Raw genomic sequence first — 69,761 nt, 5'->3', positions numbered from 1 at the left:
CCAAGTCTTCCCGATCACCACAATAAGGACGTGCCTCGGCCTGTTGGGACACATGGCCTCTTGCACTTATGTAACCAGGCATGCCAGACTTCGGCTTCGCCCACTTCAGGCCTGGGTATCGTCAGTGTACCGTCCTTATCGGGACAACCTGAACGTGGTGGTCACGGTCTTGACCTCTCTCACCTGGTGGCTGGATCACAAGGCGGTTTGCGCAGGAGTGCCATTTCACACCCCACAACCCTCCCTGCACCTGGTCACGGATGCTTCATCTCTAGTTTGGGGCGCTCACCTCGGGGAGCGCCATACCCAGGGCCTGTGGACCGCATCCCAACTAGCTCTGCACATCAATGTTCGAGAGCTGATGGTGGTGCGCCCAGCCTGTCAGGCATTTCTCGGTCTCCTACATGGCCGTTGCATGTCAGTCCTCACAGACAACACCACGGCCATGTTCTACATCAACAAGCAAGGAGGAGCCCGGTCGTCTCTCCTATGCCAAGAGGCCATTCGCCTGTGGGAGTTCTGCATTGCCCACTCGATACATCTCATGGCATCATTCCTCCCTGGAATCCAGAACACTCTAGCGGACCGTCTCAACAGATCCTTCCAGACGCACGAGTGGTCAATTCGCCCGGATATCATCCATTCCATCTTCCAGAGCTGGGGATTTCCCCAGGTCGCCCTGTTCGCCTCACGAGCCAACAGGAAGTGCCACATGTTCTGCTCCCTCCAAGGGCGATCTCCGGGCTCCCTGTCGGACGCTCTCCTCCTATCGTGGAGAGACCAGCTGTTCTACGCTTTCCCTCCATTCCCACTGGTCCACAGGGTGCTGCTCAAGCTACGCAGAGACAAGGCACGTATGATTCTAGTCTTTCCAGCTTGGCCAAGACAGCACTGGTACACCACACTTCTGGAGCTATCGGTTCAAACTCCGATCACGCTTCCCTTGTGCCCGGACTTGATCTCTCAGGACCACGGCCGACTCTGTCACCCCAACCTGCAATCGCTCCACCCTACAGCGTGGATGCTCCATGGCTGAATTGGACAGAGCTTCAATGCTCACGTCCCGTGCAACAGATTCTGCTGGGAAGTAGAAAGCCCTCTACACGGACCACTTACTTAGCCAAGTGGAAACGGTTCTCCTGTTGGTGCGAGCAGCGGGCCACGCCCCCCTTGCAGGCGTCTATTCCTCTTATACTTGAATATCTCCTATCCCTAAAACAGCAGGGCTTGGCGATATCTTCGGTCAGGGTTCACCTGGCCGCTATATCGGCATTCCACCCAGGAGAACACGCTTCCTCGGTCTTCTCTAACCCGATGGTCGTCGGATTCTTCAAGGGCTTAGACCGGCTATACTCACAGCAACGCCAACCCGTTCCGGCATGGGATCTTAACCTGGTTCTCGCCAAGCTCACAGGGCCCCCATTCGAGCCATTGGCTACCTGCTCACTCCTTTACCTATCTTGGAAGACAGCCTTCCTTGTAGCCATCACTTCAGCAAGGCATGTTTCTGAAATCAGGGCGCTCACATCTGAGCCTCCATACACAGTCTTCCATAAAGACAAGGTGCAGCTTCACCCCCACCCTGCCTTTCTTCCCAAGGTGGTATCAGTTTTTCATGTGAACCAAGATATATTTCTCCCAGTCTTCCATCCTAAGCCGCACGCCACCCGTCAAGACCAGCATATGCACTCCTTGGACGTACGCAGGGCCCTTGCTTTCTATATGGAGCATACAAAACCGTTTAGGAAGACGACACAACTCTTCGTTGCAGTGGCCAACCGGATGAAAGGCTTACCGGTTTCCTCACAACGTCTCTCCTCTTGGATCACGTCCTGCATTCGTGCTTGCTACGACCTGGCCGGTGCCCCGACGCCGTGCCTCACCACCCACTCCACGAGGGCTCAAGCCTCCTCGACTGCCTTCCTGGCTCATGTCCCGATCCAGGACATTTGTAGAGCGGCGGTTTGGTCATCGGTCCACACCTTCGCCGCTCACTATGCGCTTGTACAGCAGTCCAGAGATGATGCTGCATTCGGATCAGCGGTTTTGCACACAGCGATGTCTCACTCCGACCCCACCACCTAGGTAAGGCTTGGTAGTCACCTAATTGGAATCGATATGAGCAAGCACTCGAAGAAGAAAAAATGGTTATTCACCTTTGTAACTGTTGTTCTTCGAGATGTGTTGCTCATATCCATTCCAAACCCGCCCCCCTTCCCCACTGTCGGAGTAGCCAGCAAGAAGGAACTGAGGGGGCGCTGGGTCGGCTGGGGTATATATCCAGTGCCATGAAGGTGCCACTCCAGGGGGCTCCACAGCCGACCCACCGGGTGTTGCTAGGGTAGAAAATTCTCCGACGATCGTGCATGCAGCGCGCGCACACCTAATTGGAATGGATATGAGCAACACATCTTGAAGAACAACAGTTACAAAGGTGAGTAACCGTTTTATATACTTCCTGAAATTCATTCACGGGGGGGGGGAAGCAAGGGAGCCCTAATATTAAGAAGCTTCAAAGCCTGACTCCCTCATTCTCTGCCTTCTCTCCTCAGGCACCACTGCCTAATTCTGTCAGTCCCTTCCTGAGCTCAGCTGGTTCTTTGGTGGATCAAGACATGAAGTCCCAGATCCTCCACAGGCCAGGGTAAGGGCCACCACTGCCTTGGCATCCCCTCCCAAAGTCTGGTAGCCCCAGGGGGCTTTCTTGCTTTCCAATAAGCCACTCCCACCCTTCCTTTGGGTAGCCCCTCCTTCCTTGCTACCTCCAGGACCTGCCCTGACCTCACCAGCTCTAAACTCCCAGACCCTCCCTGGGGTGCACTTGTCTCACTCCCTTCACCTCCTGCCCATGGTCACAGCTGCATCTCCTTCCTTCACTCTCCTGGACTCATCCAATGCTGCCTGTTACACCTCAGATGTGGAGACCCTGGTGAGCTCTACCTTAAGGGAACCAGACCCTGGCCCCTATCAGAACCAGCTAGTAGGCCAGAGCAGAATATGAGACTGTGAGTGGAGCTACCCTATGGAGACAAGGATCCATCAGACGCACACCTGTAATGTGGGATAGTGTGAACACCTTGCACCTAGTTCTGAGGGACCTGCTTCTGCACCTTATCTCCAATGCACAGAAAATGAGTCTCCTGCAAACTGCCCATTTCTGCAGCTGTACTAGAACACGGCACTGAGTTTGCCAAACTGCATCTTATATTGGTCTTCCCTGGTTCTGACTGAGACATTTCCACAGCTGTTAGGTATTGAGAAACTCAGGGTAAAGGGATTCCATGAGCCTGGTGAACTATGGCCTGATCCAATTAATAATGTTTGCTGAGTCCCTGCCAGCACCCAGAGCTGATATTTGTGCAATAACAAGGTAGGGATTCTTCCTGAACTACTTGTTACAAAAGGATCTTGTTGGTACAAGTTTGACGCTAAGTGAAGTATTATTTCTTTGGAAGATGTGCTGTCTTGTAATTTCATCTCATCCCCCATGTTAAGGGCAGGGAGATAAATGGACTAACAATAGCCTCAACCAGCTTCAGCCTCAGATAGAAAGAGGTGAATTGAAATATACCTTTCCATTGTGCAAGGACCCCAAGAGTCTTTTCATGTGAGCACAGAAGACCTGAAAGTGCAACCAGCCAATCTCATTCACTTGTGTGTGTGTTGAGTGAAATAATAGCATTTAAAACAAAGCAGAGGTTTCTTGCTGTTGCTTTTTTACAATTTCCATCTTATAAATCATTGTCTCCCAAATTAGTAAGAAGGTGGTGGGGGATGTGTGAAAAAACATGGTGGTTGTCAGATTGATTCAACAAGGAAGTGAAGGGAAGGACAGGACAGGACAGCCCCATAAGTGGTGCTAGGTTGAAGGGAAAAGTTAGGGCAATAGTTCTGCAGCAGGCAATTCAGCTCCCTTAGGCGAGAGAAGACAGAAATGACCCAACTCCATTTTCTTTACAGTTCTTGTTCCTTTATTCAGTAAACACCTAGATACAAGTTTCACAAATCAAATTAAAAAAGGGGAGAGTGGACTGCAAATGGGGCTACATGGGCAGGGAGATACTGGCTGGTTCAGTTCTTGTTCTTCTCCCCCTCCCAAACACACATCCTTCCACCTCACCATACCAGGAAGCAAGAGAGGAAGTGGGGGCTTTGGTCCCAGTGAGGGGGATTAACAATGGGGCAAGAAATTCTTCTACATGATCATTTCAGAAGGGACCAAATACCACTCCAGAACCAGCCCAACCAGGCGCAGGAGGAGAGCTGGAAGGGACAGGGTTGATGACCCTTGTGTCCACAAATACTAGCAAAGGGAACTGAGCCAAGTGTGATTGGAAAAAGAGGAGGAAGAGTTGGAGGGGTAAACTGAGGCAGGATAATAAATGTGTCCTTCGTACACCAATGAGGTCCCCAAACCACCCTGTAGGCCAGAAGGAGAGCAATATGGAGGGTTAATCACTTTATTCAATTCTTAGAGGGTGGGGGTTAATATTAAATTTGAGAAGATTCCAAGCAGTGCTTTGTCATCAGAGTTTCACTGTCTGTACCTGAGAGAAGGTGGAGAGAGGGAGAAGAGAAAGAGAGAGAATGCAAGTTACAGAGGTATAAATAAAGGGGTGGTACAGAAGGTAAAACCAAGCACTGCAATTTAAAATTCAGCAAGAGAAACTGATCAGATAAATGAATAAATCCTTAGCACTAAATCAAATCCCAGTAAACTCAATTCAGAATGCTGGGAGGAAGGAAAAACCCAGCACTTCTCTACTGAATCTAGACTTGAGCTGATCTCACGAGAGTTTGGTTTCATCTGTAAATAGACAGTTCTTGCAGATAGGCTTCAACTTCAATTTACTGACATCTTTGAACACTATCTCCTTGGCTCCCCAGATGCTACTTCCCCATTTCCTCACACATTTAAACCCACATCTGTGTTTGCCTGATGGTGAGGCAAGACAGCAACTCCCACACAATCCAGGGTGCAAGTGGCACAGACTCCCCAAAGTGTGTCCACAAGATAATGTGGGAGTATCAGAACATGATTCCCTTCATTTTTCCGTCTATCAGCCCCAAACCAGGATGGGATATTACCCCACTCACAGCATCTGAAGTGACTCAGGCTGGAGCCACCCACACGGCTTTGGATGCTGGCAAAGATGAGCTGCCAAGAGGAAGCTTCCTGCTGGACCCTAGAGCATGTCCCCCTTCTCCAACTGACACCCCCAGAGGCTCGCATTGAGGCCCTGTACCCCATGTTGGGGGTACTGAAAGTGAGGTTCAAAAGGAGTGAGGCAGCCACACAATGCGGGGAGTTGAGAGAACAGTCAGACTTACAAGAGGGAGTAGGTGGATTTGGGGGTGACCATGCTGCACCCCCCCCCCAAAGTCTGCTCCAGATTCACCAGTCATATCGGCGGGCCTGTCTGGATGGGGAATCCTCAGGGCCCTGGATAGCGAGATGTGTCCCCTCAGACCGACGACCACTGCTACTCTCGTGACGCCGATAACCCAGTCCTCGTTGTGGCCGGAACCGGGATGTCTCTCGCCTCCATTCATCATCAAACGCAGCTGCGTCACCTACACGAGGAAAGAGAACAGCAGGCTCAATGGGAAGGCAGTCCAGGATTTGGGAGTCCCAGGGAGCAAGGAGCACTCACTCTCATCCAGGTTGATGTACTCCTGCCTCTCCTCCTGGTCACCTGTGCGATGGTTTCGTGAGCGCTGCATGATGTGGGCTCTCTCCCGGATGTGGTGCCCGATTGACATCTGCTCCAGGCCACTGTTTGAGTCCCGCACAGTCCGTCTTGTTTCACGGATCTGGGTGCAAAGTGTAGTACAGTGTCAGTACGTCACCTGTCCCCCTGCAATCCTGTTTAGCACCCCTCATTTCCTCCCTGCAATATTGTTCCCCTCCCTAGTCTTCCAACAGAATAACTTTTTTTCTCCACCACTTTCAAAGTGAGACATCATCAACAAGGGAAAAACAAATCCTTCATGTAGCCCTGGGCATGACTCCACTGGCCCCTCACTGAGCCACATCTTTGTCCCAGAGCTTTGATTCACCTGTATGCAAAAATGCATCAAACATAAGCTGCTTGTCTTCAGTTTGAATACCCTTCACAGTCAATCCCCATAATACTTATCTCTCATTCACTACCAAGCCGTCAATGCTCACCTTCAGTGGGCCCATGATGCCAACCTCCATCACCCACTTGTTAAATTTTCAAACAAGCACCTTTGTGCTTTCTCCCATGCTGCCCTCACACTTGGGAGGTGCTCCCCATGAACATCTGCAAAACTACCTCGTTATCCACTTTGAAATTCATCCTTTGCCATGATGCCTACAAAAAACTTGACATCAGTTAAACTGCTGGTGTATAGAGATCATAGCCTACCATGCTAACTAATATTGTCTTTGTCTACTTATAAACCTCCCTCATCCAAAATGCATCCATCTTTTGTGTTACACTTAGATTGTATAGATTTTTGGGGCAGGGACTGTCTCTTGTTCTGTGTCTCAACTGCATCTAGCACAATAAGGTCCTGGTCCATGACTAGGGCTCCTAGGTGCTATGGTAGTACAAATAATAAAATGCTCTGGGCAGTCAGTGCCATACAACCAAATGAGGCAGATCCACCCCCAGCAAAAGCAGCTGCCTGTGATGCCCTGCCCATCACTGGGTGCAGGAGCAGCGGCTTCCTTCTCACCCCGCCAGGTGCAGAGCGCATCTCCGAGGTCTCGTGATAGACTTTGGGGCCATCACCCAAGTTGGAATAGGAGATGACAGTTGAGGAAGAAAATGTTTGGCAGTTGGCACCACTTGTCATATGCTCCTGGTGAGGGAAGGTAAGGAAGGAGAGAGAGAAAAGTCAGCTGCTCCTATGAGCCCCTCCCCGTGGGGAATACTCTCCTCCTCCCACCATTCATCTTGGTTTCTTTTTGATAAAACGGGGCCATCCTCTTCCCTTTCACACCCACCTCTCTCCTTTCCATTACCCCCCGCCCCATTCCTTCTGCTCCACAAGTGAGGGAGACATCCCTTGCACACCCTTCCCACTGCCTCATCTTCTCTGCATGGAGGGGCTGCTCCCTCATGCCCCATGTTCCTCCAAATGTATAGGCAATGCCATCTTTACTGCTTGGGAAGGAACAATGGCATGGGACCAGCAGTAGCCCTTGTGGAGGAGGTGTAAAACAGGAGACTCTGGGTGGCAACTGATTACCCAGGATGGCAGAGGTGATATCAGTGCATGCTTGTCAATGCAAACAGTGTTGAGGAAGGTTCTTACCACATTTCCAATCATATCGTTCATCATCCCGAACATGTCCATGAAGCCACCTGCCTGGAAGGAGGGGAGGAACAGAGTCAGGTGGGAAGAGGACAGAGGGAGAGGAGATGAGTGAATGCACTCACAAGGACACGTGGAAGCTGTTCCTCTACGAGAATAAACGAGAGTTCCTGACCCCTCACCCTATGAGAAAACCAGGCTATGGTAATAGAACTGCACAGTGCTCACCCCTAACATCGACCCTTTGTACCCAAGATCTCACTCTAAGCTCTTCAATTCCCAGAATCACTCTTGCATCAGTTCCCCAGCTTTGATTTGAGCTCACAGAAAGATAGGGTCACAACACTAGATCAGACCAGTATCCTGTTTCTGATGGTGGCCAGGAGCAGACACTACAATTGAAGGTAAAAGAAACCCCTTAGTGGAAATTGTGAAACAGTCTGTCCCTAGGGGAAGCTACTTCCTCATTTATGCCACTCAGTGGGGAACTTCTCTCTTCTATTGCTTTTCTTGATCTAACATAACTATGGATGTTCTCATCTTCGATAAAAAAATGTCTAGTCATTTTTGATATCCTAGGGCTGAGAGTTCCACAAATTAATCATGAAATATACAAAAGAAGTTTGTCTTTTGTCAGTTTCAGATGTGCTGCCTTTCAATGTAATTGAATAGTCTCTCATTCTTGTAGTAGGAGAAAGTATAAATAAGAGCACACAATTTACTTATCTCATCTATTATTCATCTCTCCTCTAACAGAAATAGTCCCAATCTCTTCACTCTTTCTTCATATGGAAATCTTTAGGTTTCTAATGACTTTTGCCACCCATGACTGAACTCCCTCTATTTCTGCTATGTCCTTTCAGAGAGAGGGTGACCAGAGAAGAACACAGTGTTCCAGGTAAGCGCATCCCACTGATTTATGTAATGACATTGGAATAGCTCCAGTATTATTTTCCATCCTATTCCTGGGCAACCTAATGTTTTGTTGGCTTTTTTGACAGCTTCTACCCATTGAGCAGAGGTTTTCAGTAAGCCTCCTTAATGGTGCCCAGGTCTTCTTCCTGATTAGTTATAGTCCCCGACTCAGACTTATCATGTGCCCTTGGAATCCAAATCTCAGCCCCCCCTCTGAACTCCATGCAGGTTGCTTGTATGTGGGTTTCAGGGTCATACCTGAAAGAGCCACAGTTCTGTCTGCTCTTCCTGGTAATCAACCATCCCATTTCTATTATTTGTTGTATCACAGTAGCACCTTGAGACCCCAACTGAGCTCAGGGTTCCGCTGTGCAAGACCCTGTGCAACTATTTAATAAGAGACAGACTCTACTCCAAACAGACAAAGGGTTGGAGGGGACACACAGGCAGAGAGAGGTAAAGTGACCTCACCAAAGTCACACAGAGGGTCATTTAAAGCCATGAGTCGAACCCAGGTCTCCTACCCACTGGCTCACACCCTATTAAGGTCTTTTCCTAGAAGCTGGGGTTTGCCCTGGTGTCCATGTTCCTTCCCCCTTCCCTGTACTGTGTTTGCTGACACGCTCACCTAGAGGTGGCTGCACTGTAGCACTGCTGAGTATGTGGAGCACATGAAGAACTTGGGGATAAAGTGATCTGTTGGGGAGCTGTAAATCTGGATGTTACACTTTGGGGAAGGCCCCAGAGCTGCACAGAGAAATTGAGGCCTTACCATTCCCAACATTCCAAAGGGTGAGATGGCTCCTGCCTGCAGGGGGCAACAGAGAAACAAAACATTAGGAGGGAGACACTCATTTTCCAAACCCAGGGCCCTTTCCCCTTCACAGGAAATGGAAGGAAACAAAAGACCCAGACACACCAAGTGGCCAAAGGGTTGAACAGACACTGCTCCACAAACTCCTGTATGTCCCCCCACTGCCCACAAGGTGCAGGCGGGGAAAGAAGTGACACTTTCAAACTTCTTTTGGTGATATATATTATATTAATTTAGGGTCTGCAAAATTACACTTATCTTTCATCACCCCAAGACACTGATGCCCTGGCATAGAGTAGATTGGAGGGAAGCATGTGAAGTAAAGGGATATAACACCATGTTCTAGGGAACTAATTTTCCTTCCCCCACTTCGTGCAAAGAAGAGAAATGCACCATCCTAACCATGTGGGAAGGTGAAGGAAGTCAGAGGGAAAAGAGACTCTACAACTATACTCAGCATCCCCTTTACCTGCATCCTGCGGCTGGCCTGACGTGCCCCAGGCATGGTCCCATCAGTTATGCTGAGGAAAGGGCTGTATGCAAAGCCTCCAGAAAGCATGCGGTTCATGTGCTGACGGTGAATAGCAAAAGGGTCCCTGGAGGGGGGTCAACAGGGAGAGGAGACCTTAGGAGGCAGAGTCCCAGATAACCAACCAGTCCTGACTGGTCCCCTGATCTAACCCTGAATCTACTTCCCTCTGAGAGTGGGAAATACAACCTATGAGTCCTGACACACAGTCTTCCCTAATCTAATCTATGAGCCCACTTCTCCCCCCCAGATAAATTTGGGGTTCATACACACATTGTAAACATGGGGTCCTCTGGTTCTCCATCCCTCATGAACCGGAACATACTTCCTTCAGATCCAGGGAGGGCTCTGCAAACAGGGAGCCGGAGTGAACATAAGCAAGCTGGGGCCACAGGGCCCCTCTCTTTTCACACCAAAATGTATCCACCAGCTCATGCAACCCTCCCTCTTGCACCAGGCCCTGTGCCCAGCCGGTAGCAGAGCAATCTCTACAGATGCCTCTAGCAGGTCAGCTCAACCAATAGGAGCTGTTTCACAAACCACCCCTCCCCCGACTGGGAATATAACCAAACTGCCGTCTCCACCCCCCAACCCCCAAAATCAGGCTCCTTATCGCTTACCTGCCCCGCACAGACACCTCACCCCGGGCCCCTAGTGCAGGCACAGGCGCCCCCCGTTCACACGAGGAATCCCGAAGGTGCGGAGGCACCAGGCCGGCCCCGCAGCGTCACTACTTACCCCAGCGCAGAAACAAGCGCCCCTCGCCCTGCAGACAGCCCCCCCCCCAAGGCGAGCACAAGCCGGGCCCCCCCGCCTGGGCAGCCTCCTCTCCCATTGCGCCTCCTGCAGGCTGCAACCTCCCCGGCCCGCATCCCGCCTGCCACCCGCCCACCTCACGCTCCCCTGCCTGGCGGGGTGTCCGCCGCTCGCTCCCGCAGGCTTTCCTCTGCCACGGGCAGCGCAGCGCCCGCTCAAGCCTCCGCTCCCATCTAGCCCCGGAGCCCGCCTGCTCCCCGCCCGGCCTTCGCGGAGGGTGCGCTGGAAGAAGGGGAGCCGGGAGCGCGCTGCCCTCCGCCGCCGGCCGCTGCCAGCCCGCACTAGGGCCTGGCCAGGAAGTGAGGTCGGCCCGGCCCGCCAGCGCCTCCCCGCTGCCGCAACGCGCAGCGCAGCCCGGCCGGCGCTGGAACGGCTCCGCGGGGCGAGGGGTGGCGGTGGGTGGGAGAAGCAAGGGGCACAGTGGTGGGGAGGGGATGGTTATAACCATCGCCCCGCACAGCGCCAGGGGGCCCCGGGTACCCGTCCCGGGGAGTGGGGGATGTAACAATAGAAGGTCTGAGACGGGGCGTGATACCCTTAATGGCCCGTGGCCTCCTTTTGTTGTGAGGCTGCTAAGGAAATGGCTGCCGGCAGCCTGGCTTCAGCTCCCGTCACCTGAACGGGGAGGAGCCGCCTGCATTGGGCCGGACCCGCGCACGGTGCAGTGCACACGGGGGAACAGCAGGGGTCTCCCTCGCACCACACATTAGAGCTGCGCTGCGGGGGCCGGCGGAGGCGAAAGGCTGATTGAAGGCCGTGGCTGCTGGTTTCGGTCTTCTCTGCCCGGCTGGCTCCCCGAGCTCCGGCTCTAGCCTTGCTCGCCAGCCCGGCCCGAACGTAAACGGCCCTTCTTGCTCCCATTGGAGGCTGGCTCAGATGGCTCCTGAGGGCTCCTTTGAGACCCACCCGGTTCTAGTTTTCTAGGCGAGGTGACCATTTTGGTCCACGTCCGCTCCAGCAGAGCAGGCTGAGCTGGGTCCAACCAGCGCTGCTCTGCAATTCCCGCACCTCTCTGCTCTGCCACCTGTTTGCCACCTTCCGAAGCCCCTGCTGCCCGGGAACCCAGAGTCTCAAGTACTGACTTTTGCTTCCGCCTCTTACCACTTCCTGCATCTGCTGAAGGAGGGGGATGCACAGTGGCATTCATTTAGCCTGTGCCCCCTCCCCTGCCTCTCACCCGTCCAGACCTGCAAGCCACATGCCCTGTCTCATCATTGCTGCTGTCTACCTTCCTTGCTACACATCTAGCCTCCTTTTTGAATTGTGAACACCAGAACTGGACACAATGTTGCAGCAATGGTTGCACCAGTGCCAAATACAGAGGTAAAATAATCTCTCTGTTCCTACCTGAGATTCCCATTTGTGTCATCTGCCCTGCCACTCGGGGCGGCTCTATGTATTTTGCCGCCCAAGCACAGCAGTCAGGCAGCCTTTGGCGCCATGCCTGTGGGAGGTCCGCTGATAATGCGGATTTGGCAGCATTCCTGTGGGAGGTCTGCCTGTCCCGCGCCTTCGGCATACCCGCCGCCGAATTGCCGCCAAAGCCGCGGGACCAGCGGACCTCCCGCAGGCATGCCGCCGAAGGCTGCCTGACTACCTCCCTCACGGCGACCAGCAGGCCGCCCCAGGCACGTGGGCTGGTGCCTGGAGCCGCCCCTGCCGCCACTCTGCTGTTCTCCATACCTGGCTGACATACAACCTGATTGCTACCCAACAATCCTGCCCTTCCTCCCCCACTTCTCAGACCTCTTTCCCTGCACTAATCTGAATGTGACACACTCATACATGCTACACATCCCCATACCTTTTCATTTTGAAAATCTGGTCACCCTATGTGCCATTGGGGGAATGGGAGGTACAGACAACAAACTCTTTGGCAGCACAATAAAGGAGAGGATGGGCGGCGGGGGTGTGTGTGTGTGTTTGAAATGCATCATTTGGCTCAGTGACTTCCCAGTGCCAAACCCAAAGAGACCATTCCCCCATTCAAAGCTGCATGCAGTGATGGGTTGTTTCGACACCTTCTCTTTGCTCATGATAGCAGGATGCAGCCTCCATTAAAATAGGAATAGGACCAGAAATCTGCCCTGAGCTGTTATTACAGACAGATAGATGGATATATGGATGAACAGTGTCTCTCAAATGCTCTTGACCCCCATAAGCTCTCTCCCCACATTGTGGGTTTGCGACAATGTCACTTTAAAATGGGATGTCAGCTGCTTCCAATGGTTTGTGCCTGGATTTATGCAAATATGAAAAGTTATGCAAATATTAAACTCTCCTGCTTTTTTGTTGTTCCATGCACATACAATTTAATTACGTACAATTTAATGTGCACATAAAAATACACACATGCAACATTCACTCAACACGCTTGACATGCACCCCCCAATACTAAAAAAAATCACAAGTGTGCAGCTCAAGAACATGCACACATACAGAGAAAATCCACATACCCCCACACACACTTTACATGTATGCACACACCCCATATTTTATTCCCCAAGAGAGCTAGCTCATATAACCTCAGTTTTGCTTGTGTGCCAAGGGGAGAAGACCCTAAAAAGGAGAGAAATATTCTGCTGCATTTGCAAAGCCAACCTGAAGAAGAAACTGGAGTTCCCAAGCAACACAGAGCATTAGAATCCATGGGGAAGTGAGTGATATCTGTACTCAGCACTGTGGATTTTTCATAGATTCCAAGGCCAGAAGGGACCATTGTGATCATCTAGTCTGACCTCCTGTATTACACAGGCCATAGAACTTCCCCAAAGTAATTCCTAAAGCATATCTTTTAGAAAAACATCCAATCTTAATTTTTAAATTGTTAGTGATGGAGAATCCTTCATAACCCTTGGTAAACTGTTCCAATGATTAATTATCCTCACTGTTAAAAATTTATGCTTTATTTTCTGTTTGAATTTGTCTAGCTTTAACTTCCAGTTACTGGATCATGTTATATCTTTCTCTGCTAGACTGAAGAGCCCATCATTAAATATTTGTTCCTCATGTAGATACTTATAGACTGTAATCAAATCACTCCTTAACCTTCTCTTTGTTAAGCTAAATAGATTTAACTCCTTCAGTCTGTCACTAGAAGGCAGGTTTTCTAATCCTTTCATTATTCTCGTGGCTCTTCTCTGAACCCTCTCTGATTTATCACCATCCTTTTTGAATCATGGACAGCAGAAGTGGACACCCTATTGCAGCAGCAGTCGCACCAGTGTCAAAAACAGGGGTAAAATAACCTATCTTTTCCTACTTGACATTCCCATTTATGCATCCAACCGTTGCATTAGCCTTTTTGGCCATAGCATCACTCTGGAAGCTCATGTTCAGCTGATTAATCACTCAGGGCCGGCTTTAGGCCAATTCAACCAATTCCCCTGAATCGGGCCCCGCCCCTAAGAGGGCCCCGCGCTCAAGCCCCGGTACGGTGTACCGGCAAGAGCCGGTGTGCTGTACCCGGGTGGCCCGGCTTCCCCAGGGGGCAATTTAAAGGGCCTGGGGCTCCCAGCACAGGCTGGAGCCCCAGGCCCTTTAAATCGCCACCAGAGCCCCACTGCTGGAGCCCTGGGGTAGGGCTGTGGGGTGCTGGGGGCTATCTAAAAAGTCCGGGGCTCCCGTTGCTTCTACCGCCCCAGCCCTTTAAATAGCCGCTGGAGCCCCGCCGCTTCCCCAGGGCTCCCGCGGCTATTGAAAGAGCTGGGGCGGTGGAAGCAAGGGAGCCCCGGGCCCTTTAAATAGCCTCCGAGCCCCGGGCTGCTGCTGCTACCCCGGTGGGGGAGGGAGGAGGAGGAGGAGGGGGCACTTACTGTACAAGGTGGGCTGTACCCGCACCCTCTGCCCGCACCAGCCCTGCATCCCCTGCCCTGCCCGCAGCCAGCCCCTGTCTGCAACCAGCCCCTGTCTCCAGCCAGCCCCGCACCCCCTGCCCACAGCCAGCCCGTCTCCAGCCAGCCCCGCACCCCCTGCCCTTCCCGCAGACAGCCCCTGTCTCTAGCCAGCCCTGCACCCCCTGCCCGCAGCCAGCCCCTGCCGCAACCCCTGCCCTGCCCGCACCAGCCCCGCACCCCCTGCCCTGCCGCTGTCCACAGCCAGCCCCTGCCGCACCCCCAGCCCTATCTCCAGCCAACCCCTGCCACACACCCCTGCGGCCCTGCCCAAAGCCAGCCAGCCCCCCTTCCCACACCAGCCCTGCACCCCCTGCCCTGCCTGTAGCCAGCCCCGCACCCCCTGCCCTGTCTCCGGCCAACCCCTGCCGCAACCCCCTGCCTGAAGCCAGCCAGTCCCGCACTCCTCTGTCGCCAACCCCTGCCGGACCCCCCTGCGGCCCTGCCTGAAGCCAACCAGCCCACCCCACACACCCCTGTCTTCAGCCAGACCCGCACCCCTGGCCCTGCCTGCAGCCAGACCCTACCTCCAGTCAGCCCCTGCCCTGCCTCCAGCACCCCCATGTCCAGTGGTGCCCTGTAGTTCCCAGGGCAGTAACCCTGCACACCTGCTTCAATGAGGGGGGCAGGGAGCAGCTGGGACCCACACATGTGCACACCCTCGGGTGACCAGACAGCAAGTGTGAAAAATCGGGACAGGGGGTGGGGGTAATAGGATCCTATATAAGAAAAAGACCCCAAAATCGGGACTGTCCTTATAAAATTGGGACCTCTGGTCACCCTAGCACACCCCCAGGGAGTGGTGGGGACCCACACATGTGAAACGGAGCTCATTTCTAGTTCAGGCCCATCTTTTTAAAAAAGAACTTTAGGCAGAATTAACATACATCTATATTTTCCCAGACATGTCAGGCTTTTTGGTTCTTAAATTGCCATCCGGGAGGAAATACGGACGTATGGAAACCCTATTGGTACAAAAAATACATACTGTGGCACATCCCTTAAATCAGAACTTTTTATAGGGAACCGGTTGCTAAGTAATGAAAGGTTTTTTTTACATGTTTTGTTTTTTTTTCAGTCATCCCTGCCGGGGCTCCGCCAAAAATGTTCGAAATAGGCCCCGCACTTCCTAAAGCCAGCCCTGTAAACCACTACAACTCCCAAATCTTGTTTAGAGTCACAGCTTCCCAGGATAGAGTCCTGCGTTGTGTAAGTATGGCCTATATTTGTTCCTAAAGGTATACATTTACATTTAGCCAAGTTAAAACACATGTTGTTTGCTTGCACCCAGCTTACAAAGTGATCAAGATCACTGTTTGAGTGACCTGTCCTCTTCATTATTTATCACTTCTCTCAATTTCTGTGTCATTTGCAAACTTTATTAGTGATGATTTTATCTTTGCTTCTAGGTTATTCATAAAAATATTAAATAGTGGAGAGCCAAGAACTGATTCTTGTGGGACCCCACTAGAAACACATACACTTGATGATTATTCCCCATTTACAATTACTTTTTGAGACTGATCAGCTAGCCAATTTTTAATCCAGTTAATATCATTCTAAATTTTTAATTAAAATGTCATGCGGTACCAAGTCAAATGCCTTACAAAAGTTTAAGTATATTACATCAACACTGCTACTTTTATCTACCAAACTTGTAATCTCATCAAAAAATATATCAACTTAGTTTGACAAGGTCTATTTTCCATAATCCCATATTGATTGGCATTAATTATATAACCCTCTTTTAATTCTTTATTAATTGAGTCCCATATCAGCTGCTCCATTATCTTGTCTGGCATCAATGTCAGACTAACATGGTTATAATTAGGGCTCTGTGTCCGTCACAGAGGTTGCGGAAGTCACGGATTCCATGACTTTTCATGATCTCCGTGACTTCTCCAGTGGCCAGTGTGGCTGACCCCAGGGCTGCCCAAGCAGCTGGCTCAGCCCTGGGCAGCAGTCCCCAGCTGGTCGGCCAGAGCTCTGGCAGCCCTAGGCAGTGGTCACTGACCGGAGTGGCCCCGGGCAGCAGTCCCTGGCCAGCCGGGGTCAGGGCCGGCTCCAGGGTTTTGGCCGCCCCAAGCAGCCAAAAAAAAAAAAAAAAAAAAAAGCTGCGATTGCGATCTGCGGCGGCGATTCGGCGGAAGGTCCTTTGCTCCCAGTGGGAGTGAGGGACCGTCCTCCGAATTGCTGCCGAATACCTGGACTTGCTGCCCCTCTCCGGAGCAGCCGCCCCAAGCACCTTCTTGCCAGGCTGGTGCCTGGAGCCGGCCCTGGCCGGAGTGGCCCCAGGCAGCAATCCCCAGCTGGCTGGCCAGAGGAGCCCCTGCTCCAGCGGCCCCAGGCAGTGGTCCCCAATCGGCCAGCTGGAGCAGCCACGGTCCACTGTCCCAGGCAGCTGGTGCCACTGGCCCCAAGCGCCGCTCCCCCAGCAGTGCCCCGAGTCCCCCTCCAACCCCCAATTTAATCACAGGTATTTTTAATATACGTCATGGACAGGTCACTGGCTGTGAATTTTTGTTCATTGCCCGTGACCTGTCCATGACTTTTACTAAAAATACCCATGACTAAATCATAGTCTTAGTTATAATTACCCAGGTCACTCTCTTTACCCTTTTTAAAAATTGGCATATTAGCTTTCTTCCATTCTTCAGCAACTTTCCCAGTGTTCCAAGACTTACTGAAAATCAACATTAATGGTTCAGTGAGCTCCTCTGCCAGCTCTCTTAAAACTCTTGAATGAAATTTGCTCTGGAACTGCTGATTTTAAAATGCCAGATTTTAGTAGCTGCTCTTTAACATCCTCTTGAGATACTAGTGGAATAGCAAAAGTGTTATATCATATGACTACATCATCAGTTTTTTCCCTAAATGCAGAACAGAAATATTTGTTGAACACACCTGCCTTTTCTCCATTACATTAGGTGCTGACTCCATGGGTGCTCCAGGACTGGAGCACATATGGAAAAAAATTACTGTGTGCTTAGCATCCATGAGTAGTCGAGCACCCCTCCCTCCCCTTCCCCCAACTCCCGCCCACCACGGTGTGCAGGAGGTGCTGGGAGGGAGGGGATGGGGTGTGCTCAGGGGAGGGGTCAGAAAGAGGCAGGGTAGAGGTGGGAAGAGGTGGGACGGGGGTGGAGGTTTGGGAGAAAGGGTGGAGTTGGGGTGGAGCCTGGGGCTGAGCAAGGGTTGAGCACTTCTGGGGAAAATTAGAAGGCGGCGCCTGTGTCCATTACTATTGATAATTCTACCATTTCCATCTAGTAATGGATCAGTACCTTTGTTGAGATTCTTCTTGTTCTTAAGATACTTAAAACACTCTATTTTATTCTGAACTCACTGGCCATAGATTTCTCCATTTGTCCCTTTGCTTCCTTTGTCAATTTTCTACAGTTCCTAGCATCTGATTTATATTCATTACCTTCCCCTTTCTTCTAATTGTTATATATTATTTTTTATAGCTGCCTTCACTTCTTTAAACCAGGTGAGTTTCTTAACCAATACAGCCTTCTTGATCATGGGAGTGTGGCTTTTGGGGCATTTAGTAAATTATATAAGTTATATTCTTCAAGAATTCCCAATTATGATTCACATTTTTTCTGATTAAATACTTTCTCCCAACTGATCTGGCTCATAATTGTTTTCAACTTTGTGAAATTTACCTTTCTAAAGCACCAAGTATCTCTATCACTGGTCTGGACTTCAATCTGTTTGCACATTATCAAGTCATGATCACTTATACCCAAGTTACCATTAATTTTTAGTGCTGTGATTAGTTGGTGAGGTCTAATTTAGAATTCCCCCATGTTGGGTGCAACACTTCCTGAAACAGGAAATTAGGCATAAATTTTTAACAGTGAGGTTAATTAACCATTTGAACATTCTCTGTTTCTGACCATTTAAAAAAAATTTTTTTTGGATGTTTCTCCACAAAGAACTGGTCTAGGGATTACTTTGGGGAAGTTCTATGGTTTGTGTTATACAGGTGCTCAGACTAGATGATTACAGTGGTTTCTTCTGGCCTTGGAATCTAAGAATGTGTGTGCACGTGCATGGTATGCACGTTTGTGAGTGTACATGAATTTGTATATGTGTGTGTATGCATGTGTTTGGGGTATGTGTGTATATGTTTCTGCATGTTTGGCAATGTGCACAAGCATCCTCCGTCCGGGGAAAAAAGAGTGCAGTGTTTGTAGACCATTCATCTTGCTTGATGAGAAGTGCCAATTGTGGCAATAGGGATATGTATTTTCATTAGGAACAAGATTCAGAAACCTCTCACGCAGGGGCCACAAAACTATCATCTGGAAACAACTTCCACTGAAGAGGGTTAGAATCAGAGCCCTAGCAGCGAAAGTCTCTGTATCTTCTAACCTGATCTCCATCTAGAGCCCTGCATGATACAAAATTTGTATCTGCATCCAATCTGCAAACATGGCCCACGGATACCTGCAGATTTTCAGGGATCTACTGATCTCCCTGAAACAGGCAGTATCCTTGCCTGAGATTAGACTGAAACCAGGGCCCTCAAGATGAAAGGTTCTGTATCTTAGTCCCTGACACCACTACACCTGAGCTGGGACCAGAACAGAACTGACATCCTACAGGCAAATAGTTCTGGGGAATCTGACGTTTCTACATCTGGTCTAGGGGTTAAAAAGAGCCAGCAAGTGTAACACTCTGGGAGACAGCAGGTGTCAATGCTGCACACCTTATCCAGAGACTCTTGCTGACATTGTATTCTGTTTCATGCCTGCTGTTAGCTTTGAGCTCAAGCTGTTATTTTGATTCAGCCATTGAATGAACCAGAAATATTATGATTGACCTGAATCTCGCTGCTAGAATCACAGATTCAATCTATGGTAGCAAAGAAATACTGGACTCCCTCCTGGCCTCACTGGGAGCATGAAATTGGCCTCACCCCCTGAAAAAGGCATCATTATGGAGATTGCGAACTCCTTGTGCCAGCAACTATCTCGCTTTATGTCTGTATAGTGCCTGGACAATGGGGCCTCTGGGTGCAATATAAGCAATGGTAAAACTAATTGAAATAGGAGGGTGTATTTTTTGCACCCCATACAAGAAGGGAGAGCTGGGAGTGAGACACTGTTTATCAAGCCAGGGAGAGGAGGGAGCTGCATTTCCTCCCTTCTACTTTAACACTGGTATGGCAGTAAAAAATAACACAAATTCTCTCTTTCCATGGCATCTTTCACCCAAAGATACCCATGACCCAGGTGACTTACAAACATTGCCTTTGACCTCACAACCTGCCTACAACGTGGGCTGGGATCATCTACAGAGAGGAACACTGACGCTGAGACTGGAAGGACCCAAGGTCACAGACTGAAACCAGCCACCCTGGCTTTATCCCATTAGCGCCCATTTCCCCCCTGCAGGTAGGAGAGACCCTAGAAGTCCTGTTCTACAGACCCCCTGTTGTAGCCTGTTGGCGCTCACTCCCTCTCCACAACCAGGGAAAGAACCCAGGCGTCCGGAGCCCCTCCGCCCTTCCTCCCCCCGAGGCAGGAAACTCAACCCCCTCCCTGGTTGTCACAGTAACTGCCCTCCCCGTCCGGAGCCGATGGTCTCTTTCCCATTCTCTTCTTCTTTATGCCTTTTCCCTATTGCGTAGACTTGTTTCCAGCAGCCAATGAGAAGCCTGTTACCAGGCAAAGAGCTCATTTGAATTATCCAATCAGATGCTCGCCTATTGGTCCATCCTAATATGGGGTTTTGGAAGCCGCTTCTCCCCACCCCCAGCGATCCCACGCCCCACCCCCTGAGCGCGGGAAAAACACCCATCGCCCTGCCTGGTTCCCGCGCAGGAGGGCCCTGTCCCTGGCCCGGCTCCTCCCTGACGGGACACGGGCGGCGGGGTTGGAAAGCCTAGGAATGGCGCCAGGCGGGGGCGGGGCGTGCTGGGAGCGCGGGCTGCTGGAGTGGAAAATTCCAGGCAGGATGAACCGCGGGCGACTTAAGCGTACCGCCCCTTGTGCCCTCCCCGCCCCACACAGCCCTGCCAGGCACGTTGTACCCACCTCCCCCCCACATCCCGGCAGCGCCTCCTGCTGGCCCGTCGGGAGCAGCTGGAAAACACCCCCCGCCCCCCGATCTCCAGTGACTCTTGCTGGGACCGGAGGAGCTGGGAGTTGTCCCCACAATCAGGGGCCCTGCCTTGTTCCCTACAGCGCCTCCTATTGGGAATGGCCAGGAGCAGAAGCGGAGGGGCTCCCTCGATAGCCCGACCCAAGCCCTACAGGGTGGAGCGCCTTGTATGCGGGGTTATACGAAGCAAGGGTCGGGGAGGGTTGGTGATTTTGGACATCGATTAACGAATGTGTTTCAGTTCTTTCCTGGACCGCATTAGGCTTCTTTGGTGTATGTCGGGCTGGGGCGAAGAGGGATTTCTGGGCCCAGGAGCCAGCCTGAAAAGGCACCAGCTGAAGAGACATGTAGAACGAGACAAAAGGAGGGAAACATTGAGCGAGAGTGAGACCGAATTCAGCCTCTTCCTATATGCCAAGCACCATCTTCCTCCCCAGCCGTCCTCTAGCCCGCAGCTGGGTCAGGTACAGCATGAGCGCAGCAGGGAGCCCAGACAAGCGGGATCATTGTGCGACCAATAGCTGAAGCCGCAGCAGCTAGAGTGATTGGGTCGGGCGATAGAACGAAGTGTTCCCATCTGCCCTACGAAGAAGGGGGTAGGTGGGGCGAGGCGGTAGGACCAGGAACAGAGAGCGGCACATTGGACAAAATGGTTACTAATAGCATTTTTCATGTCTAGGATTTTCAGAAGGCGACGTAAGGAAACACCACATCACCAACACCCCCCCATTGCTTTCTCCCATCCCTAGTCCTAGGTGTGGGACACAGGTCTAATGGGATAGAGTTGGGGGACAGGACTTCTGGGCTCTCTTCTAGCTTTGGGAGGGTGTGGGCCCAATGGGTTAGAGAGCCCTAGAGACAGGGAGTCAGGACTTCTGGCTCTATTTGACTTGTGTGACTTTCCCTCTCTCAGCCTCAGCTTCTCCTCTGTGCAAGATGGTGAAGATTAATGTCTTAGTAGTTATTTGTATTGCAGTGGCACCTAGAGGCCCCAAACCAAGATCGGAGCCCTGTTTGCACTAGGTACTCTACAAATACACAGTGAGACAGTGTCCCTGACCTGAGCTCACAATCTGATAGTCAGGACAAGGGGTGAGGAAACCGAGGCACAGAGATTTGCCAGAGGTCACACATCAGGTGGGTGTTGAAGCCTGGAACTGAACCAGGGATCCTAGCACCCCGTCCGCTCACCATGCTGCTTCCCCTAATTGTTAATGATCGTTTGGCAAATGTGAGTGCACATTGTTCCAAGGTTCTTTCCACTAACCTGGCTTTCTCTGCATCGTGCCTCCCTCTTTTCTCCCTCCCAGTCCCTCTCCCCTCCCTTCCCCAGGTCCCTCCTTCCGTCGTCACCGAGTGGTGTATAAATCCCCTTCTCTGGCATATTCCCCCAGCACGGCGGGACTGGAGACCCTGGCAATTCGGTCCCCGGGGCACAAGCTGCAGCCACTGGTCTTTGGGTTGCTGGGACTTTGAACTCCTCGGCCCCGCCGCCCAATCCCCGCTAGCTCGTTTCCATAGGGGGCTCCCGGGCATTTCTTGGTGGGTGATTCCTCTGCTCCCGCTGCTGCACCAGGATGTCGGAGAAACGCGCGGAGGAGGCGCCAGCAGAACTGGGTGCCAAGGTGAGCCCCCAGCCTGACCCTCTGCCAGCTTGCTCGCCCCCCCCCCTCCCCCTCCGTCTGTCAGTTCGGGAATGGCTGTAAAGTGCTCGGAGACCTTCGCACAATAGCGGCGGCGCGGGGACAGCAGGGGCAGTGTTGTCTGCTCTCTGCCCCCACCCTACCCCTTTCTCTTGCCTTCTCTCAGGGGCTCTTTCCTCGCCCCTGGCTTTTCTCCTGTCTGCGCTGAATTAACATTTGCGTGGAGCGATGGGCCCCTGAGTGCTCAGTGCAATGCGCACGTGAGAGGCAGAAGTATTTGTGCGATCACAACGCTCGCTCTCTTTCCCCTTCTTGGCTCGATTTGTCTCTCCCTCGCCTTGCCTGCACTCCGATCTCCCTTTACTTCGCTGCTCACGTTCCTGGCCATTAACCCTGCACCAAGCGCGGTCTGGTCCCTGATTGTTTTCTTTAAAAACCTTTTGATAGTTCTGCTGCCACTGGATCCGCGCGTTTGGCAACGGTGCCGATCTGTGGCTGTGCCAGTTTGGCTGGTCGGGGTCCCCGGCTCGTAGCTGCGGAAGGGGGGAAAGATCCGATGTATCCAACCAGCAAGGGTGGGTGGTGTTTAGGGGCTTTGTTAGATTAACAAAGGTAAAGTAATAAAAGTAATAAAACAGGAGAAGGCGGGAGTGGGAGCACATTAGTGCCTGTGCGTGCGATTGCTGGGTGGGTGCGAGTTATGCTAGTGCATAGATTGGGTATCTCTGAATATTTATTTTTCGTCTCTTTGAGTGCTGTGGTACTGAGCATTGTGTGCTGTGAATAATGTTTGCCTGCGTTGTGTTTCTGTGCTGTGAGCATTGGATATGCTGTGAGTGCTGTGGAAACGGGCTCTTTGTACTGGGGCTGCTGTGGGTTGGACTGTTGTGAGCGTTGGTTGTGTTGAGGATTTGAATTTTTGCATTATGTGGGGCACAGAGGTCGGGAGGGGGGAAGCAATTCATCCAAAAATGTGGGTGTGTATGTCCCCCCCCACCATATACAGTGCTATAGTGGATCTCTTTTTAAAGGCTGCAGGGGCTGAAGCTGCTGCTTTAGAAATGTTTTTGCTCTTTTGGCTAGCTAAAAGTTAGAAGAGTTAGGTAAGAAAATGACTGAGAGAAAGAGAGGGAAAGAAGGAGGCTGGGAGAAGAATGAGGAAGAGAGTGTAGGGAACAGATGGCATCACTATGACTTTATTAGTCCTTGGGCAAATATAAACTCTCATTACCAGTTTGGACAAAGACAAGTCCCAAATGGTAAAAGAATAAAATGCCCCAGAACCAGCCTTTCCACTGCTGTGTTGTAGGGACTGGGGAGCACATTCAGCTGCCCGTGCTCATAGCAAACCTAGACAGAAAGTCATCTGCTAAAACGGGGTTTGTGGGGGTAAATGGGAAAGACCCTAAATAACATGTGCCTTATGGCACTAGGGCTTGCCCAATGTTTTTTTAGTAGCTGAGCAAGTACAATACTGCGTTCTTAGGACTGCCTCCCAAATTCCCAGGGACAGCCTGGGGCATCGAGGTAAAGGTTAATAGTACAGGGGACCCAGTCTTCTCTCCTGTGGCTTCTTTTCATTATATAGAATAAGAACGTGGAAATTTTATTTAAAAGGTAGAAATCAGAGCTGGGAAAACCCACATCACCTCTTGCACCAGGTAGGTGGAGAAGGATTTCCCCCCTCACTCTATTCCCAGGGTGCCTAGGGTCCAATTCAGCAAGGTATTTAGGCATGTGAGTAGTTCCACTCAGGGTTGTAGTTCCTAGTGTCCTGAGTGATGGGGTTCCAGGCCACTCCTTTGAGGAGATGGCTCCCCAGGTTCCTAGATCGCTAACTGTTGAAGGATGGTCACTGAACTCCTTTTCCATGGCTCAGTTTCAGTTCTTTTCCAATAGTTCTCCCCCTATCCTAAACAATCCCCCTCCGGGGTTCACACCCTTCAGACACTAGCAGAGGATTGTCAGTCTCCCATTAGTCATTGCTGGAAGACAGGTCTTTAAATCTCAACCCCTTCTGACTAGAGCTTAGAAACCACTGCACAGTGCTGAGGGGTCTGTGAGTCTGGGGAATTGTTTTACCAACTGAAGGGCCTAGAATCCCATTGCTCAAGACACTGGGAACGAGGAGCCCAGCATATGGTTTGGAGGGAGTGATCCAGCTCTTGGTTCAGGGAGGATGGCTGAAGCTCTCCTGCCAACATAGCGCTATCTACATTAGGGTGACCAGACAGTAAGTGTGAAAAATCGGGACAGAGGTGGGGGGTAATAGGTGCTAATATAAGAAAAAGCCCCCCAAAATCGTGACTGTCCCTATAAAATCTGGACATCTGGTCACCCTAATCTACACTGGTGCTTATGTTGGTGTAATTTATGTCGCTCAGGGGGGTGGTTTATTCAAGATATAGTATAGACATAGCCTGAGAGAGCTTTTCCTGTCTCTGATCATGGGGAGGAGGGACACTCTCCACCCCCCACCCCTCCAATCCTATATTAAGTAGGATTAATATAGTCCCAACCTCTTCTGTGAGAAGGGGACTTCTGCAAATTTGTAACTGGAGTGAGGTTTTATTCCTAAAGTTGGAGTAGGGAGGGGGGTAGTTATTCTGACAATGACATACACTGGGATGACATAGGAATTGTCAAGTATCAGAGGGATAGCCATGTTAGTCTGTATCCACAAAAACAACAAGGAGTCCGGTGGCACCTTAAAGACTAACAGATTTATTTGGGCATAAGCTTTTGTGGGTAAAAACCCACTTATTCAGATGCATGGAGTGAAAATTACAGATACAGGCATAAATATATACTGGCACATGAAGAGAAGGGAGTTATCTTATAAGTGGAGAACCAATGTTGAAGGCCAATTTAGTCAGGGTGGATGTGGTCCACTCCCAATAATTGATGAGGAGGTGTCAATACCAAGAGAGGGTAAATTGCTTTTGCAGTGAGCCAGCCACTCGTAGTCCCCATTCAAGCCCAAATTAAGTTTGCAAATGAATTGTAGCTCTGCAGTTTCTCTATGAAGTCTGTTTCTGAAATTTTTGTTGTTGAAGAATTGCTTCTTTTAAATCTGTTATTGAGTGTCCAGGGAGATTGAAGTGTTCTCTTACTGGCTTTTGTATGTTACCATTCCTGATGTCTGATTTGTGTCCATTTATCCTTTTATGTAGAGACTATCCGGTTTGGCCAATGTACAGGGCAGAGGGGCATTGCTGGCACATGATGGCATATTTCACATTAGTAGATGTGCAGGTGAATGAACCTCTGATGGTGTGGCTGGTGTGGTTGGGTCCTATGATGGTTTCACTAAAGTAGATATGGGGACAGAGAAGGCAACAGGGTTTGTTACGGGGATTGGTTCCTGGGTTAGTGTTTCTGTGGTGTGGTGTGTAGTTGCTGGTGAGTATTTGCTTCAGGTTGGGGGGCTGTTGTCTGTAAGTGAGGATTGGCCTGCCTCCCAAGCCTGGTGAGAGTGGGGGATCGTTTTCTAGGATAGGTTGTAGATCGTTGATGATGCGCTGGAGAGATTTTAGCTGGGGGCTGTACGTGATGGCCAGTGGTGTTCTGTTATTTTCCTTGTTGGGCCTGTCCTGTAGTAGGTGACTTCTGGGTACCTGTCTCACTCTGTCAGTCTGTTTCCTCACTTCCCCAGGTGGGTATTGTAGTTTTACGAATGCTTGATAGAGATCTTGTGGGTGTTTGTCTCTGTCTGAGGGATTGGAGCAAATGAGGTTGTATTTTAGGGCTTGGCTGTAGACAATGGCTCATGTGAGGTGTCCTGGAGGCATGTAGGTAAGTATAGCGGTCAGTAGGTTTCCAGTATAGGGTGGTGTTTATGGGACCATCACTTATTTGCACTGTAGTGTCCAGGAAGTGGATTTCTTGTGTGGACTGGTCCAGGCTGAGGTTGCTGGTGGGGTGGAAATTGTTGAAATCCAGGTGGAATTCTTCAAGGGCCTCCTTCCCGTGGGTCCATATGATGAAGATGTCATCAATGTAGCATAAGTAGAGGAGGGGCGCTAGGGGATGAGAGATGAGGAAGCGTTGTTCTAAGTCAGCCATAAAAATGTTGGCATGCTGTGGGGCCATGCAGGTACCCATAGCAGTGCCACTGACTTGAAGGTATAAATTGTCCGAAAATCTGAAATGATTGTGGGTGAGGACAAAGTCACAAAGCTCAGCCACCAGGTGCGCCATGGCCTCATCAGCGATACTGTTCCTGACAGCTTGTAGTCCATCCTCATGTGGCATATTGGTGTAAAGAGCCTTTACATCCATGGTGGCCAGGATGGTGTTTTCAGGAAGATCACTAATGCATTGTAGTTTCCTCGGGAAGTTGGTGGTGTCTCGAAGATAGCTGGGAGTGCTGGTTGCGTAGGGTCTGAGGAGAGAGTCCGAATAGCCAGATAATCCTGCTGTAAGAATTGTCATACTGGATCTGACCCAGGGTTCATCTAATCCCATATCCTGTCTCTGATGGTGGCCTGCACCAGCTGCCTCAGAGGAAGTTTTAGGAAACCGCCTAGTGGACAATTATTCAATAAACTGCACACAGGAGCAGTTTCTTTCTAACCCACCTGAGTTAGTGGTTGGTTTATGCCTCAAGCACAAGGGCTTATATCCCTTACTTAAAAATTGTTTCTCCTGTCTGTTGTAACTCTGGATTTTTTCATTTTCCACGTAAATATGTAATCACATTTTGAAATTTGCTAAGCTCTTGGCCTCAATGATATCACGTGGCAATGAGTTCTACATGCCAGATGTGTGTTATGTGAAAAATGTTTCCATTTATAATGTTTAACTTTACTACCTTTCCATTGAATTGAATGTCCCTTTGTGTAATTACCTTTTCTATCCCACTCATCGTTTTATCATGTCCTCTTTTATCCCTCTTCACTTCAAATTTAAACAACCCCAGTTTTGTCATTCTCTCTGATGCTAAATCTCAGAATTATTTTTCTCATCCCATATCTAGGAATTGAAAGAAAAGAAGGAAAAACTGGAGGAGAAGACTGTCTGCAAAGAAAAAAAGAAGGAGATAATAGAGGTGAGGCCAAATATATTCACCCCTCAGGACATATGTTTGGAGGGGATTGGGAGGAGTTTTGGCAGTGAGAGAAGCAATTGGCCTGAGGAATGCAAGTTGGGACAGGGGAAGGGAATCTGGGAGGTGAGATGGATAAGGAGTGCAGCTCAGCGGAGCCCATCCGAGAGGCAGGTGGCAGAATGTGAGTTAGGGGAGGGAATTGTGAAGGTGAGAGGGATGGGGAACGCAAGTCAGAGGGGACTGGGCCAGCTGGGAGGCAGACTGCATGGGGAGTATGGGCCAAGGAGCAATGAGAAGGTAGCTTGCAATGAAAATTGCAGACCAGAGGAGGTGGGATTGGGACACATGGTCCATGGTGAGAGGTGATGGATCGTGGAGGCGGGTGGCATAGGGTAAAGTGATAGGCATGGGCTGGGTGGGAATACTGAGGAGATGGGTAGCATGGGGTAGGTGGGGGGATTGAAGAGGTGGATGTCTGGGGATGGGCCCAGTCCTGTGAGGAAGGGGTGGGATTGTGGTGGCAGATGATGTGGGGGAGGCACACACTAGGGAGGTTTGGGGAGGGCTTCAGGCACTAGGGGAGGCAGGCATCACGAAGAGCACAGCCTAGAATGTGATATAGGGAGCAGAGTCCCAAGGAGAATCTGGGAGGGTTTCTGGTAGAAGAGGAGGCAGGTAGCAAGGGGCTGCAGGCTGAGGGAGTGGATGGAGGGTGGGTTGTGTGGGGAGATAAGGTTGGGAGGGTAGGTGGCTTTGGCAGCACAGGCTGGCTGGGATGGGGATCGTTTCGGGCAGCAGGAGTGATGGGTGGCATGGAAAGAGTAGGCCAAAGCTGATTTCTTCTGTGGCTTTGTTTTACTCAGGATGAGGAAAATGGTGCGGAGGAGGAGGAGGAGAATCCTGAGGACGTGGATGAAGAAGAGGCAGGAGAAGAGGATGAAGGTGGGAGCAGCTAATGTGTGGGTGGGTTTGGGGAGCCAGGATTGCATTGCCATGGAGACTGAATCTCCCCTCTGGGCATCCCCAGGGGGGCAGGTTTCCTTGAGGATTGCCTGTATTAACATGTGACTTGCTGTTTTGCTTGTGTCTAGATGGAGATGAGAATGGGCAGGAGCAGGACGGACATGCAGCAAAACGATCTGCAGAGGAAGAAGAGGAGGTGGGTGATGGCACTGGCAGCAGAGGGGGCAAAATGGGGCTGTCTTGCCTGTCCGGGAGTTGGTGAAATCCCCATGGATTTCACCATCACTGAGCAGTCACATCACCACCATGGATCCTGTGTGACTATAGGATACATACATCTCATGTAGTGAAGTATAAGGAATCCCGGTGGATGCTGTGTACAATTGATCCAGATCCTCCACCTTGCTTATTACATGTAGGATGCTTGAGATTGTGTGGTACCCTGGATCTCTCATACATCAGTTATTTCTGTGGCTTATGTAGGAAACTGGATCCAATGTGAAATTGAGATTTTTAATGAGGTCACAAGGATCCAGTTTTGAGGGTGGATTCCAGGGGTCTGACTAAGGCAGTGTGGATCCATGTGGAGTTTATGTGCTGGAAATAATAGTGTCGATACCATGTGGACTGATCTGTCCAGGTTCTTATACTATGCCCATCACTGGCGTATCTGAGTGCCAGTCACCTGTAGAGTCTGTAGAGAAGAGGGGATTCCGGGGGGGGGAATCATGCAGCAATGTGAATCACCGGCAGAGAGTGTGCTTCAATGTGTAGGATAACATATTGGGCTGAATCCTATGAAGCAATTTGGGGGCGGGGGGGGGGGGGTGTCTAACTGTGCTAATCACACACTCTCCCCTCTCCCTAATCCTGTATAGGATGAAGTTGATCCAAAGAGACAGAAGACAGAAAATGGGTCTTCGGCTTGAGTTCTCTCTTCCCATCCTTTTCTGCTCCATCTGTCTCTCCTCCCTCCATTCCAGCCTGTGCTTGCACTGTCATTTAGCCTCTGGCTTCACACAATCTCAGATGAGGAAGGATTAGAAATGCTCTCCGACAGAAGAGGGCATGGGACTAAGTTTCCCTTCCACCCCAAGTTCTAAAGCCTTCCTACGATGCTCTGAAATCTGAGGTTGCCCACTCCCGCAGCCCGTCTCCACTACTGATGACTATTCCTGTATCCCACTCCCAAATAATGCCAATAGTCCTCAAAATGATGACCTGTCCTTCTCCCAACAAGCAACGTGACATATCCCAACTTCCAGACTCATCCCACAACAAGCACCTCTAATCCCTTTTCACTTGCCACCTCTCTCCACTAATTTGATCAAGATTCTCACCTGCCTCTGCTTCTGAGATCTTCCCTCCAACATCCTCCTTGGGATACAGAAGGTTGAGGGCAGGGATCTCATGGTGATATTTCCCTATCCTAAGTCTCCGCTTAACTGCCTTCTATCTGATCCCTCTGAGAGAGAGAGAGAAAGAAAAGGAATGTTACATGCAAATAACTTTTTTTTATTAAAGCATACACAGAGGCTGAAATGTAGGTACACAACAGGTAAACTGGCCCCATGACTTTTTTTCCAGAAGATAAAGGTTGTTTTTATGTATAAATTAATTTGTGTTGCAGTTTCTCATTTTGGGGCTTTTTTTAAAAAAAAAAAAAGAAAAAAAAAGAAAAAAAGAGAGAGAAATAATTAGGGACCAAATTTTGATTAGCATCCCCCTTCCAGATTACCTTGTTGCTGTTTTTTGTAAATTAAAGCCGATCCAGTTATGGCATTTTCTATGGCACAAACCATCACAAGGGTGATAGATATAAATATATATATTGTTTTCAAGTAGCACTGTAAATAAACGCATTTAAAAAGATATTAAAGTGTGCATTTGTCAGGTGGTGCCTACGATTCTCAATTCAAATTTTGAACCAACTAACAGGTTAGTTTATTGAAGAAAAATAGCACCTGGGTTAACTTGAGCAGCAATTACTGCAGGGAAGAGCCATGGCTAGTGTCCCCTGGCATTGACCTGGAGACTCTTGAAAAGCTGTCTGTTGTGCCTACTTCTTCCTCCCTTGTACTGCTTCACCGGCATGCCAGGAATGGCAGAAAATGCAACAGGCCTATTTTACGGGTGACATTCTGAAAGCAGAGATCTCTGCCCCAGAAGCAACAATGCCCAGTATGCCCAGGTTCAGAACAATGCCCAGAATGACCAGGATTCTATGCTGAGGCTGCTGGATTCGGGTTCTGTGGTATTTTATAGCTTTCATACTGACCAAGGCACCCTGTGCAAATCAGTCATCACTGATCCCTACATTTAACCTGGATTGAGCAATCATGCATATAAGGGTGCACAGAAGTCCTGGAAAGAGATTGATCTTTAGTTCCTGCCTCAGACACATGATCTGAGTACAGCGCTGGTTAAAATTGTACATATTTCTAATTTTTGATAATTTTCATTTAGATTTTGAATTACAATGGAAAAAATAGTGGAACATTTCTCGACAAAGCTTCATAAGAACCTTTTCCTGTTTTTGATCAGTTGTTTGTAACCGCTGTCCATGTAGGCCAATAACCCTGCCAAGTGGTAGAGACCAGGAGCCACAGACTCAAGTAGTTACCATTACATCTTTCCTTTTTGTTTTATTTTTAAAATCAAATGGAAATAAATCTGTATACCAACCAAAACACAACAGCCGCAGAGTAATATTAACGCGTCTGAACCTCATTGGCGTTCCGCTCACTCAGCCACTTTTGTTCTCAGAACAGTTCCTTCTGTTCTGCTGTTCCTGCTGTTCAACTGCAGAGATGGATCTGCCACCTGGAGCCTGAGTTTCCTCTTCCTGGTGTTTTCATTGTCATTGACTTAATTTTCTCAGCACAAGAACATGCAGTGGCAGTCTGAGTGTCCTCTAAATACAGCGTGCCAATGGAAACTCCTTGGTTTTGTGTAGATGTCTTCTGTTCCTCCTGTAGGACTGACCCTCAGGAGAGGCTATGACACTACCTCTGAGTGAGTGGTGCAGCTGTTGACAAGGTTTCCAACCCCTTCCTGATTGGAATTAACATTCTCTCCTGCTTGCAATGGGGTGACTCCAGCATTCTTGTCAATTTTCTTATGTTGCAGTTTCTTGCTCTTTTATAATCACTCCAGGGTCAATGGTCTCTGGCTGAAGAAGTCTATTAGCTGCTGGCACTAAGGTTTGTGTCCTGCTGCCCATGGGTCTCTGAACCAGTGTGTAGTGGTCTCTCACTCTCAAATGAGGAGGGAAGCCACTCTGGCTCACTACAGGCGACTGCAAGTCACAGTTTATTGGGGAAACTCAGACCCTCTGGGCGGGGCAGAGCCACAAACAGTGGCCAAACACCACCCTAGCACCTTCTGGCTGGGGACAGTTGTACTTAGCAGTCTATAAGGGAGCTCTGGCTCCCTAGGTGGGGCACAGCACAAACAGTAGAATCATAGAATATCAGAGTTGGAAGGGACCTCAAGAGGTCATCTAGTCCAACCCCCTGCTCAAAGCAGGACCAATTCCCAGCTAAATCATCCCAGCCAGGGCTTTGTCAAGCCGGGCCTTAAAAACCTCAAAGGAAGGAGACTCCACCACCTCCCTAGGTAACGCATTCCAGTGTTTCACCACCCTCCTAGTGAAATAGTTTTTCCTGATATCCAACCTGGACCTCCCCCACTGCAACTTGAGACCATTGCTCCTTGTTCTGTCGTCTGCCACCACTGAGAACAGCGGAGCTCCATCCTCTTTGGAACCCCCCTTCAGGTAGTTGAAGGCTGCTATCAAATCCCCCCTCATTCTTCTCTTCTGGAGACTAAACAATCCCAGTTCCCTCAGCCTCTCCTCATAAGTCATTCCATGATCTCTTTGAACTATAATGTATCTTAATTAAAACTATCAGTTTTTTCCCTCAAAAAGCATAAAAAAACAAACACAGATTTAAATAAAAAAAAACAAACACAAAAAAAAAAAACAGATTTTGATTTAAAAAACAAAATCATTGATTTTTATCCACCCTGCCTCTGGCAGAGTTACTGAAGTCCTCAAATCATGGTTTAAAGCAGGGGTGGGCAAACTTTTTGGCCCGAGGGCCACATGGGAGTTGCAAAACTGTATGGAGGGCCAGGGAGGGAAGGCTGTGCCTCCTCAAACAGCCTGGCCCCCACCCCCTCCCCCTTCCCACCCCCTGACTAACCCCCTCAGAACCCCCGACCCATCCAACCCCCCCCACTCCTTGTCCCCTAACCACCCCCTCCGGGACCCCCCACCCCACATCCAACCCCCCCCCGCTCCCAGTCCCCTGACTGCTCTGACACCTGACCGGCCCCCCGGACTCCCATGCTTATGCAACCCCCATTCCCCGTCCCAACTGCCCCCGCCCCAAACCTCCGCCCCATCCAACTGCCTCTTGCTCCCTGACTGCCCTCTGGGACTGCCCCAGCCCCCTTACCATGCCGCTCAGAGCAGCATGTCTGGCAGCTGCGCCGCCCAGCCAAAGCTAGACATGCTGCCGCTCCACAGCGCTGTCCATGCGGTGGCATGGCTGCAGGGGAAGAGGGAACAGCAGGGGAGGGGCTGGGGGCTAGCCTCCCTGGCCGGGAGCTCAAGGGACTGGCAGGGCAAGACCATCCCGGAGGACAGATGTGGCCCGCTTGCCGTAGTTTGCCCATCTCTAGTTTAAAGACTTCAAGTTACAGAGAATCCACCATTTACACTAGTTTAAATCTGCAAGTGACCCATGCCCCAAGGCTACAGAGGAAGGCAAAAAACACCAAACACAAACAGGGTCTCTGCCAATCTGACCTGGGGGGGAAATTCCATCTGGACCCCAAATATAGCCATCAGTGAGACTCGGAGAATGTGGGAAAGACCCACCAGGCAGATACTTGAGAAAGAATTCTCTGTAGTAATTCAGAGCCCTCCCCACCTAGTGACCCGTTTCTGGCCACTGGGGATTTTTGCTACTAGCAGTCTCTGATGGGATTTCATACAATGACATATGGCCTATCTCTAGGGTCCTACTAAATTCATGGTCCATTTTGGTCAATTTCAGTGTCATTGGATTTGAAATAAATCATAAATTTCATTATTCCAGCTATTTAACATTTCACAGGGGTGTAATTATAGGGTCCTGACCTAAAAAGGAGTTGGGAGGGTGCCCCACAAGGTTATTGTGTGGGGGTTGCGATACTGCTACCGTTACTTCTGCACTACTTCTGGCGGTGGCACTGCCTTCAGAGCTCGGCAGCTGGAGAGCAGCGGTTGCTGGCCGGGAGCCCAGCTCTGAAGGCAGTGCTGCCACCAGCAGCAGCGCAGAAAGATGGCATAGTATGGCCAGGTTGGTCTTTTGTAAATCCATGTTATATTTTATCCCAATCACCGTTCACCTGTATGTCCTAAACTACTTTCTCTTTCAAAATTTGTCACAGAAAGATGGTGACATTTCGGAGTGATTCAGTTCAGAACTTCAGTGCATAGCCCATTCCTCCCACTCCTGGGGGAAAGGGAGGAGGGATCAAATACTAGACTCGTGTTCTTATTGCAGCTTCCTAGTGGCTGAATCAAACAAACACTTGTTGTCCAGTACCTGCCATACCAGTGGCACACTAGTGACTGCTGGGGCCATGGATTTGGCCATATTCCTGGCACTCCCAAAAGGCCGCATTCACAGCAACAGGATCTCTGGGATCCAGGAAAGGGAGGGAGACAAAACCCAGCTTACTTCAAACTCGTCCATCATTTTGCGGATTCCACTTCCTTTCTGACCAATGATGTAACGGTGAAGGTCAAAGGGCACTTCCACCTCAGTGGTGACAGGAACCAGAGCCTATATGGGGGGGGGGGAGGAAGAGCATAGAGTTTATGCAGCAGAAACACTCTGCAGAGTTAAGGGGCAAGTTTCATAGAATCATAGAATATCAGGGTTGGAAGGGATGTCAGGAGGTCATCTAGTCCAAACCCCTGATCAAAGTAGGACCAATCCCCAACTAAATCATCCCAGCCAGGGCTTTGTCAAGCCTGACCGTAACAACCTCTAAGGAAGGAGATTCCACCACCTCCCTAGGTAACCCATTCTAGTGCTTCACCACCCTCCTAGTGAAAAAACAGTTACTTACCTTCTGTAACTGTTGTTCTTCGAGATGTGGTGTTCACGTCCATTACACATTAGGTGTGTGCGCGCGCCGCGTGCACGGACGTCGGGTGACCAGATGTCCTGATTTTATAGGGACAGTCACGATATTTGGGGCTTTATCTTATATAGGTGCCTATTACCCCCCCATCCTGATTTTTCACAGTTGCTGTCTGGTCACCCTAACAAACAGCCTATAGCTCAGCACCTGGTTGGGGCAGAGCAAACACAGCAGACAAAACATTCTGGGATCTAGCATCCTGGCTCGGGTGAGCGGCGGATGAACGCAGGCCTCTTGGGCCTCAGGTAGGGTGGCAGGGGTAGGATGATGCAGGCCCACCTGATTCCACCATATCTCAGCACAGGGTCCTAACAGTGGGGGGAGTGTTCTACCACTGATTCAGCAGGGAATCCAACTGCAACATGCTGACTCACCCTCTGGCAGCAGAACCGAACCAGAGTCTGGTTCCCCGGGCTACTTCCTACCGCAGACTGGGTGCAGGGCTCTGCAGCCAAAGGTCCTCTGTCTCCTTAGGGTAGAGTGACCATATTTCCCTATGCTGAATATGGGACACCTGATATAATTACTCATATTCAGGCGAGTTCAACAGCAATCAGATCTATGCAGTACAAATGTTCAAATTAACATCAAATTGACTGAGCCCCCGTTAAAAAGAAATACTGAGTAGTTGGATTCTTTATATTTACCTTCTTATCTTTAAGGCTTTAGGGTTCACATGGGGAGGGATGACACATACATCTCTACCTGCCCACCCAAAAGTGATACACACACACTCCAGTACACCTTTCTCACACAGGGGGGTGACCGACCAACCTTCCCCTCCCCTCCCCTCCCTGCTTGGCACTCTCTGTCCTCCATGCCTGGCTGGGCTCCCGGGACTGACCTGCCTCTCCTGGTACCCAGTGCCCTGACTTCCCAAAGCAACATGTGGGGGAGGGCATGCAGGGTCATATCTCCCCCTCCCTCCAGATTTCTGCCAGGGTTCACACCAGAATGTGGTCAGTAGCAGTCTTTCAGCACTGTGTAGGAGGGAAGGGATGGGAGCTGCTTCCAGCCACAGACGGGGGAAAGGGATGACCTGGACTATGCCTTTGCAGAGCTCATCTCTCCTCTCCCCCCACCCCCAGCCCCATGTGGCTGGAAGTGGCTTGTCCCTTCCTGCCTGCACAGTGTCAAAAGGCAGCTAACACCTCCAGGCTGCTGCTGGCCACTGACACAACCCAGCTGCCTCCTGTCCCCTGGCTACAGCGTGGTCTGGAAGGGGGTGAAGTCCTCAGGATGCATTATGCACCAGGGCCCAGAGAACCTGACTGCAGGGGCTTCAGCAACCAGCCAGAGAAGTGGCTCAGCAGTGGAGGGGATGGGGAAGCCCCTTGCTCCTTGGGGGCAGGACCCAGGGCAGGGGGGATGGGGAGGCACAAGTGAAGAAGCTGCTAAGCCCTTGCCCCGGGGGCTGCTGTGGAGCCTGCAGGTTCGGGTCATGAACAGGCTGGAAAGTGCTTTCTCCCCCCACCACTCCAGAGTTTAGCTGAGAGGGGGAGAGGCTTCCCCATGCCAGCGCTGAGTGGGGCTTTGGCACATGCAGGGTTCGGCTTCTCCTGACCAGTGCCCCAGGTCGAAGGGTCTTGGGCTTTCCCGGGGTGCTGGCTCAGCCAGAGGCAGTGGGGGAAGGAAGGAGCATTCCCACCAAGGGCTGGATCTCCACACAACACTAGGAATGGGACACGCCCTGCAGGAGGGGATATTGAGGAGCTAGGGTGGGGGGTGTCAAAGGTGCAAAGCAGGGAGAAGACAGGGAGAGGGAGAGTACCTAAAGGGCCAATGGGTGGGCAGCAGAGGTGACATGTAACTGGCTGCCGCATGGTGCCTGCCCGCACTCACCAACTACCATAGCTTGCAATGCGCAGCCAGTGCTGGCCGGAAGCAGGACGAGGGGGCAGGGCCCTGCTGGCCGAGAGCCGGCATGCAGCAGGGGCTGCGCTGATGGACCAACGGGGAAGCAGCCAGCCCTGTGCTCTGCATCTTTGCTCTGCCACCAGTCTTGAACACCCATCCCCATTGTCAGTCACTGGACCCTCCCACTCACCGCTGGTGGGCAGGCAGTTGGCGAATAGGGATCTGGCCAGCAGCAAGACCCGCCAGTACTGATGGGGGGGAGGACAGAAAATACGGGACAATTTGCCCGTTTTTAAGAAAAAGTCGGGACACATGCAGGAGAGCTTAAATACAGGACTGTCCCTTTCAAAACGAGACATTGGGTCACCCTACCTCAGGGTACTTGACCACTGGCAGTCCCCACAGCGCCACAGGGCATTTGTCTGACAGCGGTCCTGGCAGCTCCTCAGGGCACTTGAGTGTCTCCTCCAGCCACAGGGCGCAGCTCCACTGGGATTTGGGATCCTGTTGAGCAGGGCCGGCTCTAGGTTTTTTGCTGCCCCAAGCAAAAAAAATGTTGGCTGCCCCCCGTCCCAGCCCTGGGCTCCTCGCCGCACCCCCCCTGCCTTCCCAGCCCTGGGCTCTCACCCACCACCCGCACCCCCCTGCTGCCCCAGCCCTGGGCTCTCACCCCCCCAACCGCACCCCCCTGCTGCCCCAGCTCTGGGCCCCCCACACACACACACCCTGCCGCCCCAGCTCTGGGTTCCCCCTACCCCCCCACCATTGACCCCCACATACACCTCCTGCCGCCCCAGCCCTGGGCTCACACCCCCCACACCTGCACCCTCCTTCCGCCGCAGCCCTGGGTCACTGGTAACTCGCTCCCAGGGCAGGTCATTCAGCAGGAATTTTAGATGTGCACAGAACACAGACAGGATTGGTTCCCATATGGTTACAGAACTGCAGTAAAGTGGAACAATTTTCAGCTTGTATGACTGGAGGATATCTGGATGCATATTATAAGACTGTCCCACATAAATGAGGAAAAGTTGAGGTGCCTTTATTATTCTTTTGTTCCACTCTTTTTTTCTATGGGGAATTTGCCAATGCAATATCACTGTCTTCCTTTTAAACAAACAAACAAAAGGCAATGGCTGTTGAAAATATCAATTCCAGTCCTAATAACCACTGGGAAGCATTTCTTGCTTAATTTATCCTACTTTTTCTACAGCAAGTTACAGTAGATCAGTATATTTGATTTGGGAGAAATGAAGGAACAGCTGCCCAAACTGAGCTTGAGCACTCCTGAATTTTGAGGTGTTCAAATCTGGAAGGCAGGTGCTGGGAGAGGGCGGGGGGGGGGGGGGGCAGCTGAGGCTCCGCAGGGGAGCACGGCAGCATATATGCAGCAGCATATCTGGTGCTGCACGAAGCATGGGAGTCCCAGGGGTTTGTCAGGGGACAGGTAGGGGGTGAGGTCCTGGGGGGGGGGGGGTGTCTCAGGAGGGGGCAGTTGGGGTCAAAGACCAGTGGGACTTAGATAGGGGGTGGGGTCCTGGGGGTCAGTTGGGGCAGGGGTCCCAGGAGGGGACAGGGAGCAGCAGGGTTGGATGGGTTGGGGTTTCTGTGGGGGGCAGTCGGAGGGAGTGGATGGGGGCAGGGTGGGGCTACTCTCCCTCCCCAGTGCAGCTCTCCATTCACTGCAGCATGAGGTCTCAGCTTCCTCACCCCTCTTTCCTGTTGGTAGTGGCCAAGGGAATGCTGGGAAATGTAGTTCTTTCCCTGCTCCAGGGCTGGCTCTATAGGCAGGGAGCTAACCAAGGAACTACAGCTCCCAGGGCCCCCTGTTGGTTCTCAGCTCCCTGCCGCCCCTGCAAATGGGCTGCCCCAAGCACGTGCTTGGTTTGCTGGTGCCTAGAGCCGCCCCTGCTGTTGAGATCCCAGCTCCCTGGAAGAGCTGCCTGCTCCCTCTGGTGCTCCAGGCCCAATTAAGCGCTGGGGCTCTCCTTTTATATTTCTTGTCCAGCCCTGGGACTTCTGGTGAGGTGGGCAGGATGGATTTAGCTCCGCCCACCAGGGGGAGTGTAGTGGTCCTTTTCTCTCCTGCTTGGAGGAAGGCCACTCTGCCTCACTACATGGGAAGCCCGTGAGGTGAGTTGTGATAGGCTCACAAAGCTAAATAGGGATTCCATGAATCTGCCAGGACCCTCTTTTATTTTGATTCTCAAGTTCTTTGCTATTTGTGTACAGGTCTGTCGCATCTTATGCGCATTTAACATGCGCGATTTCAACTTTACACGGTCAGGAAAAAAAAAAAAAGAAAAACAACAGTTTTAATACTATACCTGTAGTGTGGGTGATTTTGCCTGCCATGAACTCAATGGGGTTTTGGCTATACATGGTTTTCGCTTTATGTGCTAACCGCTGAATGGAACCCCCGCGTAAGATGAGACAGACCTGTAACCCCTTTGGGGTTTACAGAGCATGGCCCCTTTAAATCTTTTTCTTAAGGGGCAGGTGGGGGAGTAAGGAAAAAGGAGGGAAACGCCAGGGGGCAGTGCTGGAACTCCAAGGAAAGGGAGAGGCAGCCTGCAGGCTCTGGAAAAGTGAAGCAGCAGAGAACCTGTCTGAGGCCTGGGAAGGACAGGGCTGATCGGGGACACCCCAGGACAGGAGCCAGGAGGAGCACTGTGCCAGGGAGGAATTGCCTGAGAAGGACAGGCCGGAGCTGGACCCAGTATCACTGCTGCCCAGAGCTGCGTGGAGCTGTGAGTACTGGGGCTTGTGACGCTACATTGGGACCAAGGAGGGAGGTTGCTAGCTAGTTAAGTGGGGAGGTGATCATTCTGTGTGGCTTTGCAGAGAGTGGCAGAAGAGGGCACTGGAGGGGTTTGTTGGGGGAAAGTTCACTGGCGCCGAAGACAACCAGGAGCACCCAAGACTCACCACAGGACTGGAACTTTGCTCAGGACTCCTGAATTCTGTGTGCAGACACATTGCTCAGTCTCTGCCCTTCCAGACTGTGCTACCATTGGGCCCGTGGGACCTTGGCTTGGAGGCAGCCCTGTTTTACTGCTCCCCCTATATTTCCCCTTGTTATTTTTCTCTTCTCATCCCTCTGTAAATAAATATTTCCCTTGTTATATCCACTGTACTTTTCCTGTGGGTGGGTGTGTGTTCACTCTGGGGGGGTTGGCACAGGTGCCCCTGGGGTGGAAGGGATTTCTCCTGCTGCATTCCTGCGCACACCTTCTCTTGGCCAAGTCCGCCTGCAGAGCAGACTCCATCTTGGCCATGAGGGCGCTAAAGTTATATTTGTACCAACACTTTTGCTAAATGACTGCATTTGAGTGCACATAAGGGTGTGGCATGCGGTGTGGAACTGATACATTAATGTGGAGAGCAGAAACGAGCTACTCATGAATTGTGAGCCGTTCTCTGCTACTAACACGTCTGGAATCCCCTGGTGAGCTCAGTGCTTCACAGTGGTTATTCCCTTGCTACTCAACATGGTCTGCAACAGCTCAATCTTCTAAGAAGCTGAGTACTTGCTCACTAATACGAGGTTCCTATTTAGTTCTAGTAGATCTAGCTCTACCCTAGACCAAGGGTGATCATGTATCTCATGTGATGTCAGCTGTCCCTTTGCATTAGCCCTTGAAAGCTTATGCTTAAATAATTTTTTTAGTCTCTAAGGTGCCACAAGTACTCCTCATTCTTTCTATTGACAGTAGTATTGTATTTACATTTTATTATCTTTGTGGCAGTGTTCTCGCCTGGCGGGACTAGACCACCTCCAGCTCTCTTTTGCATTCATAGTACCCAGCTGGAGGCTGTGGTGATCTCATGCTATGTTATATTACAAAACAACCTCCTCTGTACAGGGTCCCATCATCAGCAATTTCCTCTTGATGGTGCCAGTCAGATTGGAGATCCCTGGACTGCTCCTCCCAACCATCCAGCTAGAAGGACTTCCTCAGCTGTTGTGAGCTGGGGTCGTTTTTTGTTTTCTTATTTGATTTTGTCAAATTTTCTTTCAGAAGCAGTTGGTAAGTGAATCCTATTTACTTCAAATCCTCTTCCTGAGGCCATATTCCCAGGCACGTTTGACATGACAATAAGCTCCTCACCTGGCCCCTCTTTCACATTTAATCAGTGCTGTGGCAATTTCATGCTCCTGTTCTGAAGTCCAGGCTGTGCTTCAGTGGTTTCTGTAATGTGGCTTCCAACTCTTCACGGTCTGTTTCTACTTTGAACAGATTAATGAAACCACTCACAAACCAAAACCATTCCCAACATTTCTTCTTCATCCGAGCATCGGGCTGTGGTGATTTAGTAGTTTGAAAGCACATGCTACTGGCTGATCATCTTGTAAAAGGACAAGCCCCTATGCATGTCAATTTACATTGAGTGAGATTTTAGGCTCTTTATTCATCACAAAATATTTCAGTACTGCTGCTTCTGTGACAACTCTTACTAAGTCCCCAAAATTTTCCTTTTGCTTTTAATCCCAGTGTCATTCTGTGGTCATCATCCTCAAGTAGCATGCTAAGTGGAACACTTAGTCTAACAAATTAAAGATGAATTTGTTTAGGTGTGTTAACAGGACCATGAGCACTTCTTGTTTTAGATTATTTTCATTTGTACAAGTGCTTCCATCTTTCTTGGGCCTGTTGAACTCCTTTGTAACTGAACGTGTGTCCTACATAACTAATCTCATTCAGTCTGGTCTGGCATTTGTTCCTGTTCAATTTAAGGTTTTTATTTTTGTGGAGGGTTGGGGTTTTTTGTGTGTGTGTGGGTTTTATTTTTATTTTTTTGGTTCACTGCAAAACATTTCTCTCATGCTTGTTATTGGAGATCATCAACAATTTCTTCCATCTCATGCAGGTCTTCAAAGATCTGTGTTGTGATATTTGGGTGCTGAGACAATCATGAAGAGAAGTTGCTTAATCATATGGTGGCAATCAAAAAAGCTAACAGAATGTTGGAAATCATTAGGAAAGGGATAGATAATAAGACAGAAAATATCATATTGCCTCTATATAAATCCATGGTATGCCCACATCTTGACTAATGTGTGCAGATGTGGTTGTCCCATCTTAAAAAATATATACAGGAATTGGAAAAGGCATAGAAAAGGGCAACAAAAATGATAGGGGTATGGAACAGCTTCCATATGAGGAGAGGTTAATAAGACTGGGACTTTTCAGCTTGGAAAAGAGACAATTAAGGGGGGATCTGATAGAGGCCTATAAAATCATGATTGGTGTGGAGAAAATAAACAAGGAAGTGTTATTTACTCCTTCTCATAACACAAGAACTAGGGGTCACGAAATAAAATGAATAGGCAGCAGGTTTAAAACAAACAAAAGGAAATATTTCTTCACACAACGTTAAGTCAACCTGTGGAACTTTTTGCCAAAGATGTTGTCATAACTATAAAGGGAAGGGTAACAGCTCTCCTGTGTACAGTGCCATAAAATCCCTCCTGGCCAGAGACTCCCAAATCCTTTTACCTGTAAAGGGTTAAGAAGCTCAGGTAACCTGGCTGACACCTGACCCAAAGGACCAATAAGGGGACAAGATACTTTCAAATCTGGGGGGGGTGAAAGGCTTTTGTTTGTGCTCTTTGTTTTGGTTGTTGTTCGCTCTTGGGACTGAGAGGGACCAGACATCAATCCAGGTTCTCCACATCTTTCTAAACAAGTCTCTCCTATTTCAAACGTGTAAGTAAATAGCCAGGCAAGGCGTGTTAGTTTTCCTTTGTTTTCTCAACTTGTAAATGTACCTTTTACTAGAGTGTTTATCTTTGTTTGCTATACTTTGAACCTGAGGCTAGAGGGAGGTCCTCTGAGCTCTTTAAGTTTGATTACCCTGTAAAGTTATTTTCCATACTGATTTTACAGAGATGATTTTTACCTTTTTCTTTAATTAAAAGCCTTCTTTTTAAGAACCTGATTGATTTCTCCTTGTCTTAAGATCCAAGAGGTTTGGATTTGTATTCACCAGGGAATTGGTGAAAGGTTTCCCAAGGCTACCCAGGGAAGGAAATTAGCTTTGGGAATGGTGGCAGCGGACCAGATCTAAGCTGGTAGTTAAGCTTAGAAGTCTTCATGCAGGCCCCCACATTTGTACCCTAAAGTTCAAAGTGGGGAAGCAGCCTTGACATGGTGGCAGAGCGGTGGGAATCGTTTTAAACCCAAAAGCCAGTATGATTTTTTTTTTTCCTTCTAGCTGCTTGGAAAGCAGAGCTGAAGGTAGATGCATATCTTATCTCTCCTTGCCTGAAGGCAGAGGTGTTAAGTTTTTTTAACAAGGGCCTTTGTTAAGAGAAGGGTTCAATTAATGAGCAAACAACTGGTAAAAGGAATTTACAAGCTGAATTGTTCTTTTTTTCTTTTTACATCATCGAGAGTAGCTAGTTAGAAAGTCTCTGTTAACTCAGCAGCAGCCTGAGCTGAGTGCATCCCAGTTTCAGTCAACTGCAGAGGGGTGTGGCCCAGCACAAGAAAACAGGAAAATGACTACAAAAGAAGAGAAAGCCAAAGAGGAGGCCCACAAGAGAGCTATGGAGCTAGAAAAAGCCAAAGAGGAGGCCCACAAGAGAGAGATGGAGCTGAAAGAAAAAGAGATAGAGGAGAGAGAAAAAGAAAGGAAGCATGAACTGGAAGTAGCAAGGGCTAGGCCGGATACAACCGCCAATCCTAACAACCCCTCTCCAGGTACCACTTCCCATCCCAGAAAATTCCCCACCTACAAGGCAGGCGATGATACTGAGGCCTTCTTAGAAAATTTTGAAAGGGCCTGCCTTGAATACAGCATCACTCCAGACCAGTACATGGTAGAGCTGAGGCCGCAGCTCAGTGGACCCTTAGCAGAGGTGGCGGCTGAAATGCCTAAGGAACACATGAACAGTTATGAACTTTTTAAAAACAAGGCCAGACTCAGAATGGGGCTAACACCCGAGCATGCCCGTCAGCAGTTCAGAGCCCTAAGGTGGAAACCAGACGTGTCATTTACCCGGCATGCCTACCACATTGACAAAAATTGTGATGCCTGGGTATCAGGAGCAAATGTTAAATCTCTGGAAGATCTGGTTTCCCTAGTAAAAATGGAGCAGTTTTCAGAGGGTGTTCCTGAGGAAATAGAAAGGTACATCCTAGATAGGAAGCCCAAAACTGTAACCGAGGCGGGGGAGATTGGAGCCAAATGGGTGGAGGTGGCAGAAAAGAAAAAAAACTGGTAGCAGTTGGAGCGAATCCAGAAGGGGCAAGCCGAAACAAAACCTTACCACCGGGGACAACCCAAGGCCCCACCCACATCACAAGGGAAACCCCAGACGCCTTCTCACCCCACCCCACCAGTCTCCACCAACCAACATCGCCCCGGTGATACCTTAGCAGGGCGATGTTTTAAATGTAATGAACTGGGACATATAAAGACTCACTGCCCCAAGAACCCCAACCGATTACAGTTCATTACACCACAATCACACCAAAGATTCCCAGATGCCTCTCTCAGACCCTCTGAGCGAAGGGAAACTTCGAGAGTGGGCGGAAAGAAGGTTATCGCTTGGAGGGACACTGGGGCACAAGTGTCAACTATCCACCAATCCCTAGTGGACCCCAAACTCATCAACCCGGAGGCTCCAGTGACAATTCAACCCTTCGTGTCACAGTCTGTAACCTGGCCTACAGCCGAGTTACATGTCCAGTACAAGGGCTGGTCAGGAATGTGGACTTTTGCAGTCTGACAATTATCCCATCCCCATGCTGATGGGGGAAGACTTGGCCAATCATGTGAAGCTAGCCAAGAGGGTGGGAATAGTCACCCGCAGCCAGGCAAAGCAAGCTTTCACCCCCATCCCTGTTCCTGAGCCGTCCACCAGGGCCCCGTCTGTGTTACCAGAGACCCAAACAAAGGTGGTGGAACCGGATCCCCTGCCAACGACTGCAACAGCCGTAGTGGATCCAATCCCAGAGACCCAGCCAAAGCCAGTCCCAGAACCGGAACTGGCAACGCAACCAGCACCAGAACCATTGCCAGCACTGAGTCCAGCGCTTGCAAACCCATCTACAACTCCAATGCCAGAGGGCACCAGTGAGCCTGAACTGGCGGAAGCAGCAGATAACCCTACCCAAGAGGCTCAGCCAGAGCCTGAAATACCACATAGTGCACCAGCGGACAGCAGTTCACAGTCAATGGAAACAGCCCCAGCACCTGCATCGTCCAGAAAGCTTGGGTGGCGGCACAGAGCAACCCACCGCCTCTCAGCTCTTCTAACCGATCCCGGTTTGTTGTAGAACAAGGACTTTTATACAAGGAGACTCTTTCTGGTGGACACCAGGAAGACTGGCATCCTCAAAGACAGTTGGTAGTTCCCACTAAGTATCGGGTAAAGCTCTTGAGCTTAGCCCATGATCATCCCAGTGGCCATTCTGGGGTGAACAGAACCAAAGACCGGTTGGGGAAGTCCTTCCACTGGGAGGGAATGGGCAAAGACGTTGCTAATTATGTCCGGTCTTGTGAGGTGTGCCAACGAGTGGGAAAGCCCCAAGACCAGGTTAAAGCCCCTCTCCAGCCACTACCCATAATTGAGGTCCCATTTCAGCGAGTAGCTGTGGATATTCTGGGTCCTTTCCCAAAGAAGACACCCAGAGGAAAGCAGTATGTACTGACTTTCATGGATTTTGCTACCCGATGGCCGGAAGCAGTACCCTTAAGCAACACCAGGGCTAAATGTGTGTGCCAGGCATTAGCAGACATTTTTGCCAGGGTAGGTTGGCCCTCTGACATCCTTACAGATTCGGGAACTAATTTCCTGGCAGGGACCATGAAAAACCTGTGGGAAGCTCATGGGGTGAATCACTTGGTTGCCACCCCTTATCACCATCAAACCAATGGTCTGGTGGAGAGGTTTAATGGAACTTTGGGGGCCATGATACATAAATTCGTAAATGAACACTCCAATGATTGGGACCTAGTGTTGCAGCAGTTGCTTTTTGCCTACAGGGCTGTACCACATCCCAGTTTAGGGTTTTCACCATTTGAACTTGTGTATGGCCGCGAGGTTAAGGGGCCATTACAGTTGGTGAAGCAGCAATGGGAGGGGTTTACGCCTTCTCCAGGAACTAACATTCTAGACTTTGTAAGCAACCTACAAAGCACCCTCCGACACTCTTTAGCCCTTGCTAAAGAAAACCTAAAGGATGCTCAGGAAGAACAAAAGGCCTGGTATGATAAACATTCCCGAGAACGGTCCTTCAAAGTAGGAGACCAAGTCATGGTCTTAAAGGCGCTCCAGGCCCATAAAATGGAAGCGTCGTGGGAAGGACCATTCACGGTCCAGGAACGCCTAGGAGCTGTTAACTATCTCATAGTCTCCCCCACCTCCAACATAAAGCCTAAGGTATACCATGTTAATTCTCTTAAGCCCTTTTATTCCAGAGAATTAAATGTTTGCCAGTTTACAGCCCAGGAAACAGATGATGCAGAGTGGCCTGAAGGTGTCTATTACGAAGGAAAAAAGGATGGTGGCGTGGAAGAGGTGAACCTCTCCACGACCCTTGGATGTCTGCAGCAACAGCAGATCAAGGAGCTGTGCACAAGCTTTGCACCAATTTTCTCAGCCACTCCAGGACGGACCGAACGGGCATACCACTCCATTGACACAGGTAATGCTCACCCAATTAGAACCCCACCCAGCGGGAGTCACCTCATGCCCAAACTGCTACACAAAGGACATGCTACAGATGGGTATAATCCGCCCCTCTAATAGTGCATGGGCATCTCCAGTGGTTCTAGTTCCCAAACCAGATGGGGAAATACGCTTTTGCGTGGACTACCGTAAGCTAAATGCTGTAACTCGTCCTGACAACTATCCAATGCCACGCACAGATGAGCTATTGGAGAAATTGGGACATGCCCAATTCATCTCTACTTTAGACTTAACCAAGGGGTACTGGCAAGTACCACTAGATGAACCCGCTAAGGAAAGGTCAGGGGTGTATGAATTCAATGTACTCCCTTTCGGGTTGCGAAATGCACCCGCCACCTTCCAAAGACTTGTAGATGGTCTCCTAGAGAATCTGCAGTTGCCTACCTCGATGATGTGGCCATTTTTTCTGATTCATGGACAGAACACCTGGAGCACCTGGAAAAAGTCTTCGAGTGCATCTGGCAGGCAGGACTAACTGTTAAGGCTAAAAAGTGTCAAATAGGCCAAAACAGAGTGACTTACCTGGGGCACCAGGTGGGTCAAGGAACTATAAATCCCCTACAGGCCAAAGTGGATGCTATCCAAAAGTGGCCGGTTCCAAAGTCAAAGAAACAGGTCCAATCCTTCTTAGGCTTGGCCGGATATTATAGGCGATTTATACCACACTACAGCCAAATCACCGCCCCGCTGACAGACCTAACCAGAAAGAAACAGCCAAATGCAGTTCAGTGGACTGATGAGTGTCAAAAGGCCTTTAACCAGCTTAAGGCAACACTCATGTCTGACCCTGTGCTAAGGGCCCCAGACTTTGACAAACCGTTCCTAGTAACCACAGATGCGTCCGAGCGAGGTGTGGGAGCAGTTTTAATGCAGGAAGGACCGGATCAAGAATTCCATCCTGTCGTGTTTCTCAGCAAGAAACTGTCTGAGAGGGAAAGCCACTGGTCAATCAGCGAAAAGGAATGCTACGCCATTGTGTACGCGCTGGAAAAGCTACGCCCATATGTTTGGGGACAGCATTTCCAACTACAAACAGACCATGCTGCGCTACAGTGGCTTCATACCGCCAAGGGGAATAACAAAAAACTTCTTCGGTGGAGTTTAGCTCTCCAAGATTTTGATTTTGAAATACAATACATTTCAGGAGCTTCTAACAAAGTGGCTGATGCACTTTCCCGGGAAAATTTCCCAGAGTCAACTGGTTAAAAATTGTTCTTGGAATGGAACATATTGTTAGTTTTTATATAATCAGTAGTATGTCTAAAGGTACATGTGTCTTATTAACTCTATTTTCTCTTAGAGCTCCAGGAAGAAATCACAGCCAGTGTGGAACCAGACGTCCAACACTATCTGTGATCTGGGGGGCGTGTCATAACCATAAAGGGAAGGGTAACTGCTCTCCTGTGTACAGTGCCATAAAATCCCTCCTGGCCAGAGACTCCCAAATCCTTTTACCTGTAAAGGGTTAAGAAGCTTGGGTAACCTGGCTGACACCTGACCCAAAGGACCAATAAGGGGACAAGATACTTTCAAATCTGGGGGGGGAAAGGCTTTTGTTTGTGCTCTTTGTTTTGTTTGTTGTTCGCTCTTGGGACTGAGAGGGACCAGACGTCAATCCAGGTTCTCCACATCTTTCTAAACAAGTCTCTCCTATTTCAAACTTGTAAGTAAATAGCCAGGTAAATAGTAAATAGTGTGTTAGTTTTCCTTTGTTTTCTCAACTTGTAAATGTACCTTTTACTAGAGTGTTTATCTTTGTTTGCTATACTTTGAACCTGAGGCTAGAGGGAGGTCCTCTGAGCTCTTTAAGTTTGATTACCCTGTAAAGTTATTTTCCATACTGATTTTACAGAGATGATTTTTACCTTTTTCTTTAATTAAAAGCCTTTTTAAGAACCGTATTGATTTTTCCTTGTTTTTAGATCCAAGGGGGTTGCATTTGTATTCACCAGGAGTTGGTGGGAGAAAGGAGGGGGGATGGTTACTTTCTCCTTGTCTTAAGATCCAAGAGGTTTGGATCTGTATTCACCAGGGAATTGGTGAAAGGTTTCTCAAGGCTACCCAGGGAAGGGAATTAGCTTTGGGAATGGTGGCAGCGGACCAGATCTAAGCTGGTAGTTAAGCTTAGAAGTCTTCATGCAGGCCCCCACATTTGTACCCTAAAGTTCAAAGTGGGGAAGCAGCCTTGACAGATGTTGTGAAGGCTAAGGCTATATCAGGGTTCAAAAAAGAACTAGCTAAGTTCATGGAGGATAGGGCCATCAATAGTTATTAGTAGGCTAAAAGTTTGTCATGGCTATTTTTATTTTATCCCATTAGCTGTACCCCAAGAGGAGGGAAGTGGATATGGCTTTAGGCTGTGAGGGGTGCTGGAGGCAGCATCAGTAAGGAGTTTAGATTCCCTACCTCACCTCAAGTCCCAGTGCATGTGGAAAGAGCTCTGCACAACCTTGTACCCAGAAGTGGGAAGGGGAATCCCAGAGCCCCTTCCTCAGGACAGGGAGAAGTGAGTGGGATACCAGGAGGAAAAACAGGGAGGAGGGTGAAACGGGGGGAGGGGGCTCCTGATTCATACTGAGAAAGCAGGGCAATTGGCTAGTTATCTTAGGTGCTTGAATGCAAGAAGCCTGGGAAACAAGCAGGAAGAATTGGAAGTCCTGGCACAATCAAAGAACTATGATGTGATTGGAGTAAGAGACTTGATGGGGTAGCTCACATGACTGGAGCACTGTCATGGATGGATATAAACTGTTCAGGAAGGACAGGCAGGGGAGGAAAGGTGGAGGAGTTGCACTGTATGTAAGAGAGCAGTATGATTGCTCAGAGCTCCAGTATGAAACTGGAGAAAAGCCTGTTGAGAGTCTTTGGGTTAAATTTAGAAGCAAGAGCAACCAGGGTGGTGTCATGGTGGGCGTGTGCTGTAGACCACCGGACCAGGAGGATGAGGTAGATGAGGCTTTCTTTGGACAATTAACTGAAGTTTCCAGAACACAGGCCCTGGTTCTAATGGGGGATTTCAATCACCCTGATATCTGCTGGGAGAGCAATACTGCAGTGCACAGACAATCCAGGAAGTTTCTGGAGAGTGTTGGGAACAACTTCCTGGTGCAACTACTGGAGGAACCTGAGGCCGTTCTCCTCTTGACCTGGGAAAAATTGGTAGGGGAAGTAGAAGTGGGTGGCAACCTGGGCAGCAGTGACCATGAGATGATTGAGTTCAGGATCCTCGCAAAAGGAAGAAAGGAGAGTAGCAAAATATGGACCCTGGACTTCAGAAAAGAAGAAGTTACTCATCTTGTGCAGTAACAATGGTTCTTCGAGATGTGTGTCCCTGTGGATGCTCCACTCTAGGTGTCGGTCCCTGCGCCAGAGATCGGAGATTTTTTGCAGCAGTACTCGGTTGGGGGAAGGGCGCAAGCAGGAGCTGTCTTGGGCAGCTGTTGGCGCCTCCTGTGGCGCGAATCCCCAACTGTCCCCTCCATTCCTTCTCTACCGCAGAGCTCTGCACTGTGAACTCCGAAGTAGAGGGGAGGAGGGTGGGTAGTGGAGCACCCACAGGGACACACATCTCGAAGAACCATCGTTACTGCACAAGGTGAGTAACTTCTTCTTCTTCGAGTGGTGTCCCTGCAGGTGCTCCACTCTAGGTGCTTGTAGAGCAGTACCCCACCAAGGGTGGCAGGGGTTCGGAGTTATGTATAAGTGTGTGCTGAGAGCACTGTGAGGCCAGTGATAGAATCTGAGACAAAGCCTAGGGTGATAGCGTAATGCTTTGCAAAAGTATGCTCTGATGTTCAGGTTGCAGCTCTACAAATGTCTATTAAGGGGACACTGTTCAAGAATGCAATCGATGTTGCCATGGCTCATGTTGAGTGGGATCTGATGCCCGCAGGGGGTTCTTTGTTATGTAGGTGGTAGCAAGTTTGAATACAGGAAGAGACTCATTTGGAGAGTCTCTGGGTCAATATTGTAGAGCCTTTGGAGTGCTCTGTTGTAGAGACGAATAGTCTTGGTGACTTGCGAAATGGTTTAGTTCTGTCCAAGTAAAAGGCTACAACCCATCTGACATCTAGCATGTGTAATGTTGCTTCTCGAGAATCCTTATGTGGCTTGGGATAGAAGGCAGGTAAGTGTATGGTTTGGTTAATACGAAAATGTGTAGCCACTTTGGGCAAGAATTTTGGGTGAGGATGTAACATGATTTTGTCTTTGGTAAACACGGTGTACGGTGGGTCAGCCACTAACGCCCCTATTTCGCTGACCCGTCTTGCAGACGTGATTGCCACCAGGCATGCGACCTTCATTGACATATGTAAGAGAGAGCAGGTTGCTAGAGGTTCAAAGGGTGGTCTTATGAAACATTTGAGCACATGACTGGGATCCCATGGTGGCATAGGTTGATGTACTTCTGGTTTCATGTTCTGTATACCTGTGAGAAAGTGCCATGTAATCAGGTGAGCGAATATTGAAGCCCCTTCTATCTGCTCGTGGAGGGCCGTGATGGCAGCCAGGTGTACTTTAATAGAACTTATGGCTAACCCACGTTTCCTTCAGTTCTAGTAGGTAGTCTAGGATCATAGATAGAGGCACTTTGGTCACGTCCAGCTGTTTTTGCTGGCACCAAAGGGAGAATCTTCTCCAGTTGTGGCAGTAAGTATTCCTAGTGGTGAGGCAATGGCTGTTTAGTAATACCTGTTTTACTTTCTCCGAGCAGTTCAATTCTCCATGTTGGAACCATACAGGAGCCACGCTTTGAGATGGAGCTTCGCTGGGTTTGGATGGAGTGTCAGGCCCTTGTTCTGGGACAGGTGGTCCGTCCGTACAGGCAGCGGTTGTGGGGCACAGACCGCTAGGCGCGACAGGTACGGAAATCAAGTCTGTCTGGGCCATGTGGAGACAATGAGAATGATGTATGATGCTCTGTCGAGTTGTATCTTGTGGATGACCCGTGGGATCAGTGGTATCGGCGGGAAGGCATACATGAGTGACACATTCCACGGGATGAGGAGGGCATCCCCTAACGATCCTGGCGCCAGGCCTGCCCTGGAGCAAAAGAATGGACGTTTGTGATTTGTCGCTGAAGTGAACAGGTCGATTACTGGGTGACCCCATTTCTGCAATATTGTGCTGAGAACCATTGTAGTGGATTTCCCAGTCGTGTTCCTGTGAGAAGTGCCTGCTGAGATTGTCGGCTTTAGTGTTTTGGCATCCCGGTAGGTATGACACTGTGATGTTTATATTGTTGAGCATGCACATGTTCCATAAGTTCATGGCTTCTACACATAGCAAGTGAGACCCGGCTCCCTGTTGGTGATTGATGTAAAACATGCATGCCACATTGTCGGTGAGAATAGAGATTGAGGTCTTCCGTATGAGTGGGAGAAAGTGGCGGCCTGCATTGTGCTCCACACGGAGTTTCAGGAGATTGATATGTAGTTGGGTTTCCATCGCAGACCACTTGCCTTGTACATTGTGGTGACCCAAGTGGGTGCCCCAGCCTATCAGGGAGGTGTCTGTTGTGATAGACACTGACGGGGGAGGGGGGGGGGGTGTCTTGTTGAAAGGGAATCCCTGAGCATACATTCCCTGGTTGTGTCTACCATTGTAGGGAGAGGATAACCCTTGGTGGTAGTGTCATAGAATCATAGAATCATAGAATATCAGAGTTGGAAGGGACCTCAAGAGGTCATCTAGTCCAACCCCCTGCTCAAAGCAGGACCAATTCCCAGCTAAATCATCCCAGCCAGGGCTTTGTCAAGCCGGGCCTTAAAAACCTCCAAGGAAGGAGACTCCACCACCTCCCTAGGTAACGCATTCCAGTGTTTCACCACCCTCCTAGTGAAATAGTTTTTCCTGATATCCAACCTGGACCTCCCCCACCGCAACTTGAGACCATTGCTCCTTGTTCTGTCATCTGCCACCACTGAGAACAGCCGAGCTCCATCCTCTTTGGAACCCCCCTTCAGGTAGTTGAAGGCTGCTATCAAATCCCCCCTCATTCTTCTCTTCTGGAGACTAAACAATCCCAGTTCTCTCAGCCTCTCCTCATAAGTCATATGCTCCAGACCCCTAATCATTTTTGTTGCCCTCCGCTGGACTCTTTCCAATTTTTCCACATCCTTCTTGTAGTGTGGGGCCCAAAACTGGACACAGTATTCCAGATGAGGCCTCACCAATGTCGAATAAAGGGGAACGATCACGTCCCTCGATCTGCTGGCAATGCCCCTACTTATACAGCCCAAAATGCCGTTAGCCTTCTTGGCAACAAGAGCACACTGTTGACTCATATCCAGCTTCTCGTCCACTGTGACCCCTAGGTCCTTTTCAGCAGAACTGCTACCTAGCCATTCGGTCCCTAGTCTGTAGCAGTGCATGGGATTCTTCCGTCCTAAGTGCAGGACTCTGCACTTGTCCTTGTTGAACCTCATCAGATTTTTTTCTGCCCAATCCTCTAATTTGTCTAGGTCCCTCTGTATCCGATCCCTACCCTCTAGTGTATCTACCACACCTCCTAGTTTAGTGTCATCTGCAAACTTGCTGAGAGTGCAGTCCACACCATCCTCCAGATCATTAATAAAGATATTAAACAAAACCGGCCCCAGGACCGACCCTTGGGGCACTCCACTTGAAACCGGCTGCCAATTAGACATGGAGCCATTGATCACTACCCGTTGAGCCCGACGATCTAGCCAGCTTTCTATCCACCTTACAGTCCATTCATCCAGCCCATACTTCTTTAATTTGGTGACAAGAATACTGTGGGAGACAGTATCAAAAGCTTTGCTAAAGTCTAGAAATAACACATCCACTGCTTTCCCCTCATCCACAGAGCCAGTTATCTCATCATAGAAGGCAATTAGGTTAGTCAGGCACGACTTCCCCTTTGTGAATCCATGCTGACTGTTCCTGATCACTTTCCTTTCCTCTAAATGTTTCATAATTGATTCCTTGAGGACCTGCTCCATAATTTTTCCAGGGACTGAGGTGAGGCTGACTGGCCTGTAGTTCCCCGGATCCTCCTTCTTCCCTTTTTTAAAGATGGGCACTACATTAGCCTTTTTCCAGTCATCTGGGACCTCCCCCGATCGCCATGAGTTTTCAAAAATAATGGCTAATGGCTCTGCAATCTCACCCGCCAACTCCTTTAGCACCCTCGGATGCAGCGCATCCGGCCCCATGGACTTGTGCACGTCCAGTTTTTCTAAATAGTCCCGAACCACTTCTTTCTCCACAGAGGGCTGGTCACCTTCTCCCCATGCTGTACTGCCCAGTACAGCAATCTGGGAGCTGACCTTGTGCGTGAAGACAGAGGCAAAAAAATCATTGAGTACATTAGCTTTTTCCACATCCTCGGTCACTAGGTTGCCTCCCTCATTCAGTAAGGGGCCCACACTTTCCTTGATTTTCTTCTTGTTGCTAACATACCTGAAGAAACCCTTCTTGTTACTCTTAACATCTCTTGCTAACTGCAACTCCAAGTGTGATTTGGCCTTCCTGATTTCACTCCTGCACGCCTGAGCAATATTTTTATACTCCTCCCTGGTCATTTGTCCAATCTTCCACTTCTTATAAGCCTCTTTTTTGCGTTTAAGATCAGCAAGGATTTCACTGTTTAGCCAAGCTGGTCGCCTGCCATATTTACTATTCTTTCTACACATCGGGATGGTTTGTTCCTGCAACCTCAATAAGGATTCTTTAAAATACAGCCAGCTCTCCTGGACCCCTTTGCCCTTCATGTTATTCTCCCAGGGGATCCTGCCCATCTGTTCCCTGAGGGAGTCAAAGTCTGCTTTTCTGAAGTCCAGGGTCCATATTCTGCTGCTCTCCTTTCTTCCTTGTGTCAGGATCCTGAACTCGACCATCTCATGGTCACTGCCTCCCAGGTTCCCATCCACTTTTGCTTCCCTTACTAGTTCTCCCCTGTTTGTGAGCAGCAGGTCAAGAAAAGCTTTGCCCCTAGTTGGTTCCTCCAGCACTTGCACCAGGAAATTGTCCCCTACGCTTTCCAAAAATTTCCTGGATTGCCTGTGCACCGCTGTATTGCTCTCCCAGCAGATATCAGGGTGATTAAAGTCTCCCATGAGAACCAGGGCCTGCGATCTAGCAACTTCTGCTAGTTGCCAGAAGAAAGCCTCGTCCACCTCATCCCCCTGGTCTGGTGGTCTATAGCAGACTCCAACCACGACATCACCCTTGTTGCTCCCACTTCTCAACTTTATCCAGAGACTCTCAGGTTTTTCTGCAGTATCATACCGGAGCTCTGAGCAGTCATACTCCTCTCTTACATACAACGCAACTCCCCCACCTTTTCTGCCCTGCCTGTCCTTCCTGAACAGTTTATATCCATCCATGACAGTACTCCAGTCATGTGAGTTATCCCACCAAGTCTCTGTTATTCCAATCACATCATAGTTCCCTGACTGTGCCAGGACTTCCAGTTCTCCCTGCTTGTTTCCCAGGCTTCTTGCATTTGTGTATAGGCACTTAAGATAACTCAATGATCGTCCCTCTTTCTCAGCATGAAACAGGAGTCCTCCCCTCTTGCGCTCTCCTGCTTGTGCTTCCTCCCAGGATCCCATTTCCCCACTTACCTCAGGGCTTTGGTCTCCTTCCCCCGGTGAACCTAGTTTAAAGCCCTCCTCACTAGGTTAGCCAGCCTGCTGGCGAAGATGCTCTTCCCTCTCTTCGTTAGGTGGAGCCCGTCTCTGCCTAGCACTCCTTCTTCTTGGAACACCATCCCATGGTCGAAGAATCCAAAGCCTTCTCTCCGACACCACCTGCGTAGCCATTCGTTGACTTCCACGATTCGACGGTTTCTACCCCGGCCTTTTCCTTGCACAGGGAGGATGGACGAGAACACCACTTGCGCCTCAAACTCCTTTATCCTTCTTCCCAGAGCCACGTAGTCTGCAGTGATCCGCTCAAGGTCATTCTTGGCAGTATCATTGGTGCCCACGTGGAGAAGCAGGAAGGGGTAGCGATCCGAGGGCTTGATGAGTCTCGGCAGTCTCTCCGTCACATCGTGTATCCTAGCTCCTGGCAAGCAGCAGACCTCTCGGTTTTCCCGGTCAGGGCGGCAGATAGATGACTCAGTCCCCCTGAGGAGGGAGTCCCCGACCACCACCACCCTCCTCCTCCTCTTGGGAGTGGTGGTCGTGGAACCCCCATTCCTAGGACAGTGCATCTTTTGCCTTCCAATCGGTGGAGTCTCCTTCTGCTCCCTTCCCTCAGATGGGCCATCTAGTCCACTCTCCGCATTAGCACCTGTAGAGAGAACATGGAAACGATTGCTCACCTGTATCTCCATTGCTGGTGCATGGACGCTCCTCTTTCTTCTTCTGGAGGTCACATGCTGCCAAACCTCCTCACAATCCTTCTGTCCCTGCTGCGCCTGCTCTGAATCTTCAGAACATTGTGGCCGTAGAAGCATCTCCTGACGTCTGTCCAGGAAATCTTCATTTTCCCTTATGCAACGCAGAGTCGATACTTGTTTCTCCAGCCCTCGAACCTTCTCCTCCAATATGGAGACCAGCTTGCACTTTGTACAGACAAAGTCACTTCTGTCCTGCGGAAGAAAGACAAACATGGCACAACCTGTGCAGGTTACAACAGCTGATCGCTCACCTTCCATATCACCGTACTCTTAGGAGCTTCCTCAACTGTTGCAGGAACTACTCGGAGAAACCTGCAGATGAAAGCCTCAGTGCGCTCTCCCCACGCGAACTCCCAGGCAAACTCCTGCTGTTAGCCTCTGCTGTTCGCCGCTCTTTCTGTTGAGAGAGTGTTTGCCGGGTGCATAGACTGTGCTCAACCAGTGCTGCGGTCCAGCGCATATGGAGTCTCCCATACTTTACTATGAAAGTCGTAGCTGCCAGATGTCCCAGAATCTGAAGGCATGTCCTCACTGAAGTTTGTGGGCTGATGGTCACTGTGGAAATGAGATTGGTCAATGTAGTGAATCTGAATTTGGTAATATTGCCTTGGCTTGTATGGAGCCTAGGCCGGCTCCGATAAACTCCAATCGCTGAGTTGGTTCTAGGGTAGATTTCTTTCCGTTTATCTGTAGACCTAGCTGGCAACAGAGGTCTATTGTGGTCGTCACCATGTATGCTGTTTCTTGTCAAGTGGCACCCTTGAGTAAGCAATCATCTAAATAGGGGAAGATTATGACTCCTTTGCGTTGTAAATCTGCTGTTACTACCGCCAGTGTTTTTGAGAATAGAATCATAGAATATCAGAGTTGGAAGGGACCTCAAGAGGTCATCTAGTCCAACCCCCTGCTCAAAGCAGGACCAATTCCCAGCTAAATCATCCCAGCCAGGGCTTTGTCAAGCCGGGCCTTAAAAACCTCCAAGGAAGGAGACTCCACCACTTCCCTAGGTAACGCATTCCAGTGTTTCACCACCCTCCTAGTGAAATAGTTTTTCCTGATATCCAACCTGGACCTCCCCCACTGCAATTTGAGACCATTGCTCCTTGTTCTGTCATCTGCCACCACTGAGAACAGCCGAGCTCCATCTTCTTTGGAACCCCCCTTCAGGTAGTTGAAGGCTGCTATCAAATCCCCCCTCATTCTTCTCTTCTGGAGGCTAAACAATCCCAGTTCCCTCAGCCTCTCCTCATAAGTCATGTGCTCCAGACCCCTAATCATTTTTGTTGCCCTCTGCTGGACTCTTTCCAATTTTTCCACATCCTTCTTGTAGTGTGGGGCCCAAAACTGGACACAGTATGCCAGATGAGGCCTCACCAATGTCGAATAAAGGGGAACGATCACGTTCCTCGATTTGCTGGCAATGCCCCTACTTATACAGCCCAAAATGCCGTTAGCCTTCTTGGCAACAAGAGCACACTGTTGACTCATATCCAGCTTCTCGTCCACTGTGACCCCTAGGTCCTTTTCTGCAGAACTGCTACCTAGCCATTTGGTCCCTAGTCTGTAGCAGTGCATGGGATTCTTCCGTCCTAAGTGCAGGACTCTGCACTTGTCCTTGTTGAACCTCATCAGGTTTTTTTCGGCCCAATCCTCTAATTTGTCTAGGTCCCTCTGTATCCGATCCCTACCCTCTAGTGTATCTACCACGCCTCCTAGTTTAGTGTCATCTGCAAACTTGCTGAGAGTGCAGTCCACACCATCCTCCAGATCATTAATAAAAATATTAAACAAAACCGGCCCCAGGACCGACCCTTTGGGCACTCCGCTTGAAACCGGCTGCCAACTAGACATGGAGCCATTGATCACTACCCGTTGAGCCTGACGATCTAGCCAGCTTTCTATCCACCTTACAGTCCATTCATCCAGCCCATACTTCTTTAACTTGGCGGCAAGAATACTGTGGGAGACCGTATCAAAAGCTTTGCTAAAGTCAAGGAATAACACATCCACTGCTTTCCCCTCATCCACAGAGCCAGTTATCTCATCATTGAAGGCAATTAGGTTAGTCAGGCACGACTTCCCCTTCGTGACTCCATGCTGACTGTTCCTGATCACTTTCCTCTCCTCTAAATGTTTCATAATTGATTCCTTGAGGACCTGCTCCATGATTTTTCCAGGGACTGAGGTGAGGCTGACTGGCCTGTAGTTCCCCGGATCCTCCTTCTTCCCTTTTTTAAAGATGGGCACTACATTAGCCTTTTTCCAGTCATCTGGGACCTCCCCTGATCGCCAGGAGTTTTCAAAAATAATGGCTCTGCAATCTCACCCGCCAACTCCTTTAGCACCCTCGGATGCAGCGCATCCGGCCCCATGGACTTGTGCACGTCCAGTTTTTCTAAATAGTCCCGAACCACTTCTTTCTCCACAGAGGGTTGGTCACCTTCTCTCCATGCTGTACTGCCCAGTGCAGCAATCTGGGAGCTGACCTTGTGCGTGAAGACAGAGGCAAAAAAATCATTGAGTACATTAGCTTTTTCCACATCCTCGGTCACTAGGTTGCCTCCCTCATTCAGTAAGGGGCCCACGCTTTCCTTGATTTTCTTCTTGTTGCTAACATACCTTTAACATCTCTTGCTAGCTGCAACTCCAAGTGTGATTTGGCCTTCCTGATTTCACTCCTGCACGCCTGAGCAATATTTTTATACTCCTCCCTGGTCATTTGTCCAATCTTCCACTTCTTGTAAGCTTCTTTTTTGCGTTTAAGATCAGCAAGGATTTCACTGTTTAGCCAAGCTGGTCGCCTGCCATATTTACTATTCTTTCTACACATCGGGATGGTTTGTTCCTGCAACCTCAATAAGGATTCTTTAAAATACAGCCAGCTCTCCTGGACCCCTTTGCCCTTCATGTTATTCTCCCAGGGGATCCTGCCCATCTGTTCCCTGAGGGAGTCAAAGTCTGCTTTTCTGAAGTCCAGGGTCCGTATTCTGCTGCTCTCCTTTCTTCCTTTTGTCAGGATCCTGAACTCGACTATCTCATGGTCACTGCCTCTCAGGTTCCCATCCACTTTTGCTTCCCCTACTAGTTCTTCCCTGTTTGTGAGTAGCAGGTCAAGAAAAGCTTTGCCCCTAGTTGGTTCCTCCAACACTTGCACCAGGAAATTGTCCCCTACACTTTCCAAAAATTTCCTGGATTGCCTGTGCACCGCTGTATTGCTCTCCCAGCAGATATCAGGGTGATTAAAGTCTCCCATGAGAACCAGGGCCTGCGATCTAGCAACTTCTGCTAGTTGCCAGAAGAAAGCCTCGTCCACCTCATCCCCCTGGTCTGGTGGTCTATAGCAGACTCCAACCACGACATCACCCTTGTTGCTCACACTTCTCAACTTTATCCAGAGACTCTCAGGTTTTTCTGCAGTTTCATACCGGAGCTCTGAGCAGTCATACTCCTCTCTTACATACAACGCAACTCCCCCACCTTTTCTGCCCTGCCTGTCCTTCCTGAACAGTTTATATCCATCCATGACAGTACTCCAGTCATGTGAGTTATCCCACCAAGTCTCTGTTATTCCAATCACATCATAGTTCCCTGACTGTGCCAGGACTTCCAGTTCTCCCTGCTTGTTTCCCAGGCTTCTTGCATTTGTGTATAGGCACTTAAGATAACTCATCGATCGTCCCTCTTTCTCAGCATAAGACAGGAGTCCTCCCCTCTTGCGCTCTCCTGCTTGTGCTTCCTCCCAGGATCCCATTTCCCCACTTACCTCAGGGCTTTGGTCTCCTTCCCCCGGTGAACCTAGTTTAAAGCCCTCCTCACTAGGTTAGCCAGCCTGCTGGCGAAGATGCTCTTCCCTCTCTTCGTTAGGTGGAGCCCGTCTCTGCCTAGCACTCCTTCTTCTTGGAACACCATCCCATGGTCGAAGAATCCAAAGCCTTCTCTCCTTCTCTCCTACTCGGGGAGCAGTGGCTAGGCCAAAAGGAAGAACCCTTTATTTGTAATGGTTGGGTCCTACTGTGAACTGCAGGAACCGTCTGTGGGCAGGATGTATTGTAATATGAAATATGCATCTTGGAGGTCGAGGGATGCAAACCAGTCCCCCTGTCTAGTGCTGGGATTATTGTGGCCAGAGTGACCATTTTGAACCTGTGGTTGCGTATGAACCTGTTGAATTTTCAGAGATCTAAGATTGGTCTCCATCCCCCTTCTTTCTTCTCTGTCAGGAAATATTTGGAGTAAAAACCCTTCCCTCGGTACTGGTGTGATACTGGTTCTACAGCAACCAGCAGTAGGAGGGGGTCTACTTCCTGTTGCAGAAGGTGCTCGTGAAAGGGGTCCCTGAGGAGGGAAGGGGGGAGGGTGGGGGGGATGGTAGTGAAAGGGATGGTGTAGCCAGATTGTATGATCTCCCAATACCCATTGGTCTATTGTTATCACAGCCCAAGTATGGTAAAATGGGTGTAGGCAGTGACCAAAAGTGGGGGATGGGGTATACGTTGGCACTAGAGGCGTTGGGAGGTCATACATACCCTCAACCAATACTTCAAAATTGTGGCTTAGATGTAGATGGGTGGTTGGATGAGGCCTGGTTCTGCGAAGCACGTCGTCTCTGAGCCCGTTGTTTGGTTCTGTTCTGAACAAAGTATCATGGTTGTTGACAGTTAAATGAGGTGTCTCATGACCTCTGGTATCGTGTAAACCGTGGGCGTTTATTAGGCGGTGGGTGTATGCCTAGCGTGAGCAGCATCGCTCGGGAATCCTTCATGGTATGGAGCACATCATCTATTTGAGACGAGAATAGTTTATCCCTATCGAAGGGAAGGTCCTCCACTTTTAGCTGCAGTTCTTCCGGAATCCCCGAAGCTTGCAGCCATGATGCTCTTCTCATAACCACAGCTGTTGCGGTTGTTCAGGTGGCTGTGTCCGCTGTGTTCATTGAGGCTTGCAACGTTGTGTGGGCTACTATCTGACCCTCATTAATAAGGGCGTTGAGTTGAGGACATTTGTGCTCGGGGAGGTCCTCCACAAGCTCTTGTATTTTACTATAATTAGAGTAGTTGTAATTTACTAGTAGAGCAGAATAGTTGGCAACTCTGAGCAGAAGGGTGGCTGATGAATAAACTTTACGCCTAAAGAGGTCCAGTCTCTTGTGTTCTTTATCTTGTGGTGTGGAGCGGAAATGGGGTTGCTTGCTGCGCTGATTGGCAGCCTCTACTACCAGAGAGCTGGGTTGAGGGTGTGAAAACAAAACGTCCGTGCCTTGGGCTGGAACGAAGTATTTCTTGTCAGCCCTTTTGTTGGTGGGTGGTACTGATGCTGGTGTTTGCCGTATGGCCTCCACGGGCTCCATTAGAGCATCACCCATGGGGAGGGTGAGCTTGGCAGATGATGCTGTCTGTAAGATTTTTAACCACTTATGTTGTTTCTCTTGTACCTCATGTAAGGCAATCTCTTGGCTGTTTGCTACTCTTTTGAAGAGTTCTTGGAACTGTTTCAGGCCATCTGGTGCCATCGGGGTAGGCGGTGTCACCGCTTCCTCTGGTGCGGAAGATGAGCGTGGGGCAGGTGGTGAACCATCCAGGTCTGCCTGTGAGTGTATCTCTTCCTCTTCTATCTGTCTCGGGTGGGTCAGAGGTTTCTCTGTGTGGTAAGGATGGAGGTACTCTGAATCCCCTTCTGGCTGGCGAAGGGGGGCCAGAATATGGGTTCTGGTATGTGGCCCAAGGACCCCATTGTGGCCATTGCATGGGGTAAGGTGGTAATGGGTAAGGCCAGTGTTGTGCATACCAGGGCTATGAGTGCTCAGAGGGATGAGGCTTAGGCTTTGTAGCCTTCCATGTAGGTCTCATCTGTGATGGTGATGAACGTTGGGAGGAGAAGTGGTTGTTCTGCATGTCTCCTTCCTCGCTACTATACAGGAGATGAAGGATAGTACCGTGTTATGTAGCTCGGAGAGTGTTTGGTGCCAAGCAGCGGTGACTGCGGTGCGGAAGAAAACGCTATGTCACTATGATCTAGGAGTTGCGCTGGTCCCGCCTTGGAGTTGCAGTCAATGGAGCACTGACCGGTGCCGGGTTTGGCTTGTTAGCCAGCATCGAGTCTTGAGTCGGTGCTGGTGGCGGCAGCATTGATCACGGTGCCGATGCCTGTGCCGAGCTCCTCATGGGGGTTGTCGGTGCTGTGGAGGAGACTTGACACCTCGACTCTGGTGCCACGCATTGGGACTCAGCAGAGGTCCGCTGAGGGACAGTGCTGGAGGAGCCCGGTGCCTCATAAGTGCTCTCTCTGGATGAGTTGAGAACTGAGGGTAAAGACCTCGCTAGGGAAGCTCTCTTTTTGTGAAAGTCCCTTGTTGGAGAGGATGAGGCTCGCTTCCTGAGAGTTTTGGAAGTCAGAGCCTTATCACTGCTTAGGGATCTTGGTTTATGAGACTCCCTGGAGGACGTCTCTTGCAGAGGTTGGAGGGATTTCTCCATCAGAAGCATTTTCAAATGGAGATCCCTATCACGTCTTGCTCTTGACTTCAAGTTGCTGCAGTGTATGCATTTCTGGGAGATATGAGTTTCTCCCAGGCAACAGATGCAGGATGCATGGCCATCAGAGACCGGCATCGGTTCACAGCATGAGTCACACTTTTTAAACCCTGTTGAGCCCGGCATGACTTTGGTTAAGGCTCTCCCCCCAGCTCGATAGATGAGGGTGGGAGTTAATTGAAGTGGTAAACCATAGAGCTATTCCTAAACTGAGAACTAAGTAAAGAATGTATTTATTTATTTATTTTAAAGAAAAAAGCCTCTAAGAGGAACTATGTATAGACTAATACTAAGGTGAATCATAGAATATCAGAGTTGGAAGGGACCTCAAGAGGTCATCTAGTCCAACCCCCTGCTCAAAGCAGGACCAATTCCCAGCTAAATCATCCCAGCCAGGGCTTTGTCAAGCCGGGCCTTAAAAACCTCCAAGGAAGGAGACTCCACCACCTCCCTAGGTAACGCATTCCAGTGTTTCACCACCCTCCTAGTGAAATAGTTTTTCCTGATATCCAACCTGGACCTCCCCCACTGTAACTTGAGACCATTGCTTCTTGTTCTGTCATCTGCCACCACTGAGAACAGCCGAGCTCCATCCTCTTTGGAACCCCCCTTCAGGTAGTTTGAAGGCTGCTATCAAATCCCCCCTCATTCTTCTCTTCTGGAGACTAAACAATCCCAGTTCCCTCAGTCTCTCCTCATAAGTCATGTGCTCCAGACCCCTAATCATTTTTGTTGCCCTCCGCTGGACTCTTTCCAATTTTTCCACATCCTTCTTGTAGTGTGGGGCCCAAAACGGGACACAGTATTCCAGATGAGGCCTCACCAATGTCAAATAAAGGGGAACGATCACGTTCCTCGATCTGCTGGCAATGCCCCTACTTATACAGCCCAAAATGCCGTTAGCCTTCTTGGCAACAAGAACACACTGTTGACTCATATCCAGCTTCTCGTCCACTGTGACCCCTAGGTCCTTTTCTGCAGAACTGCTACCTAGCCATTCGGTCCCTAGTCTGTAGCAGTGCATGGGATTCTTCCGTCCTAAGTGCAGGACTCTGCACTTGTCCTTGTTGAACCTCATCAGGTTTTTTTTTGACCCAATCCTCTAATTTGTCTAGGTCCCTCTGTATCCGATCCCTACCCTCTAGTGTATCTGCCACGCCTCCTAGTTTAGTGTCATCTGCAAACTTGCTGAGAGTGCAGTCCACACCATCCTCCAGATCATTAATAAAGATATTAAACAAAACCGGCCCCAGGACCGACCCTTGGGGCACTCCGCTTGAAACCGGCTGCCAACTAGACATGGAGCCATTGATCACTACCCGTTGAGCCCGACGATCTAGCCAGCTTTCTATCCACCTTACAGTCCATTCATCCAGCCCATACTTCTTTAACTTGGCAAGAATACTGTGGGAGACCATATCAAAAGCTTTGCTAAAGTCAAGGAATAACACATCCACTGCTTTCCCCTCATCCACCGAGCCAGTTATCTCATCATAGAAGGCAATTAGGTTAGTCAGGCACGACTTCCCCTTCATGAATCCATGCTGACTGTTCCTGATCACTTTCCTCTCCTCTAAATGTTTCATAATTGATTCCTTGAGGACCTGCTCCATGATTTTTCCAGGGACTGAGGTGAGGCTGACTGGCCTGTAGTTCCCCGGATCCTCCTTCTTCCCTTTTTTAAAGATGGGCACTACATTAGCCTTTTTCCAGTCATCTGGGACCTCCCCCGATCACCATGAGTTTTCAAAAATAATGGCTAATGGCTCTGCAATCTCACCCGCCAACTCCTTTAGCACCCTCGGATGCAGCGCATCCGGCCCCATGGACTTGTGCACGTCCAGTTTTTCTAAATAGTCCCGAACCACTTCTTTCTCCACAGAGGGCTGGTCACTTCCTCCCCATGCTGTACTGCCCAGTGCAGCAATCTGGGAGCTGACCTTGTGCGTGAAATGTAACTTTTAACTTTTTTTTTTTTTTCCAGAAAGCATCAAGGATAGCACTGCCACGGAGCTCCATCTGCAGCCGAGGACAGTTGAGAAGGAACTGAGGGGACGGTCGGGGGTGTGCGCGCTACAGGAGACGCCAACGGCTGCACGAGACAGCTCCTGCATGTGCCCTTCCCCCGACTGAGTATTGCTGCGAAAAATCTCCGGTCTCCGGCACAGGGATGCACCGACACCTAGAGTGGAGCACCGGGACACCACTCGAAGAAGAAGCAGACTTTGACTCCCTTAGGGAACTGATGGGCAGAATCCCCTGGGAGGCTAATATAAGGGGGAAAGGAGTCCAGGAGAGCTGGCTGTATTTTAAAGAAGCCTTATTGAGGATGCAGGAACAAACCATTCCAATGTGCAGAAAGAATAGCAAATATGGCAGGCGACCAGCTTGGTTTAACAGTGAAATCTTCAATGAGCTTAAACACAAAAAGGAAGCTTACAAGAAGTGGAAACTTGGTCAGATGACTAGGGAGGAGTATAAAAATGTTGCTTGAGCATGTAGGAGTGTAATCATTGAATATCAGGGTTGGAAGGGACCTCAGGAGGTCATCTAGTCCAACCCCCTGCTCAAAGCAGGACTAATCCCCAGACAGATTTTTGCCCCTGATCCCTAAATGGCCCCCTTGAAGATTGAACTCACAATGCTGGGTTTGGCAAGCTAATGCTCAAACCACTGAGCTATCCCTCCCCCCCAGTCAGGAAGGCCAAAACACAATTGGAGTTGCAGCTAGCAAGGAATGTGAAGGGTAACAAGAAGGGTTTCTACAAGTATGTTAGCAACAAGAAAAAGGTCAGGGAAAGTGTGAGACTCTTAATGAATGGGGGAGGCAACCTAGTGACGGATGATGTGGAAAAAGCTGAAGTACTCAATACTTTTTTTTTTTTTTTTTTTGCCTTGATCTTCACAGACAAGGTCAGCTCCCACACTGCTGTCCTGGGCAACACTATATGGGGAGGAGGTGAGCAGCCCTCAGTGGTGAAAGAACAGGTTAAGGACTATTTAGAAAAGCTGGACATGCACATGCCCATGGGTCCTAATGCAGACGAGGGTGCTGAGGGAATTGGCTGATGTGATTGCAAAGCATTGGCCATTACCTTTGAAAATTCGTGGTGATCAGGGGAGGTCCCGGACAATTGGAAAAAAGCAAATCTAGTGCCCATCTTTAAAAAAGGGAAGAAGGAGAACCCGGGGAACTACAGCCTCACCTCAGTCCCTGGAAAAATCATGGAGCAGGTCCTCAAGGAAACCATTTTGAAGCACTTGGAGGAGAAGAAGGTGATCAGGAACAGTCAACATGGATTCACCAAGGGCAAGTCATGCCTGACCAACCTGATTGCCTTCTATGATGAGATAACTGGCTCTGTGGATATGGGTAAAGCGTTGGACGTGATATATCTTGACTTTTTAGCAAAGCTTTTGATACGGTCTCCCCTCCCACAGTATTCTTGAAAGCAAATTAAAAACGTATGGATTGGATGAATAGACTATAAGGTGGATAGAAAGCTGGCTAGATTGTTGGGCTCAACAGGTAGTGATCAATGGGTCGATGTTTAATTGGCAGCCGGTATCAAGCGGAGTACCCCAGGGGTCAGTCCTGAAGCTGATTTTGTTCAACATCTTTATTAATGATCTGGACGATGGGATAAATTGCACCCTCAGCAAGTTCACGGATGACACTAAATTGGGGGGAGAGGTAGATACTCTGGAGGGTAGGGATAGGGTCCAGAGTGACTGAGACAAATTGAAGGATTGGACCAAAATAAATCTGATGAGGTTCTACAAGGACAAGTGCAAAGTCCTGCACTTAGGACGGAAGAATCCCATGCACCGCTACAGGCTGGGGACCGACTGGCTAAGCAGCAGTTCTGCAGAAAAGGACCTGGGGATTACAGTGGATGAGAAGCTGGATGAGAGTCAGCAGGGTGCCCTTGTTGCCAAGAAGGCTAACAGCATATTGGGCTGCATTAGTAGGAGCATTTCCAGCAGATCGAGGGAAGTGATTATTCCCCTCTATTTGGCACTGGTGAGGCCACATCTGTATTGCTTACAGTTTTGGGCCCCCCACTACAGAAAGGATGTGGACAAATTGGAGAGAGTCCAGCGGAGGGCAATGAAAATGATCAGGGGGCTGGGGCACATGACTTACAAGGAGAGGCTGAGGGAACTGCGCTTGTTTAGTCTGCAGAAGAGAAGAGTGAGGGGGGATTTGATAGCAGCCTTGAACTACCTGGGTTCCAAAGAGGCTGGAGCTCAGCTGTTCTCAGTGGTTGCAGATGACAGAACAAGGAGCAATGGTCTCAAGTTGCACAGGGGGAGGTCTAGGTTGGATATTAGGAAACACTATTGTGACTTTCCACTCTGGTGTTATCTAGACTGGTGATCTGATAGGCCACTCCAATCCTTGACTCTGGGAGCCAGCCTTACCCTGCTCTGCTGTGAGAGCCCCCCACTCCTGGGCTGTTCACGCACAGTCTCTGTCATGTAAGCTACCCCCAGCTATCTGCAAGCAAATGACACTAGCCAATATCCCTAGTTCCAGACACAGCCCTAGGAACCTCTGTCTTGCAGTGTCCAGTTATGCCCGCTGGACACTGCAAGCTTATATGAGTTTGTCAATTTAACAAAGAAATTGATATGTACCATATCTTCATCCTTAGAGATTTTTAAGGCCTGGCTTGACAAAGCTGGCTGGGATGATTTAGTTGGTGTTGGTCCTCCTTTGAGTAGGGGGTTGGACTAGATGACCTCCTGAGGTCCAACCCTAATCTTCTATGATTAAGGAGGCTTGCCAGGGAGATGTGAACTGTCCCCAGTGGTGTTCTCTTTGTTCTCACCCCAGCCTCAGCACTGTATCTGTGACATGCACTGAGCCAACATTTGATAAATGGGTAATCACTCAGCAGCTCTTTGACCAAATGACCTAAAATATGCAGCTCAGACTCTATCCTACACCCAGAGCGAGCATAACAGTTTTCAGGCCAATGAGAGAGAGAGTGTGTGTGCGCGCGCACCAAGCTTGCCCATTCTCAGTTCCCCAGACTCAGCACTGTGTTTGTGGCATACACAGACCCTACCTATTCTCAGCTTCCCATTCCTCAGTGCACTGCTGAGTGCCTGTTGCATACATAGTCTGACTATGTTCTACTCCCTTTTTTTAGCACTATGTATCTTTGGCACGCAATGAACCTGTCCATTCTCTGTTCCTTCCAGTCTCACTATGGTGTGCTTGTGACATACAGAAAGTCTGGCTGTCCTCTGATCACTCCCCAGTCTCAGCCATGGGTACCTATGACATGTGGTGAGCCAGTATTTAAAAACAGGTAATTGATTGGAGCTATATCTTGGGAACCTCTTTACTAAATGCTGCTACATTTGCAGCAAAAAATCCACACTAGCCCCCATTGTAGTGTGCTAAGTTTTAGGCCAATCTGACTCTTCTTGTGAATTTTAGAACACTTTGAAATTATGCCTTTACACACACATTTTGCTCCAGCCTCTTTAGACCCAATTCTCATTTGCACTATGGCCAATGTGTACTTCTCTGGCCATGTAAAGGGGCCTGTGACCCTGAACGGGTTAAAAGCAGCCCTGCAGAGGGCTGTGGCGGGGAAAAGCTAGGCTGATTGGGAAAGCAGCTACAGCTGTGGCCAGCTTAATCAGGGCCCAGCTGGCCCTTATAAGAGGGCTGTGGGCCAGAAGCTAGAATACATACTTTCTCTCTTGCTTCCTAAGAGAGGAGGACATGGCTGCCTGGGAGCAGAGAAGGGTACCTGAAGTGGAGTAGTGCTGGGGAAGGGCAGAGGGAGCTGAGGAGCTCCAGCCAAGAAAAACCCCAGGCTGCAGGCCTTGCTAAAAGGGCCAAATACGTACTAGGGCTGCAGAGTGGCAGCCCGGAGATAGGCAAAGGCAGCAGGTCCTAATCCCCCTTGCCAATGATGAGTGGTTTACAGACTGCCGTCTGCCCCAGTGAGCAGGGGCTAGATAGTGGCTGGCAGTAGCCACTGAGGCAAGGTGGGGATAGAGGGTTGGGAGATTCCCCTGGGTGGGGCAACCCAGATTGTGGGTTGCTGTGAGGGGCAGAACTCTGATGTAAAAGCCACCGGGGTCTGAGAGGGACACGGGGGGCCAGCGGCTGGTGGGACACTGGCCTGCAGAGGGCACTCTGGGCTGGAAGAGCATATCCCAGGATGACCAGCAGGAGGTGCTGTGCTGGTGAGTCCCACCCCGCCACAGGGCCTTAAAGTGGGAGTATACGGCTCCTGTGTACTACTCTGGTAGTGCAAATGGCTAAAGTGTAAATGAGAATTGGGGGCCCAATGTCATTAGGAAGCCTTGGGTCAGTCATGAACATCACTTTACGGAGCCAGAATGAAGGATTAATAATTTGTGTTTAGTGTTGAAGCTGGTTGGTGCTGGACACCACATGAGCTCAGGAGCTGTCCAGTGATAAGGTTTGTATGTGGCTATTTTCCATATTTAATTTCTTTAACTTTGGGCGAATTAGGAGGGCAGGGGGATCTATGTCTGATAGCTCCCTTACCAACTGACCTCAAACCTACACTGCTAGTAACTCTAACCAGGACCTTCAACTGCCAAGGCAATTTTCAGGCCAATCTGAGTCTGCATATGGAATTTAGAGCACTTTGACAAACCAGATCTAAACAACTTTAACTATGGTGCTGTAAGGACCACCCCATAATAGGAAACTTAAACAAATAACCACCCCCCACACAGGATGTGCAATGAGGAGCAGACAAGTGCTGTAAGATATTTGAGCACAATTTCTGCTATTACACTTCAGCAAGACTATTGACTTCAACAAAGTTGTGTGGATGTAAATGGGAGCAAAATCTAACCCTTTTGCTTCTATATTTCTAGACTTTTTAAACTCTTTAATTGTGCAACCTTAATGTTTTACAAAGAAACCTTTTTATTTAGTACAGTGGCTCTCAACCTTTCCAGACCACTGTACAACTTTCAGGACTTTGATTTGTCTTGTGTATCCCAAGTTTCAGCTCACTTAAACTACTTCTGTATTTTTTTTTCTGATTTTGTAAGCATTACAACACACTATTACTGAAAAATTGTTTACTTTCTCATTTTTACCATATAATTATAAAATTGACTGGCATATAAATATTGTATTTACATTTTAGTGTGTAGTATATAGTTTGTACTGACTTTGCTAGTGGTTTTTATGTAGCCTGTTATAAAACTAGGTAAATATCTAGATGAGCTGATTTACCCCCTGGAAGGGGTCTGTGTACCCCCTGGTTGAGAACTACTGATTTAATAGACCTGACTTTTAAAAATGTCTATTTAAAACTTTTTTGGCCCTGAAAGGGACTTAAGCATGTGCTTAAATTTACATACCTGCATAAGTGCTGAATTGAGGGGCTTTAATTCCTCAAGGTGTCATGATCTGGCAGAGTGAAGTTGGGAAGTCAGGAACTTCTCATTTCTATTTCCAGTTCTGCAACAGACTCACTGTGTGGTCCTGAGCATACTCCTCCAAACTCTGCCAGAGTTTCCGTTAAGAATCATCTACCTGCAGTATCTCAAAGGGATTTTGTAAGGTTGTTGAGCTCAATACAGGAGAAGCTGGGTTAAATTCTATGCCCGGTGATATACAGTAGGTCAGACTACATGATCTATTGGCCTTAAGAATCTAAAAAGGATTGCATAGTTAGTGTGTTTTTTTTTTTTTTAATTTTTCAAAGTTTTCTGCATTTAATTTTCCAGTTTAAATCCTCTTACTTTATATTTAACTTTTTTTTAAATTTGGTTAATACAGTTTTAAAAAAGTTCTATTGTTTGATTCTAATTAGACCTGTTTAGTTGGGTCAGAAATTCCCTTTGAAGCCTAAAGAAGCAGGTTGCTGATTGTCCCCCACTGCAAGGTAGAAAGAAATGGGTGACCCTCACGAGGCATTCTGCAAAGGTCCAGACTTCATTGTGGTACTAGTGAGAGCAGGGATGGGGAGTGCCAGGAACTGAACTTGCATGTATACTACATAATTAAAAAGAAACAAAAACAAATCCAAAAGACAATAAAGGGAATTCACTGAA

The 69,761-nt window shown here is 49.5% G+C and overlaps 3 protein-coding genes across 18 annotated transcripts in view; 2 read left to right on the top strand and 1 right to left on the bottom strand.

The window, feature by feature from the left end:
* Positions 1-3,948: 3,948 nt before the first annotated feature.
* Positions 3,949-11,425, bottom strand: MLF2 (myeloid leukemia factor 2). Of its 12 annotated transcripts, none has more exons than XR_006175578.2 (9): positions 10,897-10,973; positions 9,819-9,893; positions 9,486-9,612; positions 8,975-9,010; positions 7,288-7,341; positions 6,706-6,831; positions 5,655-5,814; positions 5,332-5,574; positions 3,949-4,547 (listed from the first exon to the last, which is right to left on the bottom strand). XR_006175578.2 is itself a non-coding variant. In XM_065572503.1 (8 exons), exons 2-8 carry the CDS (start codon positions 9,866-9,868, stop codon positions 5,396-5,398), a joined length of 732 nt encoding a protein of 243 aa, XP_065428575.1. In that variant the 5' UTR covers positions 9,869-9,893; positions 11,268-11,417; the 3' UTR covers positions 3,949-5,395. The 12 variants fall into 12 exon arrangements, 7 of the variants coding, with proteins under 7 accessions (XP_065428575.1, XP_065428562.1, XP_023966908.1 ...); XR_002889786.3 differs by lacking the exon at positions 10,897-10,973 and adding an exon at positions 10,438-10,679; XR_006175581.2 differs by lacking the exon at positions 10,897-10,973 and adding an exon at positions 10,453-10,672.
* An 8,646-nt stretch (positions 11,426-20,071) lies between these two features.
* On the top strand, positions 20,072-29,896 carry PTMS (parathymosin). 4 transcript variants are annotated; one of them, XM_065572463.1, is made up of 7 exons: positions 20,072-20,832; positions 21,345-21,505; positions 21,679-21,993; positions 26,990-27,061; positions 27,925-28,003; positions 28,153-28,220; positions 28,903-29,896. In XM_065572463.1, exons 3-7 carry the CDS (start codon positions 21,946-21,948, stop codon positions 28,951-28,953), a joined length of 318 nt encoding a protein of 105 aa, XP_065428535.1. In that variant the 5' UTR covers positions 20,072-20,832; positions 21,345-21,505; positions 21,679-21,945; the 3' UTR covers positions 28,954-29,896. The 4 variants fall into 4 exon arrangements, with proteins under 4 accessions (XP_065428535.1, XP_042711001.1, XP_065428539.1 ...); XM_065572467.1 differs by lacking the exon at positions 21,345-21,505 and having other exon boundaries at positions 20,380-20,832; XM_042855067.2 differs by lacking the exons at positions 21,345-21,505; positions 21,679-21,993 and having other exon boundaries at positions 20,378-20,832.
* A 33,785-nt stretch (positions 29,897-63,681) lies between these two features.
* The window catches only part of LAG3 (lymphocyte activating 3), a 19,424-nt gene continuing 13,344 nt past the window's right edge, over positions 63,682-69,761 (top strand). The window contains exons 1-2 of one of the 2 annotated variants that reach the window (XM_065585658.1): positions 63,682-65,715; positions 66,903-67,012. The gene's annotated coding sequence lies outside the window, so the exon portion shown is untranslated. Of the gene's footprint in view, positions 68,144-69,761 lie in introns of both variants that reach the window. The other variant, XM_065585651.1, reaches the window with a different exon arrangement.

The sequence above is a fragment of the Chrysemys picta genome, chromosome 1 (assembly GCF_011386835.1).
Source record: "Chrysemys picta bellii isolate R12L10 chromosome 1, ASM1138683v2, whole genome shotgun sequence".
NCBI lineage: Eukaryota > Metazoa > Chordata > Testudines > Emydidae > Chrysemys > Chrysemys picta.
This window is presented reverse-complemented; position numbering and strand designations above follow the sequence as displayed.

What these genes read in the sequence shown, in the direction of transcription:
- MLF2 (XM_065572503.1), bottom strand. Translation starts at nt 9,868, where the DNA reads ATGTTCCGGTTCATGAGGGATGGAGAACCAGAGGACCCCATGTTTACA. An exon ending in AGGCCAGCCGCAGGATGCAG is followed by an intron (nt 9,011 to 9,485) that starts GTAAAGGGGATG and finishes TGCCCCCTGCAG; the next exon opens with GCAGGAGCCATCTCACCCTT. An exon ending in ACGATATGATTGGAAATGTG is followed by an intron (nt 6,832 to 7,287) that starts GTAAGAACCTTC and finishes TTCCCTCACCAG; the next exon opens with GAGCATATGACAAGTGGTGC.
- PTMS (XM_042855067.2), top strand. Translation starts at nt 20,599, where the DNA reads ATGTGTTTCAGTTCTTTCCTGGACCGCATTAGGCTTCTTTGGTGTATG. An exon ending in AAAAGAAGGAGATAATAGAG is followed by an intron (nt 27,062 to 27,924) that starts GTGAGGCCAAAT and finishes TGTTTTACTCAG; the next exon opens with GATGAGGAAAATGGTGCGGA. An exon ending in CTGCAGAGGAAGAAGAGGAG is followed by an intron (nt 28,221 to 28,902) that starts GTGGGTGATGGC and finishes AATCCTGTATAG; the next exon opens with GATGAAGTTGATCCAAAGAG.